The sequence below is a fragment of the Sceloporus occidentalis genome, unplaced genomic scaffold, assembly GCF_023333645.1.
Source record: "Sceloporus occidentalis isolate IW3139 unplaced genomic scaffold, rSceOcc1.0.p SCAF_6, whole genome shotgun sequence".
Taxonomy (NCBI): Eukaryota; Metazoa; Chordata; class Lepidosauria; order Squamata; family Phrynosomatidae; genus Sceloporus; species Sceloporus occidentalis.
In genome coordinates, this window is record NW_028316986.1 from 7,604,551 (window position 1) to 7,676,639 (window position 72,089).

Genomic DNA, 72,089 nt, shown 5'->3' on the forward strand with positions numbered 1-72,089 from the left:
ATAAAAATAGATTGCAAGTTAAGACAGGGAGAGTGAAGTAATGAGTATAAAAAACTCAGTCGGAGTATTTAAATAAGCTCATCATCATGGCAGGAGACCCTGTTTGAGTGATAAATAAATCTCTCAGGTGAGCAGCTTTTGTAATAAATTTTGCAGTGCAGCATACTAAGTGTAAATTCTCCCCAGAAAGGAAATAGGACAATTTAACAATTGGATCCCATTTGGTCATTCTAACCAAAAAGGGTTGTAAGTAATGGGATCTCTCCTTGGCATCTATACAACAATCAAACAAGATATGCACAGTGTCCTCTATGACTGGAGCACCAGAGATACATGTTCTTTCATGGTAGGGTATTATTTTGAAACCGTCCTGTTCTTTTTCTGTTTCCTGCACAGAAAATGACATCTTCTGAATAAAGCTGCCATTTGCAAATTTTATGCAGCTTAAATGCCAAAGATTTGTCAGTCCAGGATTCTCTTGACAATTAAAAAAATGTTTTTGAACATTTTTGAATATTCATTGCATCTCTAAAAATGCCTGTTGTCCACCTCTCATCTGGAATATGCATTGGGCCTTCACCCACAGCTTTCCAGTCTGCTGAATGGACTGTCTCTTTCTTCCTTTCTCTGGATCACAGAAGTTATTTTCAGGATTATATGGTACAGGTCTATTTCATATCAGCAGGTGGGATTTTGTGAAATAATTGACTTTCAAGAAGTAAAGACATAAGCTGATTTAGTTGACATTCCATGTCATAAGGCATCTGCATAAACACATACTGTATCATGAGCAAGATCGTCTGGTCCATTTGGCACCAGAACCTCCATTGTTTTGATACAGCTGTATATAATCAGAGGTGCAGATTTATTTACATCTACACTAGTCCATTGGGCTGCACCAGTTCATTTTGTTGCAACAGAAATGTGACATCCCTTTTGGTTTCCATTTTGACTGATTGAAAGCAGACTTTTTGAAAGTGTTTTGGGGAGGTTTGCAAACTTTGAGACATTAGGGGGCCTGAGCTACTGCATCTCCCAGTGGTTTGGGACAATTTTGGAGGTCTTTGAAGCAAATTAAAAAAAAAAAAATCACCTGAACATTAATTAATAAATTAATTCACTTATATCCTGTCTTCCCCCCCCCCCCAAAATGAGACCCAAATTGGCTTAAATATTTTATGAAAGGTCTAGCTAAACTGTTAACTTATAAAAACTAAAAAGGAATTAAACATCAACATTATTAAAAGCATGATAAAAAAAACAGTGAAAACCCTAAAAATACTTAAAATGCATTTAAAACACACACTCAATAAAAGATTACCCCCCCCCCCCCCACACACACACACAGAGCACACTACTTCATACACTGTGGCTCCATAACTGAAATGTAAAAGCCTATCTAAATGAAAACATCTCCATCTGCTAGTGGAAAGATGGGAAGGAGGGAGCCATCCAGATCTCCTGTGGAAGGGAGTTCCACAGCCTGGAAGCAGTCACACAGATAGCTATGTCCCATGTCCTCACCAACCATGCTTGTTAAGATGCGGGACTGAGACAAAGCCCTCCTCTGCAGATTTTAGCAGTCACTCTGGTTTACATAAGATGACATGGTCTTTTAGGTGCATTACAGAGCACCCAAAAATGGAGCTCTTCCAGCGCTGCCGGTTGCTGTGTCTGGGAACTGCAGCAGTCAAACTGCGCAATTCCCGGAGGCAACAAAAAGAAGCCTCAAAAAGCGGCTTCTTTTTGCACCCTGGAAGTGGTTCCACAAGTGGCCAATGGTGCACTCGCAACATCACTTCCATCGCGGGACGTGCAGGCGCTATGTGTCCATGATGTCAAGATGGCAGCGCCCATGTAGAATGGGAGCCGCCATTTTGGACACGCCAAGAGCGTATTAGGGTTAGGGGTGTCCGGAAAGGATGCCCCTTTCTAACCCTAGTACGTGCTCAGCACCTACTTTATGCCCATCCGGAACGGGCCATATATAGTCTAGATCCAAATTGTGTAGGGCTTCAGTGCTCAAACACAGCACTTTTAATACTGCCCAGCAAGAAACAGTCAACAGTGCAGTTGTTTCAACACACGGTGGTGGTGTTTGCATGGTCCCTACAGCCAGCCCTGGTCAACAGCCTGGCAACAGCATTCTGGACCTGATGAAACTTTCAAACAGTTTCCAAAGGCAGCCCCACATTGAGTGTGTTACAGTTGTCCAATTAGGATATAATCAAGGCATGTGTCACTGTAGCCAGATCCAACTTCTCAAGGAATGGGAGCAGCTGGTACATTAATTTTAACTGTGCAAATGCACTCCTGGCCACAGCTGAAACCTGGGCATCCAGTTTCAGATCCAGATCCAGGAGCACACCTAGGCTGTGAACCTGAGATTTCAGGGAGAGTGTAAACCTGTCTAGCACAGACTGAGTCCTTGTTCCCTAATCTTCCTTCTGACTGACCATGAGCACATCTATCTTGTCTGGATTATTAGCCTCAAGTTGGCCTTAAATATATTTTTGAGGTTCTGGGACTTATGGAGAGGTCCCAAGGGATGAATGTCAGGGTCTAAAGTGTTGCATGTGGCCTGTGGGTTGTACTTTGCTCACCCAAAAGGTTCAGAAAAAAAGACAGAAATATGCCCACAATCCTTTTAGGAGCTGTTTGCATGCATATATTGGAGAGTGGGTAGCAGAACTCTTATTTGGGGGAGAGAATGCCCTCCTTTTGCTCTCCTCTGTTGAGCTCCCTGCAGTGTCATTACCAGTGTCTCACATTAGCTCTCCTTTCACCTTGCACAATGGAGGAGTTTTAGGAGAACAAGAGCTCTTGAGCTACCACCACTCCGATTTCCCTAGCCTTTCTTACCAAGCTTAAACTCAAGAGGCTATTATCTCACCTACTTAGCCAAAATAAATACTGTACACCTTCCCTACTGGTAAATGATGACTAAACATCTCTCCCCATCATTAATTTTGACAACAACTTCCTTGTTGCTTGTACAAAAGAGTCTTACGGGAAACTTCATGTTTGCTAAGTTCAAGTTATGTATATATGTACTGTCACAAATGTGATCAAATGAACCAGTCCAATATTGCCTTGAAATCAGAACTCAAGTAAGGTTTGGGATACCTTTTGTGTACTTCTTATAAAATGCTGACTATCTGTGATACCTCTTTACCTTAAAACTAGTTGGGGGACAATAAAAACTGTACTGAGATTTGGATCTTGTGATTATGTGGAAGTGAAATATGGTGGAGGGGATCATGCGCTCTTGCACACATATATCATATATGGATGGGGGTAAGATTCAGCCTTCTGTCCCAACGCTCCCCTCTCCCTCAAATTGGCATAAATTTCCATGATAAAAACAGTCACCTCACTCTCCTTAGGTGCATCTGCACCAACCGGGGATATCATAGAATCATAGAGTTGGAAGAGACCACAAGGGCTATCCATTCGAACCCCTTGCCATGCAGAAACTCTAAATCAAAGCATCTCTGACAGATGGCCATCCAGCCTCTGTTTAAAGACCTCCAAGGAAGGAGACTCCACCACATTCTCAGAGAGTGTGTTCCATTGTTGAACAGATATTACTGTCAGGAAGTTACTCCTATTGTTGAGGTGGAATCTCTTTTCCTGTAGTTTGCATCCATTGTTCTGTGTTCTAGTCTCTGGAGCAGCAGAAAACAACCTTGCTCCATCCTCAGTGTGACACCCCTTCAAATACTTAAACAGGGCGATTATATGACCTTTTAACTGTCTCTGTTCCAGGCTAAACATCCCCAGCTCCCTAAGCCTTTCTTCATAAGGCATGGTTTCCAGACCCTTCACCGTTTTGGTTGCCCTGGACATGCTCCAATATGTCAACGTCCTTTTTTGAATTGTGGTACCCAGAACTGGGCTCAGAATTTCAGGTGTGGCCTGACCAAGGAAAAATAGAATGGCACTATTCCTTCCTTGATTTAGACACTATATTACCATTGATGCAGCCTAGAATAGCATTGGCCTTTTTAGCTGCCGCATCACACTGTTGAGCCAGGTTCAACTTGTAATCTACTAGGACTCCTAGATCCCTTTCACATTTAGTCTCGTTAAGCCAGGTGTCACCCATCCTATATATTATGCATTTCATTTTTCCACCTTAAGTGCAGTCCATTACATTTCTCCATACTGAAATTCATTTTGTTAGAATCATAGAATCATAGAATCATAGAGCTGGAAGAGATCGCAAGGGCCATCCAGTCCAACCCCCTGCCATGCAGAAATCCAAATCAAATCATCTCCAACAGATGGCCATCTAGCCTCTGTTTAAAGACCTCCAAGGAAGGAGACTCCACTACACTCCGAGGGAGTTTGTTCCACTGTCGGACAGCCCTTACTGTCAGGAAGTTCTTCCTAATGTTGAGGTGGAATCTCTTTTCTTGTAGCTTGCATCCATTGCTCCGGGTCCTAGTCTCTGGAGCAAGTGAAAACAAGTCAGCTCCCTCCTCAGTATGGCATCCCTTCAAGTATTTAAACAGGGCTATCATATCACCTCTTAACCTTCTCTTCTCCAGGCTAAACATCCCCAGCTCCTTAAGTCGTTCCTCATAGGACATGGTTTCTAGACCTTTCACCATTTTACTTGCCCTCCTTTGGACACATTCCAGTTTTTCAACATCCTTTTTGAATTGTGGCGCCCAGAACTGGACACAATATTCCTGGTGGGGCCTGACCAAAGCAGAATAGAGTGGCACTATTACTTCCCTTGATCTAGATACAATACTCTTACTGATGCAGCCTAAAATTGCATTGGCCTTTTTAGCTGCCGCATCACATTGTTCACTCATGTTCAGCTTGTGATCTACTTGGACTCCCAGATCCCTTTCACACATAGTCTCGTTCAGCCATGTGTCTCCCATCCTATATCTGTGCATTTTATTTTTCCGCCCTAAGTGCAGTACCTTGCATTTCTCCCTGTTGAAGTTGGGTTAGCTGTGGCCCAACTTTCTAGTTTATTCAGGTCATCTTGAATGTTGATCCTGTCCTCTGGAGTCTTAGCTACTCCTCTTAATTTGGTGTCATCTGCAAATTCTCTCATCCAAGTCATTGATAAAGATGTTGAATAGCACTGGGCCCAGGACAGAACCCTGTGGGACCCCACTGGTCACTTCTCTCCAGGATGAAAAGGAGCCATTGTTCAGCACTCTTTGCGTTCGGTCAGTCAACCAATTACAAATCCATGTAACAGTTGCCTTGTCTATCCCACATTTTATAAGCTTGTTAACAAGAATGTCATGGGAAACTTTGGGGTTGTTCCCACTAGGTGAAACCCCGCGTTCTGAATCGAATCCAAGGAGTGGCGTTCCTATTAGGATCTGATTTAAACCTAGAACAGTTCTAGAGCAACCCGCAATCGTCCCCACTACAAATCGAATCGTAGAGCGGGATAGAAATTTAAATCGAGCTTTCCTCATTTAACGCGTGTTAAAAAAACACTAGGGTCTGACCTACGTTTTTCCATGATTCGAGTTAGGAACCGGAGTATTTAAATAGGAACGACAGCCTTTGAATCGTGTTAGATGGATGGGAGGAGTGGACTGCGATGGGGCTGGCCTTGGGGGAGTTGCCCTTTCTGTCCCCATCTGTCATGGCTGTCGCCATTTTTGCTTCCCTCACCCCTTTGTCCGCTGTGGTCTTTCAATAAGAGATAAGGATTATTTTTATTTTTTATTTTAATGGTTTACAGGCGCTTAATCTCTTCAGTGCTTTAAGCGCCTGAAGTCCCGGCGGTGGATTGCAACCTCCCCTCTGTGTGGGGAGAGCCCATTTCTAACGGAGGAGAGGCAGGAAGGGAAGGCTCCTCTCCAAGAGGCATTCCCTGCCTCTGATCTCGCCCAGACAGGGAAGGGAAGGCTCATCGCGAGGAGGCATCTGATCTCGCCCAGGCAAGGAAGGGCTCTGATCAATGGGGGGGGGGGGGGATAGAGCCTTTCTCCCTCCCTTTCTCAAACGGAATCTGTCTTCTCCTCCAACCCTGGAAAGAGAATCTTTGGGAAGAGTGCTCCCTCCCTGCTTTTCCAGCAGCCTCCTTCATTGATCTCTGTGCTCTCTGAAGGGATTCTCCCTGGCTGTCTTTTGGGAGACATGAAGAGGGGATGCTGCCCTCCAAAACCTATCCCATAGTTCCTCTGGAAAGAGCTTGGGTTTCTTAAATTCGCTTTGCCAGAAGCCTCCCCCATTGATCTCTGTGCTCTCTGAAGGGATTCTCCCTGGCTGTCTTTTGGGAGACATGAAGAGGGGATGCTGTCATGCAAAACCTATCCCATAGTTCCTCTGGAAAGAGCTTGGGTTTCCTAAATTCGCTTTCCTAAATTCGCTAAATTCACAAACAGTCAATGAAATGGAAACGATGCCAAAAGATAAATCGCTTCCAAATATTCCGGATTAACGTTACGTCATTCTGACATACTATTGATTGACAGCTCCAAATAAGGTATGGAGGAGAAGAATCGCTTTATTTAAACACTGATTTCATGCCAAGTAGGAACGCTTGCAGGTAAAAACTTCGATTTAAATAACCAGATGGGAACGATGAACAAAGCGATTCGGATAGCGGGATAAGAACAGTGTTATTTTGAATCGATTTTATTAAAAACGTTGTATTTTAAATCGTTTCAAATCTTAAGTGGGAACAACCCCTTTGTCAAAAGCCTTACTGAAATCAAGATATACGATATCCACAGCATTCCCTTCATCTACCAAGCTAGTAATTTTATTAACGAAAGAGATTAGATTTGTCTGGCATGACTTCTTTCTCTGAAACCCATGTTGACTTTTTGTGATTATGGCATTGCCTTCTAGATGTTCACAGACTATCTGTTTAATGATCTGCTCCAGATTCTTTCCTGGTATCAATGTCAGACTAACTGGACAATAATTGTTGGGATCCTCTTTTTTCCCCTTTTTGAAGATGGGGACGTTTGCCCTCTTCCAGTCTGCTGGGACTTCTCGTGTTCTCCAGGAGTTGTCAAAGATCATTGCCAATGGCTCCGATATTACTCCTGCCAGTTCTTTTAATACCCTTGGATGTAGTTCATCTGGTCCTGGAGATTTATATTCGTTTAGATTAGCAAGGTATTCCTGTACTATCTCCTTACTTATTCTGTACTGAAATTCCCCTATTCTGTCCTCTGCTCCATTATCCTCAGGTTGAACACCCTTTTCCTTTTCTGAGAAGACTGAGGCCAAGGTGTTTAATAAGGTATTGAGTTAGCTTTGGCCCAACTTTCTAATCTACTCAGATCTTCTTTAATTTTGATCCTGTCCTCTTGGGGATTAGCTACTCCTCCGAATTCATCTTCAGATATGATAAGCATGTCTACTATTCCTTCATCCAAGTCATTAATAAAGATTTTGAATAGCATTGGCTCAGGAGAGAACCCTGTGGCACCCCACTGATCACTTCTTTCCAGGGTGAAAAGGAGCCATTGCTGAGCACCCTTGGGATTCAGCTGGTCAACCAGTTACAAATCCATGTAACAGTTGCCTTGTCTAGCCCACATTTTACAACTTGTTTGCAAGAATGTCATGGGGAACCTTGTCAAAGACATTACAGAAATCAAGATATGCTATATCTACAGCATCCCCTTTGTCCACCTAGCTAGCAATTTGATCAAAAAAAGAGATCAGATTAGTCTGTCATGACTTGTTTCTCAGGAACCCATGTTGACTTTTTGTGATAATGACATTGCATTCTAAATCTTCACAGAATCTCTCTTTAATAATGTGCTCTAGAACCTTTCCTGGTAGGGGAATGGCATGGGGACAGACAGCTCTAGATCTTTCTAGGAGATCTGGAGTAACAGGAAACTTTTAATATATATATTAAATGGGCATAAAGGGAGCTTGTGTGGTGTTGTCATTTGAGTATTGGACTGCAGGCCTGGAGACCAAAGTTCAATTCCCAGCTCAACTATGAAACCCAGTAGTGATCTCTGGCAAGTCTCATGCTCTCAACCTCAAGGAAAGGTAATGGCAAATCTCCTCTGAACTCATCTTGCTAAGAAATCCCATGATAGATTCAAATTACTGGCAATCATAAGTTAAACATGACTTGAAAGCATGCAACAACAAAAGGGAGAGATAGCCCAGTTCTGGTGTGGAATGTGCTGGGCATTGTGCACACTGCTTCCACCAGAACAGAGATTTGGGACATGCATTGTCTGTACAGGACAATGCCAGAATGGAAGGGGGGGGAGGGTTGGCCAATGCAGACCAGACCTGAGTTCAAATCAATATTTCCTAGAGGTTAAAGTGACATTGCAGGTCTGGTATAAGTCATATTCTCTCAGATCTCACGCACCAAACCTGGTTGGAATTTGCACTAGCAAGGGCTCCTTTTATGAATCAAACAGAATTAGAATAAAGGTGTAATGTGGCAGTTAAAGTGAAAATATCATGCTATAACTGTGGGCATCTTGTCCAAGTAACAAAATATCTTGGAATGGGTCAGACAAACATTTTTTAAACATACACACACATATAACTTTTTTTAAAGTAGGTTTTTAATGATTGGATTGTATTTCTTTATCTCTTTCTGCCTTGGAACAGATACAGCCCATGTTAGTTGATCAAGTGAAAATCCTTCTCTTTAATCAGGAAACAAGAGTTGCCAACATTAACTTTCATGGACCTAGGCCTCCCTATATCTTACAGCATTTTAGGTCCTGTTTTCCACAATCGAATCGAAGTATCTCATTGGAGGGACAGCGTGAAATCCGATGAATACAGAAGCCACCTTGTTTCTTGCAGAGCATCACTCTGCGCCCTTGAATGAAATAGAAAATGTTGTATTTGTGTATGTCTGATCTACTTGGGAGAAAAGATGGACATATATTTTGAAAGGTGAACAAGGGAGGGAAACTTTCACATGAATGACAGGCTTTTAGGAAATGTCATATTTCCCAAAAAGCTGGTGGCTGATGGTGGCTTCCTTAGTTGGAGATAAAAATCTACTCTGGGTTTAAGTCCAACTTGAAAGGAGGTTTGAGTAACTGTGGGAGATTAGAGGACTATATTAACACATGGAAGGCAGCATCCCTCACATCCACACCATCAAAAACATAAAGGATTTTTTTCTCCTAAAAAGATCACAGGGAGCATTTTCACCATGTTTTTAGCTCTCTCCCAAGCCATTTTAGATCCAAGAGAAGTTATTTTAAACAGCACCCAATGAGTGAGATGTCATGTCTTGATTTTCTTTTCTTTTCCCAGCCTCTCCAGGATCTACAATGACCCAAAGGAGGCAAAAATGTAGAGAAAATACCCCATTCCCCTGATGGCATTTGGAGGCAAAAAAATTTCAAAATTCAAAGCATGGATGTTTACACTTGAGAATACTGGGGACCACAAAAACACAGCAGTAAATATCAGTCATTTCCATAGAACCTAAATTTCTTTGACTGTACTTGAAATCAGAGCAGAATAATGTGAGATTAACATCTAGCATACATTTTCTCATTCATTAAACTCCCTGAACTCTAACAGGAAACAGGGGATCAGTGAGCTTTCTTCCCCAATGGCTGTGATACAAAACCCTCCCAATGTCACTGAAATACCTACAGCTGAAGATATGCTACACCAGCATTACACAGCCCCTATGTGGAACTGCAACTCTGTGCAAATCACAGAGATGACTGGGTCTCATTACTTAATTACAATGCTCAGTTGTGCTACGCACAGTTGCAATGCATTGTGAAATTGCAATGTGTAATGCGAAACTGCAATGCACAAGCACAATGTTAAATATGTAACGAGCAACCACAGTGCAGAATTGTGATAGATAACATTGTTTTATGCACAACTCCACTTCTACCATTATCTAGAGCAGGGGTAGGCAACCCTTTTGAGCCGGGGGCCTGGTTGCTGTCCCTCAGACAACTGGGGGGCCGAAGCCAAAAAAAAAATAATAATTAAATATTTTTTTAAAAAATTAAATAAATAAATAAACCGGGACAAATGTAGGACAAAATTTTCAAATGGAGGGCACTGTTTAAATAAAAAATGGAGGACACACAAAAAAAAATTGCTGATTTTTTAAAAAATGTTAAGATAAATGCATGTTTCTGAGGCTTCTATAGAAATTGCCCCACCATGCCCCTCGCGTGAGACGCCAAAGGCCTCGGCGGCAATCGGTGGCAAGACCGGGCTGGGGCCGATCCCAAGGCCTCGCTGGGCCGCATCCGGCCCGCGGGCCGCAGGTTGCCTACCCCTGATCTAGAGAATACATCTGTTGCACCATGGTGAATAATTCACCTCTCATGTGTAGCATGACTTACACCTCCATGTCACTAACAGGATGCCAGCCTCTGTCTGTCTGTCTGCGGTGTTTATCACACAGATGTTTTTGCAGGTCAGATCTGGGGTGACTCCTGGTTCAGCTATGTGAATTCACATTATAATGTGAATGTTTTATCACACCTGGTTGCCCTTCCATTGTCCTCCAGAATCGAGGGGCAATCGAATCCAAGGCAAGTCATGTAATGCGGATTCAAGCAAAGCGGAGTGAGTGCAAATTGTATTACCACACCGGTGGGATTCAACGATTTGAATCAGCACCTTTGTGCATGCTCAGTGGGGGTCTGAATGCATGATGACCTTGTACGTTTCTGGGGTGAAAAGGGGGGCAAGTTCTTGTTCCCTGTTTCACGTAATTGCGTGAATATTTGCCTCGTGAATATTTCTGTGTCTTCTTCATCCTCCTTTTTAATTTTCCCTTCCAATTCAGCAATTTCAACACACACACACTAGATAGATAGATAGATAGATAGATAGATAGATAGATAGACAGATCTGTATATCCATATTCACGCACATACACACACACACATATATATATTCCCTGAAAGTTGCCCTGAAAGTGAAAGGACCACTGAAAGGAAATGGGGAAAAATTGCAGCACCACATCATGGGGAGCTTGCAACCCGGCGGGTTTGCCGTGGTGTACCAGAGCAGAAGCAAAGTTGCATTCCACACCAGACCAGTTCGGAGTGAAATTGAAGTGAGCTTGGAAGCGAATTCTGTGAATTCACTTTTTTCCAAATTCATCAACATGAGGAGTCATTTTGGATTCACTGTGGAAGTGCCATGGAAGGAGCACCCATAGAAAGGAATTGCATCTGATAAAACATTCATGTTATAACATGAATTCGCATTGTTGGACCCGCAGTTACGCCAGCTCTGAGCTGCAAAAAGCTGCAGAAACCTCTGTGTGATAAGGCTCGCTCGCTCTATCTATCTATCTATCTATCTATCTATCTATCTATCTATCTCAGTTTTCCAGTAGTCATCTTGGGTTCCTTGCTTACCTTCAGCAATCTGGGAAAAGAACAGGCCAACCAGAATGAAAAGAATAAGGAACTTCATGATGGAAGCTTCTTTGGAGGACTCATGCCTGCTGACTCTGAGAAGGAACTCTAAGGCAAAGTAATAATCAATCTGGGTAAGAACTGGGGAGGTTTCCACTATTTATAGAGCTGGGATGAATAGAGACACTGAGCTGGCTGGAGTGGTGAGGGGGGAATTTGAAGTAGACATCAGTCTTCCCTCAGGGCAGGATGGACTGTTCTGCCTAAGTTGAATTTATTGATTTGAAAGAAACATAGAAATGGTAATGTAGGAAACACAGGGGCCCTGGAAGTGCCCATATATTCTTATTGTTCTTGTCATTGCTGTTCACAGGAGCATAGATTTACAGAGTTGCAAGAGATATGCACTCGGCACATCCTTGCTGGTGCCCTCATACGCATCTTTCCCATTCACAAAGTGGGTTATATAGTGCGTCTGCTACTCAGCTAAGTGTGAAACATTGACCACGATATAGAATCAAAGTGATCATTTTTACAAAATGTTAATTCTGACCTGGTTACTCTTCTCTGGTTCTCAAGGGACTTTATCGCACGTGGACCTATGTGCTTGCATCCCCAAAAATGGTTAAAATGTTGGCATTCCAGAAAAGCACACAAATGTGCAATTGATTATCATACACATAGCATAACAATGTGTTAAAAGCACATTACTATTATAACAGAGTGGGTCGAAAGCACATTTGTTTTCAGACAGATGCAGAAAAATCTGATGGCTTGGAAATAAGTGTTTTACATATGCACACAGAAGCAGTAGTTGCATAACCAGAAGTCACCCAGAGAAATAAATAATTTTATTTACACAATTTTCTTTATAAAATGTCCCTGCCTCGCCTCAGCTAATGGCTAATGGGAAAGACATGAAAAGGAGACACATTCACACACACAGAGCCATGAGAGGGAGGGAATGAATGAAATGGAAATGGAAACATGGTATTTTTCCGAAAATTTGATAAAGATATTGCATAGCACTAGGCCCAGGACAGAACCTTTTGGGATCCCGCTGGTCACTTTTCTACAGGATGAAGAGGAGCCATTGTTGAGCACCCTTTGGGTTCGACCAGGCAACCAATTACAAATCCATGTAACAGTTGCATTGTCGAGCCCATATTTTACTAGCTTGTTTGCAAGAATGTCATGTGAAACCTTGTCAAAGGCCTTACTGAAATCAAGATATACTATATCCACAGCATTCCCTTCATCTACCAAGCTGGTAATTTTATCAAAGAAAGAGATCAGATTTGTCTGGCATGACTTCTTTCTCTGAAACCCATGTTGACTTTTTGTGATCATGGAATTGCCATCTAGATGTTCACATACTCCCTTTTTAATGATCTGCTCTACAATCCTTCCTGGTATAGATGTCAGACTAACTTGATGATAATTGTTGAAATCCTCTTTTTCCCCCTTTTGAAGATGGGGACAACGTTTGCCCTCCTCCAGTCTGCTGGGGCTTCTCCTGTTCTCCAGGAGTTCTCAAAGATTATTTCCAATGGCTCCGATATTACATTTGCCAGCTCTTTTAATACTCTTGAATGTAGTTGGTCCTGGAGACTTATATTCATTCAGATTAAACAGGTATTCCTGTACTATCTCCTTACTTATTCTATGCTGAAATTCCCCTATTCTGTCCTCTGCTCCTTTATCCTCAGGTTTTGGAACCTTTTCCTTTTCTGAGAAGACTGAAGCAAAGAAGGTGTTGAGTAATTCTGCCTTTTCTCTGTCCCCTGTTAGCATTTTACCCTCTTCTCCACACAGTGGCACTACCATTTCCTTATTCTTCTTATTGCGGTCATACTCCCCAAAGCCCTTTTTATTGTTCTTAATGTCTCTAGCAAGCCTGAGCTCATTTTGTGTTTTTGCTTTTCTGATGTCCACTTATATGTGCTAGGTATTTGTTTGAATTCCCCTTTGGTGATCCCACCCCCTTTCCATTTCTTATACATGTTCCGTTTCAAACTTAGCTCAGTTGAAAGTTCCTTAGTCATCCATCCTGGTTTCTTGAGATATCTCTCATTTTTCTTCCTCATTGGAACTGTTTGAAATTGTGCCATCAGTATCTCCCTTTTGAGAAACTCCCATCCATCTTGAACTCCCTTCTCTTTTAGTATTCCTGACCATGGGAACACCCCCAGTATTTCTCTAAGTTTACTAAAATCAGCTTTCCTAAAGTCTAGAATGCGTGCCTGACTATGCCTGGCTTCTCCTTTCCACTGTATAACAAACTCCAGGACAACATGGCCACTTCCACTTAATGATCCCACCACTTGAACCTCATTAACAAAGTCATTCTTGTTGGTTAGGATCAGATCTAAAATGGCTGGTCCCCTTGTCACCACTTCCACCTTTGGCCAATGAAATTGTCTTCCAGGCATGTAAGGAATTTGCTAGACCTTAATGTTTTGTCCGAGTTTGATTTCCAAAAAATATCAGGATAGCTGAAGTCACCCATCACTACTACGTCTCTCCCTTCTCAGTGTGTGGCCATCTGTTCAAGAAAGTCATCATCCAATTCCTTAGTCTTGTTTGGAGGTCTGTAGCAGACTCCCATAATAACATCCCTGTTGTTTCTCTTCACTTTGTTATCCAGATGCTCTCCACCTGACTTCCAGGATTTAAATCCTGGCTGTCTTCAGAAATGTAGCCATCCCTCTCATATAATGCTCCTACTCCTTTTCTGTTTGGCCCATTTCTCTTAAAAAGATTATCCCCCTCTATTATTACATTTTAATCATGAGACTCATACCACCAGGTTTCAGTGATGCCTATTATATCGTATCTGCTTTGTTGTACTTGAAATCCCAAATATGCTATTTCTGGATTATGTACAAAGTATGTTTGTTGGATCTTAATGAAAGAGTACGTTAGAACATCTTTTTCAGTATCAGAAAAAGTCTCAGGCTGACTGTTTAAAATCTCCTAACTGACCAACTACCAAGTCTTTGTCAATCAATGGAGACAATGCTGAGCTTGATGGATGAATGTTCTGGCTTTGTGTAAGGCAACTCTGTATGTTTTATAACCTGCAATAGTCCCCAAATTAAGATATACCAATTCTCAGTAGCACATGCAGACATTGAAATAACCTCCCTGTACCTTATCTAACTGATTACACTTAGCACAGAGCAAAGCCAGAATCTAGTTTGTTAGTCTCAACTAGAGTAAACATATTGACTCAATTACTGAATTAAGACCTAGGCAAATCCATCTCTTCAATATGCCTGCACAAATCAAGATACACAGGATTTATGTTTAGGAGTGCACACTGAGGTAAAATGAACAGGGGAACTCTACACAAGGCCATGTACTGGGGGTGGAGAAAAAAAATGAACTTGGCCCGTTTTCTCATGATGATAGTACTATACAAGAATAGTGGGCGAAAAGTGGCCATTTTTTAATGGCAGTAACACTATGCAACAGTTGTGGACAAAATATAGCCTTCAGTCTCCATGTATCCTCTAATCCCTTTTGGCAACTTTAGGCCATGACAGAAGAAATTAATTTTAGCACAGATAAAGGATAGCATAAAGTCACATACTCTCAGCCTCAGAGGAAGGCAATGGCTGTCCAAAAATTGCCGAGGCAAACCTGTGATAGGAACCCTTCAGAATTGCCATAAGTTGGAAACAACTTGAATGGACACAACAACAATATCTCATGAGAGCTATAGGGGAGCAACTATGGTTGCTCAGAAGGAATGCTATTTTGAAAGAGTAGCATGGATTTTTTTTAACCTTGCACATTATATGATTCTTATTATCATTCAGATGCAGATTATTTCTAAGAATGTAAGAGTAAGGAAGTCACCATCAGAGAATATAGCATGTTGTAAGTAACACAACTGTTGTCTCAATGAACCTAATGATATCAGTTTCATTTAGACCATTTTTATCTGTCTGCTTGGATCTGCAGGGAAATGGAAGGAGAAGAAGGGGGAATGACCCAAGAAGAGATGCTTCAGGTCAAGGCAAATACTGTGGGAACTTTGAAAAGCAAACATCATCTATATGAACATAAAGATAGCCTACTCACCAATTTATTTGTTTATCCAGCAATATAGCACAGACCAAATAAAATCAACACCATGGCAAAACAGCTGCAATCATATCTGCAATCTATACATGTATCATGGGACTTTAATCTGATCAACTACTAGAATTTAATATGCTAAACATAACAGTAGATGAAAACATGAAAGCTTGGATTAAAGGCCCGGTACAGACAGGCCCTTTGTGGCGTGCCCATGACATGCTAGGGTTGTTCGGGAGCGGGGCGTGCACACCCCCGCAATCCTAGCATGTCATGGGCGCGCTGCAGCTGTGCGGCACCATTCAAATGCTGCACGCAGCGATGATGTGCCAGCAGCGTAGCGTCCAAACGGTGCTGCGCTGCTGGCACGTCATCACGCCATCGCTGGTGCTTTGGTGTGGTGCAAGTGCGCTATAAAAAAGGAACCACTTCCACATGCTCCTTTCTTGCTGCGCAGCAGCATCACACAATTTGGTTGCCACAGCGCTGTTGCAGAGCAAGGAGAGGCACCTCCCCAGTGCCTCTTTTGGGCTCTCTGTATGCACCATAGATATTCTAATCCAGAAGAATCCACCAGATTTTTTCAATTTATATGCAGAACATATTGTAAGAAAAACAGGCTTGGATGCAGAAGGAGAATAGGAGGAAGGAATATCAACAATTTATGGTATGACAACATAATACTTGAGAAAACCTTCCAGACCTAAAACAACTACTAAGAAAGATCAAAGAAGAAAGTGCAAAGGCAAGCCTACTGTTCAACATAAAGGAAAAAAATGAAAATGTAAAATCTTTACAAATTCAACCTAGACAATGAAGAAATAGAAGTGGTAAAAGAGTTTTCATACTTGGGATCAAAAAATTAATGGAAATGGGGGCTATAGCCAGGAAATCAGAAGATTAAGAATGGGAAGAGCTGCTATGAAAAAACTAGAAAAGATTCTAAAATGCAAAGATATACAACTTAGCACAAAAGTTAGAACCATAAAAGCCACTGTATTCCCTGTTTCCATGTATGGATACAAGAGCTGGACAGTGAAGAAAGCAGCTAGGGAGAAATTCCATTCATTTGAGTTCTGCTGGAGAAGAGTGCTGAGGATCCCGTGGATAACCAAAAATACAAAATAATGGGTTCTACAGCAGATCAAGCCAGAGATCTTCCTCCTGGAAGCCAAGATGACAAAACTGAGGCTGTTGTATTTCAGGCACATTATGAGAAGGGGGAATCACTGGAAAAAACAATAATGCTAGGAAAGGTGCAGAGAAGTAGAAATGAAAGAAAGCCACATAGTAGATGGATGGAGATCTATTAAGGAGGTCATGGGTATGAGTTTACAGGCTCTAAACAGAGCAATGGAGGACAGTGAGCCTTGGAGATGTCTCACCCACAGGGTCGCCATGGTTCAAGATCGACTTGAGGGCAGTTAACAACAACAGCAACAACAACAACAACAAATCCAGAAGATGAGAGGGAATAGTGTGAATACAGAGACTCAAGATTCAGCATCTCTTGGAAAAGAAACCAAGTCTGATTCTAGTGGTGCTAGGTGTTTTGGGATCAAATCCAAATGGACTGACATCTAAAGAAAATCACTTTAGATAGGATCATACTAGGACAGTTACAAAAAGTAATATATATTATATGGGTGATGTTCATACTTAGAGTTATATAGCCTTGATGAAAATCATTGCTATTACTACAGATTTTGAAAGTGATGATAAGGAACTGAAAACCAATTTACTTGGTGTCAGTACTTTGTGAAATTCATTTTCGGTTTACCTAATATTAATTTGTCATCATTCAGTGGATAAAATGATCCCAGTTCCAAGATGAGAAATAAATACAAAATAATCCAGATGGCTATAGCTGCTAAGGCTACTTACCAAAGTGGTGGAAAACTTTATTGCTTCAGCTTAGATTTCCCCCTTAAGCTCTTTGTCTAAGTCAAAAAATAACTAAGCTCTTAGTCATAAACGGATATATTTGTAATGATTTGCAGAAGTTCTCCTCTTGGCTGAACATCTCAATGGCATCTCATAAGCATGGAACATGATGTACCACTGAGTTTGCTCATATTTCTTAAACAATGATTTTGAGTGGATTCAGTTATGCAGCACATTCCCTGCATCATGTTCCATTTGTTTAAAGTGAAGTCGTATGCAAGTCCATAAAAATTCAAATGCCATGTACAGTATATTCCTGCTTACAACTTTTTGGAAAGGTGAATCAGTGTTTCATCCAACTCTCCCAAATATACCAGTGCATGTGTATGTGTGAGCAGTACTGAAGCAAAGTTTGACAACTTAAAGATGGGGTGTGGGACAAACATTCTGTTGTAAATGTTGTAAATACAGCATTGCTGTTATTGTTAACTGCCCTGAAGTCAACTTCAGCCTCTTGCAACCCTTTGAATGAGGCATCTTCAAGACATCCTATCTTCAATGACTCTGCTCAGATCTTGTAGACTCAGGGCTGTGTCCTCTTTGATGAAGTCTATCTGTCTTTACAGATAGTTTACAGGCTTCCACTCTTCCCATTGGCTTCTATCTTTCTAACATTGCCATCTCTCCAAATGAGTTCTGCCTTTTCATGATAGCCTCACTTTAGTCATCCTTGCATCTAAGGATTGTTGAGACCTGATTTGTTCCAGGACCCACTTCTTTGTCTTTTTGGCCATCTGTGATATCTGCAGAACTCTAGGACCGCACCTCAATCACAATGAATCACATAGTAAATATGTGAATTGTCCATTGGTCCCATGGGTCAAGATCCTGCATCACAGAGCTTGTTGCTGTGTGTCTTCATGTCGTTTCTGAGTTATGCTGATGTAGCACAGGATTGTCTTGACAAACTTTGTTCAGAGAGGGTTTTCCTTTACTTTCTCCTAAGGCTGAGAGAATTTGACTTGCCCAAGGTCACCTAATGGGTTTCAACCTCTGAGTGAGAATTACAACTCTGGTCTCCAGAGTCATAGTACAGTGCTACACTATGCTAGCTCTCAGTATCACAGAGCACAGTGCCAAACTTCTTCAGCCAGAACTATGATATGATTTCCCTTTCACCTTTTCCATGATTTAGTTGCTACATCCCACAAACCATTCTGGACACACAAAGACTTAATTACCTTCACTTATAGAGTTGGGGATCAAGGAGAAGTACTATTTGTTTAATTAATTAATTATTGGATTTCAATCATGCCTTTCTCCCAAAATGGGATTCAAAGTGGTTTACAACAATTTAAAATGATAAAACTAAAACATGAATGACAAAAGTTATAAATGATTGACACTGATATTTAAATTTAATGTGTTCATTCAACTCTTTATAAAAGGGGGGAAATGGTGACTTCAGACCAGGAAATACTACATGGAAATGCAAACTAGATTTGAACAAAGTTGAAATTCTCATTCTCCTGCATTGCGTGTATTGCTAATCTAGTGTTCTGTTTCCAGCAACTTCTGAAAAGCTTACAAACTGGTCAGCCATCCTACCATGTTCATCCTAGAAATTTGTTATAGTATATCTAAACATGGTTTTCATTCTGTTTGATTAGATGTGTGAGCATCTCACTATGTATGCCAGTTTTCACTCATTAATTCAGTTTTAATAATAATAATAATAATAATAATAATAATAATAATAATAAAAGTAATAATATTAAAATGCTGAATATTTGAGTGCAAACTGGCATTCATAGTGAGGCAACTTGAAGGCACATGTACACAAAGGGTGTATCTATGTAGTAGAAACAATGACACCACTTTAGTGGCCATGGCTCCATTCTAAAGCATCCTGGGATTTGTAATTTGGTGAGGCACCAGCACTCTTTGGCAGAGAAGGCTAAAGACCTTGTAAGACTACAAACCCCAGTATTCTTTAGGAAGGAACTACAGTACTTAAAGTGGTGTCAAACTGCATCATTTCTACAGTGTAGAATCACCCTAAGAGGTAGCACTGGAAACAGTTCAGATTCCAGGAAGGGACACAAGTCCTTATACATCCTTGAAAGAACTCCCTGGATCATTATTCAAGAGACCAGTGAAGGAGTACCACTTCTGCTGGTAAGAATGTTCTCATAACATTTTGAGGAAGCATATTTATTATTTGTAAGTGTCCTCTTTGTAAGAGTGGAGGGACAAGTGAAACCCGATGGTTATTTACAAAAACGAGGAAGGAATGGGGGAACATGCAATCTTCATGGGTGAGAAGCCACCCAAAACAATACATTTGCCAGATCTGTTCTGTGCTGGGTTTTTTTTTGTTTTGTTTTGTTTTGTTTTTTTAGTGTTCCAGTTCTGAAACTGAAAGCTCGGCAGGCTATTTTCAGAAAGGGTAGTGCCCATGAACCACTGAAATACCAAATGAATGACATCAGAGTGGAATCTATAGAACCTGACCTTTTTAGCAAAATAAGAAACCTAATAATAACATATGCTAATGAAGACCCCAACCACCAAAACAAAAACTGGTATCAACCTCATATGATGGACTACAGCTCTGATCACCCTGGCTCTCTATGGCTGTTGATGACAGAATTGTACTCCAATATTATAAAATAGATGGAACCCCCTAAACAACCCAATACAAGGAATGAACATCCTAACATACTTCGTTTTAGCATCTAGTAATGTCTACTTGGCATCCTGATGGTGATGTACCCAGATGTAACAGGGTTTTACATCCATGCATGTAGTTTTTCACACCTTGAGGAAGGAGATATCCATTACCTGCTTCTAAAAATCACTACCAAGGAGCAACAACAGCTATTTCTGTCTGGTCACTGCTTGACTGAGAAGGAGGAAAGTTTTGCTGAGCATGGAGGCTTTTCCTTCTTCCATCCATGCTCAAGAATAGCTAAAAGAAGCCTGGACATCAATCAGTGACCAGGGAAATTGACCAGTGGCTATGAAAATAGAGCTGTGCCTACTAAACCCCAGGGGAAGTAGTCAAGTAGAGGAAACCAACTTTGCTGCCTCTTACACCTGTATGTACACTGGTAGAGTTTTAGAAGATTATTGCACTTGCTTTACTCCCAAGCTTGGCATGGGCTGAGTATGGGGGAAAATGCTTTAAAAGGGATGTTATTATGCCCAGCTAGGAGGCATTGTGTGTACCCAATCTGGCCTCTGCAAGGAATGGGAAAGTGCAATAATTTCCTTACTCTCTGCTAGCATAATGTAGTGGTCTTGTGTCCAAGTAGTCTAATTAATTTCCACCAAATACCATAAGTGAAACCTGAGAAAGAATACATTCTGTGGCATATTCATCTGGAATTAGAACTGGGTTAAAACAGAAAGAAAGAAAGAGCACACAAACCAGGGGTGGAAAACTTTCTAAGATAGAGGGCCATGTTGGCCAACAGGAAAACTTGGAGGGTCATACCACCAGCCACAAGCCCTCACAAAACACATTTTTCCTCCCATGTATCCCAAATCCTTCTAGGACATAAGACTTGTCATGTTTTGCCACCCTAGTCCATTTTTGTCCCAGAAGAGGTTTTTCTTTCCTTTTTTACAACAAGAAGTGACTAGGTAATGTTATTTCTTGCTGCTTGCTCCTTTCTTCAAACAGGCCCTAAAATAACCCAGATGGGCAAATTGATGGAAAATACCTGCCCCAACACTAAAGGACATCTGGGGGGAGACATTCTTTTACAAAAATTGATTTTGGGGGTCAGGTCCACAAAAATGGCCCCAGGGGAGAGCACATGCAGCTCATGGATGCATTTTGCTCACCCTGCCATAAAATGGTAAAGCATTGTTAGTGGGTAACATCTTGGAATATGGTTAGAATCTTTCTCCCTGCTCCCTCCCTGGCTTCTTCATCAACCAAAGATGTTAAAAGTCATTCAGGTGAAGAAAAGTGATGATGAGCAAAGTCATCATGCTGAGCATCAGTGGAAGATATTTTGTTGTTGATATCAAAGTTGAAATTTCATTGCTTCTGTTTTACTCTTTTTTGTCCCTGGTCCCCACATGGCCAAGAAGGGGAATGGTCTCTGTCTGCATTGAGATCCCTGCAGACCATCTTAACTGACAACAGAAGTAAAGGCCTGTGACATCATCACTCTTCTCCACCTGTATGATTTTTAACATCTTTGCATGATGAAGAAATCAGTGAAACTTTGAATGTTTGCATGATGCATTTTGTGAATTTAGTTGGTCCAATAAAGATATATTTGCTTTGTGAATTTGGGATTTTGATGTATTTTACTGGATGGCTAAGACAGCTACACCTAAATATGTTCCACGGATTTGGAGCAACTAGTAGTTTCTCTCCACGATTTTACACAGGAATCTTTCCCAGCTCTATCTGGTGATGCAGGGGATCATCCATGGGACTTTTTGCCTGCTTGTGCACTATAGGCAGCAGTGACATCTTTAAAGTAAATTTGATGCTCACATAGAATATGTACAAACAGAACATGTTTATCTTCCATTTACTCCATTTGTTCAGAAAACCTGTTATCAGAGTAGCGAGAGCTTTCATTCATTTGGAAGGCTTTGCTTCCATCGCACCAGCTGTAACGAATACAAATATGGTCATCAGCATAAAACATGCAAACTAGAAAAGTGGGCTGCAGAAAGTACAGTGGTGCAGCATGATCAGTAAGGGACAATATAATGTATGGTCTTACACTTCACCAGCTTGAATGGCTTCCACTCAGTGGACTTAGGCCTTGTCTACACTGGCTACTCCAGGGGCAGTCAGCAGGATCGTGGCCCCACAGCTGCTCCAAACTGTCTGCATTAGGTAAGTTATTGCAATTTCTTTTAATAATAACAATAATAATAATAATATGTTTTATTTTTATACTGCTTTTCTGAGGTGATCAAAGCGGTTCACAGAATCAATAAAAATTAACACATCATAAAAACAACATGCAATAAGACAAGCAAGATGGTGGTCGGGAGGAGGGCTTGTCTTCTTAGCAGGCCAAGGCCTGTTGTTGCTGGCCTGCTTCTCTCCTCCTCAAGATGGTGGTCGGGAGGAGGGCTTGGTTCCTCAGGTTCCATTAAATTCAATGGCAGATGCTTCCTTCCTCCATCTTGTTCAGAAGAGACAGCATGGTGTAAAGGCTTGGATGTTGGACTCGGCTTCTTAACTTCTTTTTAACCTTATTTTGCCCTGATTCTGTTGTGGTATGTGCTGGACACCATCTGGATTGCTCACACCAGAAATAAGGCTTGGAGTCTGTGTTGTCCAAATGCTGGAACAGGGACAGGACCAGGTTTTTTGGACAGTGCAGACAAGACCAAAGTTAGACATGATTGGAATAGATCAATGGAACTCACATCGAGTCACTAAGTTTCAATTGGAGGTTGTTAATACAGAGAAGGAGTGTGTGAACTGTAAACAGATAGTATTTCAAATGGTTTCAAGTGGCCACTGAAAACTTGGTTTTAATTATTAGCTGCAGCCTCAAAGATGGGAGAAAAATCCCTACAGACAATTTCCTGAGCATTTTGCCAAGAGAAAAACTCTATAAATATGGTTTGGAAAATTCTTCCCAACGATCTCTGGAACTTCATCTCTTGAGGGTTTCCTTTACGTTCATTGGCATTTAGGTTGTAGACAACCTTTGGCCATGAAGACTCTCTGCCCTCTCATTCTTCTTGCTTTCTTGGCTTTCTAGGTACAGAGCAATCCAGATCCACCAAATGAGTTTGGACCCAAACTGGAGAAGAGCTTTCTGCTCTGCAAGCAGATGGTAAGTTGATCTGAAAAAAATATTCACCTGATAGGTATGGTGGGTTCTGCAAGAATCTAAGGGCCATAACTGGAAGAACTGTCATATGTCAGCTAAGCTTCAGGATCAACTATAGAGGGAAGTAGGATGAAACAGATTGTTCCAGATGACAGAGTTTCCAGGAAAAAGAAGGTACTGATTCAGTGAGACTTAGTTAAATGTTGACCCTAATGTGAACAGTTATTCATGAGCTCCATCAGAGAGCCTGTTATATGTCCCAATATCCAGAAGGCTAGGTGAATTGATACCTAAGACAAGATATTTTCTGTAGCAGCATGCCGATTGTAGAATTACCTCTGGAAGATAATGGAATGAGCTCCTCTTTCACTTTATTTTTTATTTTAAAAATGGCAGCAAAGACTGTTCATTTTTTTTATTAGATTTTACAAAATGAAATAAAATACATTATATATGTGTTCAATAATACATTCATTTACATTTAGAATCCCCTCCACCCCATTCCTTCCTCTATTCTCTATCAGAGCCGTGTCTATTCGATTAATCAGTTCATCACTTTCTTCCAATCTTCTATACATGTATATTTCTATACCCTTAATATCTGCCTATCTTTTCTGTGTCTTACAAAGTCGTATCCTGACTTATTATTAATACCACATATTCCCTCTGATCACAAGTGAAATTGGAATCATAAATTGCATTTTAATTAAATATGATAATTGTATAAGTCCCTTCATTTTCTTTCATATAATATATCCAGGGTTCCCAATCTTTCTTAAATCTATTTATCGACTGATTTTTTAGAAAACAGCTTAGTTTATCTATCTCCATATAGTCATACATCTTTAACATCCAACTTTCTGTATCTGGGACCATCTCTGATTTCCACATTGCTGCCAACAACAATCTAGCTGCGCTGATCATATAAAATAGAAGTTTTCCATACTTTCTTTCAACCTCTTCCTCCTCTATCATATTTAGTAAAAACAATTTAGGATCTTTATTTATTTTAATGTTGAGTATCTCTTGTATTTTTTGTTGTATTTCAATCCAAAAATTATTTACTTTTTGACATTTCCACCAGCAGTGTAACATATTTCCCACCTCTTTTTTACACTTCCAGCATTTATTTTGGCTATTATGTGTCATCTTGGATATTGTCTCAGGGGTTAAAAACCATCTAAATTGCATTTTGATCAAATTTTCCTGAATTGCATAGTTTTGAGTATATCTGATTCTCTTCTTCCAATTTTCCCCCCATTGTTCTAGTTGAATATTCTGGCCAAGATCTTGTGCCCATTTAATCATGCAATTTTTTATGTGTTATTGTTCCAGCTCTTGTTTTAACAATAATTGATAAATTTTGGAAATTTCCTGCATTCCCTCCTGCCTAATGATCTTCTCAAATTCCATCTCGCCAGTCCCAATTCCATTAAATTTCATTTCCTGATTATATCTTTCTTTAAGTCTTCTATACGTAAACCAATTGCAATTGTAACCTAATTCGAATAGTTCTTCTTCTGATTTTATTTTCCTTTGGTTATTCTCCACCTTAGTTAAATCCTCGTATGTTAACCAGTTTCCACATGCCAATTTCTCATTCCTAAAAAAGGCTTCATTCGTGGACACCCACAAGGGAATTTTCATGAACCATCTGTCTTTAACTTTCATCCATACATGATAGATAGCTTTCCTTATTAGGCGGTTACTGAATTCTTTATTAACCTTAATTCTATCATAGAATAGATACCCATGTAGACCATATAATAAGTCAGCTCCTTCCAAATTTGTAATTTTGTGTCTTTTTAATCGAATCCAATCAAGCATCCAGGTTAAAGTGGCCGCATAGTAATATAATTTAAAATTTGGTAGCATCAGACCTCCTCTTTCTTTTGCATCTTGTAATAACTGTAATTTGATTCTTGGTTTCTTAGAATTCCAAATAAAATTTGAGATATCTTTGTTCCATTTTTTAAAGGGGGCGTCATTTACTATGATTGGGATATTTTGAAACAGAAAAATCATTTTGGGGAGAATCATCATCTTAATCGTTGAAATTCTGCCTATCCAAGATAATTCAAGCTTGTTCCACCTCTTTATATCTTTCTGTATTTCGTTCCAGGTCTTTTCATAATTATTTTTAAATTGTTCATTTTTTTCCAATCTATTTTTTCAGTCCTCCTCTTTATAATGTAACAATAGCAACGCCTATTTTTTGTTGTTGTTGTCCAAGATCCTGCACCAAGGGAAGGGAATGACACTCAGTCACCTAACTATTTTCCTCAAGTAGTAGCCCATTGGGCTTTATAATCCCACCTCTGCCACCTGTTTGTGACAAGTACCTGCCCTTTTAAAAAAAAAATTCCTTATTAATTTGTGACACTACCATCTATGTGTGACACCCGCTTCTCGGCCTTTTGGCTAAGATCAAGTGTAGTGTAGTATGTGTGACACTCACTTTATTTTTCTTGTGTATACCAAAGTATATGAGAAACTAGTTCTCTATTTGTAATTCTCAGTAGCATGGTTACTTATTCAAGTCCCAGACAAGCCTGTATGTGAACAATAATAAAACTTTATTTGAAAGATGGTTTGAACAATGTTTCATATGTTGAGATGTTCTATGCATTTGTTATTTCAAGGTCTTGCTTTCTTGGTTCTGCTTTGTTACAGTTACAATTTATTTCACAACACACTCTCCAGAGAACAATAGTTACTTTTACCCAGGACCCACATAGTCCTTATATTAGATTACTTTCCTAAACTTTGGCCTGGTACATACCATCCCGAAAGGGCAGGGTGGAGGCGGCCCCTTTTCCTGCGGAGGGATGCCACAGCAGCCAAACTGCGCGGCATCCCTCACCCCAAAAAGAACCCAGAAAAAGTGGGTTCTTCATCTGACATTGGGTGGATGTCACGAGTGCGCCATTGGCGCACTCGGGATGTAAGTAACATGCAGCAACATCTATACGCTATGTGTCACTTACGTCCTGGTGGCAGCCACCGTATGGATGGGAGGCTGCCATAATGCCACCACCGTGATGTCTTAGGGTTAGGGACTGTGCGGTTGGTGCGCCGTCCCTAACCCTAGAATCACCGCCTGGATCCCACTTCTTGGCGTTATGTACTGGGCCTTAGTTCTATACTAGCCACCAAGGCTAATGATATCCCATCAGAAGTTTACACCACAGAAATTCCCTCTTTCAGAGTTCTGTACGTGTTCTAAGTCCCTCATGTCTGGACTCTAACCCTAACCATTCCTATTTGACTCTAACTGTCACCAACATACCTAATTATCCTCTCCAGCCTTCAATTTAATCGCTGGCTCCAGCGGTCTCTTTGTTGGTTGTTGCTAGGCTGGCCAAACTCTGCCTTCTCTCCATATTTCCAACTCTAGGTTTCCTTGTTTGGACTACAACCAAACTAGAAGTGCTTGTTGTTGATGATGTTTTGTGTGTGTTCCAGCTGTTTTAAACTAAGGAAAGTTCTTTGTTTGGACTTCTGGAAAACCTCCTTTTGCCATGTTATTTTGGTCACTTTTTGCTTTGAAAGTCAACAATGTGATGCGGCAGCTAAAAAGGTCAATGCTATTTTAGGAAGTATAGTATCTAAATGAAGGGAAGTAAAGGTGCCACTCTGTTCTGCCTTGGTCAGGCCTCACCTGTAATACTGTGTCCAGTTCTGGGCACCACAATTCAAAAAGGATTTTTAGAAACTGGAGTGTGTCCAGAGGGTCACCAAAATGGTGAAGGGCCTGGAAACCATGCCTTATGAGGAAAGACTTTGGGAGCTGGGGATGTTAACCTGGAAAAGAGATGGTTAAGAGGTGATATGATAGCTCTCTTTACGTATTTGAAGGGATGTCACATTGAAGATGGAGCAAGCTAATATTCTGCTGCTCCAGAGACTAGAACATGGAACAATGGATGCAAGCTACAGGAAAAGAGATTCCACCTTAACATTACAAGGAACTTCCTGACAGTAAGAGCTGTTCAACAGTGGAACACACTCCTTTCTTGGAGTGTAGTGGGGTCTCCTTCTTTGGAGGTCTTTAAGCAGAGGCTGGCCATCTGTTGCGGGAACTTTGATTGTGAGTTCCTGCATAGTAGGGAGTTGGACTGGATGGCCCTTGTTGGCTCTTCCAGCTCTACGATTCTATGATTCTATGAAAGAGGAGAAGAAGAAAGCCTTCAAATGAAAATCTGTAATGCAAATTACAATATCATCCATACATGTAATGTTTGGCTTCTCCTGTTTTTTTAAAACATGTTTTATTAAATTTTATTAAAATCACTACATAGAATCATAAAATACTATAACAAACATTGTCAAAAAATTCCAGTCACAACATATGCCATCTCTTATTTTACACATACATATAATTTCAAGCCTACTCATCTCTATCTATTCAGTCTTATAATTTTAAGAATATGTCATTAGTTTGGTCAATTTGGCAATAATGGCCACCAGCTATTTCTCATTTTCTGTTCCATCAACTTGCTACCATCCCTTATTCCCTTCTCTATTACTTCCCTCCTCAAACACATTCTTCCTTTTCTCCTTTTTCTCTTCCTTATCTCTCCTCCTTTTCTCTATTCTCTTTGCCTTCATTTCATTTCCAAATCCTCTCATTCATCCTCAATTCACTTACTCTCACTCTCAATCACTTTCTTTTCCTGTTTTATTACTCAGGAAATTTGTCAACAACAGCTGAAAACAGACAGCCCTAATGTAATTTGCATTGTGCGCCAGATTTGGGCTGCAACAACTGCACACTGCAGCCCCAATCTGGCCTTTTCCCAATGCAAAAAGGAATGGCAGAAAGCTGCTCCTTTTTGCACCAGGGAAAGGGTACCCCCTTTGGTGCTGCTGTGGTTCTTGCTCCTGCGGCATGTGGCATCTAATCACTGCACTGCAGGACTGTTCCCACACTGCCTGCTGTCTAGTCGGGTGGACGGCATGACTCTAGCTTGGAGGTGGAGTCAGGGTGGCCGGCGGTCAGTCATCATGCCTCCTCCATGTCACTCCCAAGCCAGCTCTTATTGCTGGTCCCTTTTGCCCCAGAGTCTCTCTCTCCCCGGAGAGGGAGTCATGAAAAACTTTTAAAAAACTAGCCTTTATTAAAAACACCCACCCCACCTGGTTCTTCAGAAACGAGATGACAAAATTAATTTGATACAACACTACCCAGCACATTATATTTCCAAATTCAGTGGAATAAATAGCAACCATACTGTTCCACATCCCCTTATAAACATGGGAGAAAGCATTCCCCTCCTTGTTTTTTGGTTGAGATGGTGAGAAACATCATTATGATCAATGTTGCCTTTTTTTTACACAGATAAAAAGATAAAAGGTGAAAGGTCTGGAAACCATGCCCTATGAGGAACGACTTAGGGAGCTGTGGATGTTTCGCCTGGAGAAGAGAAGATTAAGAGGTGATATGTTAGCCCTGTTTAAATATTTGAAGGGATGTCATATTGAGGAGGGAGCAAGCTTGTTTTCTGCTGCTCCAGAGACTAGGACCCGAAGCAATGGATGCAAACTGCAGGAAAAGAGATTCCACCTCAACATTAGGAGGAACTTCCTGACAGTAAGGGCTGTTCGACAGTGGAACAAACTCCCCTGGAGTGTAGTGGAGTCTCCTTCCCCACTAGTAGCACTGTTTCAAAATCCCCACTCAATCATTTGTGACTTAAGCAGCAGCCTGGGTAGCCCGGCTTGGAAATTTGGAGGGGTGGTGGTGAAGGCTGAGACAGTGTAACCTGAGGCTGAGAGAGCCAGGGACAGAGTAGGCTGGGGATGGAGGAGGCCAGGGAATGGAGGCAAGGCTGAGGGATGGAGCAGGCCAGGGGAGACAGAGCAGCCAGGGACGGAGCAGGCTGGGGTCAGAGGTAAGGCCAGGGAATAGAGGCAAGGCCGTGGGACCAGAGTAGGCTGGGCGGCATGGAGGAACCAGGGACAGAGCAGCCAGGGGATGGAGCATGACCTGAGAACGGCAACAAAAAAGGCGAAAGGTCTGGAACCATGCCCTACGAGGAGAGGTGCAGGAGCTAGATATGTTTCGTCTGAGATGAGAAGGTTAAAATAGCCCTGTGAAAATATTTGAAGGGGTGTCATACTGAGCATGGATCAAGTTTGTTTTCTGCTGCTCCAGAGAATAGGACCCAGAGCAATGGATTCAAACTACAGGAAAAGAGATTCCACCTCAACATTAGGAAGAACATCCTGACAGTAAGAGTTGTTCAACAATGGAATAAAGTCCCCCAAGTGTGGTGGAATCGCCTTCTTTGGGGTTGCTTAAATAGAGGCTGGATGGCCATCAGTCAGGAGTGCTTTGGTTGTGTATTCCTGCATGACAGAAAGGGGTTGGACTGGATGATCCTTGTGGTCTCTTCCAACTTCCAAGAAGCCCAGGTGGCGTAGTGGTTAAATGCCTGTACTGCAGCCAGTACTGCAGTGTTACACTGTTGAAGGGTGTGGACTAAGCAAGAGGGATAGCTTGAATCAAAGAGCCAGTACATAATGTTTTTTAAGGTTTTTAATATAGTATTTTAATGAATTTTAATATTTTTTAAAGTTTAATGTTTTAACTTCATAAATTGTTCTATTGTTTTTTAAATTTTACATTCATATTTTTTGGAAACACTTTCATACTATTTTTGATTTGTATTGCTTTAAATATGGTGTTATCCACTTTGAATCCTATTAATGTGAGGAGAACGGGACATAAATGAATAAAACAATAACAGCAAAAACAAGGTTGTGTTGTTTCCATGTACAATGTTTCATTGATTATGCATTTGCAGCCTGAAGAGGATACCTGATAAAATCTTATATGCCAGAAAAGATTATTTTACTCCAAAGAAATGAGTTCTCTTTGATATTGTCCCACGTATGCATTTTTCCATGATCATATACTTGATTTACACTGTCCCTTTTCCTAATAACCCTCTGCTCCTCAGCTGCTCAGCTCTTTATCCTCCTATCTAGCAGCTGCAACACCATAGACATAATCTTATCATTATTTACTGAAAGGATTCTGGTAGTAATCTAATTACCTTTTAAAGCTGATTGAAAATGCTCTGCAACACAGCTGGAAACTGTGGCCTGTTACAGACAGGCTCTTCTGGCGCCCCCGTCACGTGCTAGGGATTGGCTGAGGACCTAGCGTCCACATCGGCCTCACCCCTATCACATGACGAGGGCGTAAAGATGGCGGCGCCCTATACACATGGGCACCGCCATCTTTACGTGCTGGATGCATAGCATCCGCATGTCGCATACCGGATGTGATGCCGCAAGTGCGCGAGTAGCGCCTTGCAGCGTCTCATCTGAGGCAGAAGAAGAAGCGCCATTTTGGCGCTTCTTCTTTGCTGCGTCAGGGAACTGCACGGTTTGGATGCTGCGGTTCCCGGATGCAGCAACCAGCAGCGGCACAAGACTGCCCTTCTGGGCGGTCTGTAATGCGCCTGTGTGGCTTTCCATCTCCGGTCCACATTACATTTGGGTCTGATTTTTTCCTTTGTTCCTTTCCCCTGTCTGAACATCACACTTGTTTTTACTATTTTTACTCTTCCTGATCAGTATTGCATTGTCTTTGTTGTCCATTCCGTGAATGGAGCTCAGGCATTCCCTCTTCCCTCAATCCCCCCATCATTTGCTCACTTGCTTGTGCAGAAATCTCATACACCATCTCCCTCCTCCTGATCTTTTTCATACTTAGGGCTTTATCACATGGAGATAATTGAGGATTTAAACTGTCATTATCCTGTGAAAGTCATGCAGTCACCGTGAATATTTTCACTGTGGAGCATGTCCAAAGGAGGACAACTGAAATGGTGAAAGGTCTGGAAACCATGCCCTATGAGGAACGACTTAGAGAGCTGGGGATGTTTAGCCTGGAAGAGGGAAGGTTAAGAGGTGACATGATAGCCCTGTTTAAATACTTGAAGAGATGTCATATTGAGGCTAGAACAAGCTTGTTTTCTGCTGCTCCAGAGACTAGGAGCCGGAGCAATGGATGCAAGCTCCAGGAAAAGAGATTCCACCTCAACATTAGGAAGAACTTCCTGACAGTAAGGGCTGTTCGACAGTGGAACAAACTCCCTCGGAGTGTAGTGGAGTCTCCTTTGTTGGAGGTCTTCAGAGGATGGATGGCCATCTGTCGGGGATGCTTTGATTGAGATTTCCTGCATGGCAGAATGGGGTTGGACTGAATGGCTCTAGTGGTCTCTTCCAACTCTATGATTCTATGATTCTACATGACTTTGCGATTAAAGAGAACTTACCCCAGCAATAACCAGGCAACAAATCATTCCCAGGAAAATCCTGCGAATGATTTGTTACTGGTTATTCCCTGGTTATTACTAGGAAAAGTCCTCATTAATCCTGATGTGTGTGAACATCTTCCTGTGATCGCCTGACTTTCACTGGATATTGACAGTTTAAATCCCCAGTTTCCCCCCTGATTTTCCTCTGTGTGATAAAGTCCATACATTGGAGATCTCCACATGAGCAAGCAAGTGGGTCCAGAGATTGGGAGGATTGGGTTCTTTTATTAATTTATTTTTCTTAATTTATTTCATTTATATCTCCCTTTCTCCCTGGAGGGACCCAAGGTGGCTCACAGATAAAAAATTTTAAAATTATTATAAAATTGAACAATTAAAACATCTATATATAAATTCACATAAAACATATACAGTAAAATATAATACAAAATCACATGAAATATAGTTAAATAAAAAACGGACTAAAAACCCATCTGCTCCATAAACCCACCCTGCTATGTATTACGTACAGAAAGCATGCTGACATAAACATTTTTATAGTTGGGAGGGAGGGTTGGGTTGGGGGCTTGTGGGGCTTGTTTTTTGATTGTTGTATATTGTATTCACTTTGTTGTTACCCGCCTCAATCCTCAAAGCGGAAGAGGCGGGATATAAATAAATAAATAAATAATAATAATAATAATAATAATAATTATTATTATTATTACCTGGAGGCAAAAGGCCAGCAGGGAGAGGGCCAGCCATGGCTCCTGAGGAAGGGTCTTATTCCAGAGGGTGGGAGCAGCCATTTAGAAGGTTCTTTCTCGTGTCCTCACCAGGTGAGCCTGTGATCTTGATGGGATTGAGAGAAAGCCTTCTCCTGCAGATCTTAGGGCTCTTGAAGGTTCATATGGGGAGACAAGGTCTTTCAAATAGTCTGAGCCCAAGCCGGGTAAGTGGGAATGTGTGCACTCCATTCACTGAATAGCAATAGCAATAGCAAGTACATTTCTATACCGCTTATCAGTGCACTTAAGCACTCCCTCAGCGCTTTTCAAAGTGTAGGCTAATTGCCCTCAACAAGCTGGGGACTCATTTTAGCAACCTCCTCAGAAGGATGCAAGCCTGAGTCAAGCTTCAGCCCTTTTGCAAGTACTGAACTCGCAACCTTATGGTTTATGAGTGAGTGGCTGCAGTACAGGCATTTAACCACTCACTGAAAGAGAACAACGATGGCACAACACTGATGGGAGGGAGGATCAGAGAAAGGAAGAGTAAAAACAGTAGAGAAACGAACGTGATCATTGATGTCAAGGCTGAACATTTTGATAAATAAAAGATAAATCAAATACTAATTTATTTTTCTGGTGTGTATTTGTGTGTTTGTGTGTACATGTAAAATTCCCTTAGTCACTCATTGGGGTGGCAAAGGGGGGAAAGGGGATTGGATGGAGAAGGTCAGAGTGCATACAAGGGATTGAGAGGCATACAATAATGGCAATAGGATGACAGGTTGATGCAGGCTGGGAAAGGGAAAAAACAAATTTGCCAGGGGAAAATATGTGGCTGGTTATGCCTTTTTACCTCACTGGGTCTATGAGTGTGTGCTCTTAACTGGGTTGTTATGGGAGCACCTGTTGTTGTTGTTGTGTGACTTCAAATTGTTTCTGACTTATGACAACCCTAAGGCAAATCTAGACTGGGCTTTTTGTGTTTGTTTTTTGCAAGATTTGTTCAGAGGAGGTTTGCCATTGCCTTCCCTTGAGGCTGAGAGTATGTGACTTCCCCAAGGCCACCCAGTAGGTTTCATGGCCAAGGTAGGGATTGCACCCCAGTCTCCAGAGTTATAGTCCAACACTTAAGTGACCACACCACAGTGGCTCATTGCACGATCACTGCAGACCTGAAAAATGTGAGGTGAGGCCAGGTTTTTTAATCAGTGTAGATGCATCCTAAGTCTGTAGGCATATAATACCACATTACTTACTCGCTAATAAAGAGAAAAACGTGAACATGCAGACAGTATATTCAGTTGTACAGTATTTTGTTAAAAGCATCTCACCCAAGGGATGCTTCAGAATACCTGTTTGTTTAAACACCACACAGGATTATTATTTTATGACCACTCAGAAAAAGAAAGGAAGCTTTGTAAATACTCCTAATGAATGTTAACCAAAAATTTAACAGTATATCTGCTTCTGTGAATAATACTCCCCACCTGTTTCAAAACCTTCTCACTACAAAAGGATCAGTTAGTTGTGTTATTCTGTTTGCAGTGTGTCTGCTGTCTGATGGAGAATTAAAGAGCCCAACAGATGAGGAGCCAGGGAATTATCAGCAATTGCACAAGAGTAAACAGAGAATACTGTAATATTGATAAAGGTTCAGAGAAAGTGTGGACAACATCAAAGGTATTTCATTCCTCTAGAATAACATGATCAGAAGTGAAATACTAAATCTTATCTTGTGTCTTTATCAAATGTATGAATACAAAGCAGTAAAACATGGTCTGTCAAGAGGCTGTGTTGGCTTTGCTCCAATTTACTACCTTTATATATGAGCATCTACACTTTGCTTGAAGGTCTCACTGTTGTTAGTCCATCCTTGTGACTCTTTGAAGTGAGACTGTCCCAAACTCTTCCAAACATGAAATTCCTTTGTCTTCTCTTTGCAGTTGCCATCTTCTGTGGTGTCCAGGCTGATGATGCAGGATCGGATCAAGAGACCAAGCAAAAGGCTGAGTTTCAGGATGATGACCGAGCTGCTCGAGCTGCTTCTGGTGATGCTGTGGAGTACGTCACTGGTATGCATTCATTTCATTCTCCTAGATCTTAATAATAATAATAATATGTTTTATTTATAGACCGCTATTCCGCAATGATCATAGCGGTGTACAGTAAAAATCTTAATGCAATACAAAATACAAGGTGACAAAGGAGGGAGAAGTCTCGTCCTTCAGGCAGTCGCTGATGTTGCTGGGTCTGCCTGATCGCTCCCTCTGAGGCCGAGATGACAGTTTAGGAGGGAGGGGCCTCTTCCTTCAGACAGTCCCTGATGTTCCATGTGGGAAAGGGATAGGTCTAGCCTGCCTTCATTTGCTGACCAACTCATAGACTAACGAGACAAGCCATGGATAACTGGGTTATAAAACAGGCAACTTTCTTTAAACTTATTTTTTTCAAGAACTGAAAAACCAGGAGGGAGAACCTTGTGTGGGAACAGCTGGTAGATGATCTACCCTTAGACCAATTCCCCAGCTTCCCTTGGGTGAAACTACCTGAGGCCCAAGGGCAATCCATAAGTAGGTTTCTCTCCCCACATCCAGAAGGCCAACCCAAGACTCCCCCACTTAACTCGCATGACTTAAGTGAGGGTTTAAATTTCATGAGTTCCATATGTGTCCTAAGTCCCTCATTTCTGGACTCTAACACAAACCGTCCCTATCTGACTCTAACTGTCACCAGCATACTTAATTATCCTTTCCAGCCTTCAGTTTGATCGGCTGGCTCTACCTGTTGATAGGCTGGCCAAACTCTGCCTTCTTTTCACACTTCCAACTTTAGGTTTCGTTCTTTGACTACAACCAAACCAGATGTGGTTGTTGTTGTTGCTGCTGTTGTTGTTATTGTTTATGTGCCTTTCACCTGTTTTAAGATAAGGAAAGTTCTTTGTTTGGACTTCTGGCAAACTTTCTTTTGCCATGTTACTCTGGTCGCTTTTTGTTTTGAAAGAAGGGTGAAGGAAAGCCTTCAAGGGAAACTCTGGTGTGGTACAGACCACCCAAAAAGGGTGGCCTCCCGATGCCTGTTTTTCCACCAGAGGGAAGCTGCAGTAGCCAAACTGTGCGGCTTCCCACCGGCAGAAAAAGAACCTGCGAAAAGTGGGTTCTTCTAAAGTTGCGGTGGCGGCATAACTAGTGCGCCACTGGCATACTGGTTACATAAGCACCGTGTGACACTGTGCCAATGCCGCACAGCACTTATGTAACAATGGCAGCACCCATGTTTACAGGCACCGCTATTCTTACCCCCTCATCACATTCTAGCATTACGGGGCATGTGGGCACTCCACCACCAGGCAATCTATCATGTGATGAAGGCATCACAAAGGGCCCATATGTACCAGGCCTCTGTAATGTAAATTACAATAGCATCCATACATGAAATATTTGGCTTGTCCTTTTTTATCACTCAGGAAATTTGTCAACAATGGTCAAAAACAGATAGCCCTAATATGGGGCCCAAACAGACAGGCCAAAATAAAGCTGCTTTGGGTCACTTTGGATGTATGCTGTTTAGATGACACATGCATCTTAAGAGGCCGAAAGCTGGGTTTAGCATAGCTTACGGCCTCTTAGGATGCATGCATCATTTAAAGTGACCTGAAGCAGCTTTATTTTGCCCTGTCTGTTCAGGTCCATAATTTGCATTGTGTGCCAGATAGGGGCCACAGCCACCACACACTGCAGTCCCAATCTGGCCCTTTCCCAGTGCAAAAAGGAATGGCAGAAAGCTGCTTCTTTTTGCACTGGGGAAAGGGCGCCCCTTTCGAAGCTGCCGTGGCTCTTCCCTGCTCCTGTGGCATACAGCATATAATCATGGCACCGCAGGAGCGTTCCCTTGCTGCCTGCTGTCTGGTCTGGTGGATGGTGGGACTCTGGCTTGGGGGAAGAGTCAGGGTGGTCAGTGGTCAGTCACCATGCCCCCATGTCACCCCAAAGCCAGCTCTTATTGCTGGTCTCTTTTGCCCCAGAGTCTTTCTCTCCCCTGAAAGGGAGTGATGAAAACCTTTAAAAAAACCTCAGTCTTTAGAAAAATCCCACTTCACCTGGCTCTTCAGGAACGAGACGGGAAAATGGATTTGACACAACACTACCTTGCACATTATATTTGCAGACATATTTCCAAATTCAGTTGAATAAATAGCAACCATACTGTTCCCCATGCCCCCCCCCCTTTAAAAAATGAGAGAAAACTTTCCCTCCCTATTTTTTGGGTGAGATAGTGAGAGACGTCATTATGATCAATGTTGCCTTTTTTTCACAGATAAAGGATCAAAGGAAGAAGCTCAGTTTCGTGGATATAGACAGCTTTGCTATTATAGGAAGGGATATTGCCTGCCCCGGTATTTGAACTGTCTTTCAGGCTATGTGTTCAAGGAGCAGTTCAACACCTGCCCAGGAAAGAGACAAAAATGCTGTCTTGCCTGAAACACTCAAAAGGATGCTGAAATCCCAGGAAAGAATATTTTGCAATCATTGAGAATAATTTCTTACATAACTTTCAATAAATTGTCTGTTGATCATATTCTCATGTCTTTTTTTTATCTTCATGTTATCTGTTTGCATAAAAGGGTGGTCATAAAATTGGGAAATCTGAGACCATTACACCATTTTTACAGGTAGAATTTAATCTTAGATTGCCAGAGAGCCGGTACTAGCATAAGGCAGAGTGTTTATGGATATAATTCTTCACTAATTTTGTTCTTAAAAGAAACAATTAGTAATTTTAAACATTTTCTTCCCACTGCTATTGGCTTTTGGAACTGTTTCTGTGCAAAAATTGTATGTGATATTTTTTCTAATGGAAAGAGTAATATCTCTGCAGGTTGCAACATCATTTGCATAGAAAATGTTTGTCTTTCTTATGCAGAAAATCCTGCATTGGGGAGCTTATTTTGCACCAAATTTACACATGGGTATTGGTTTTGGGGAGTGAGAGCAGAAAACACCCTTTTCTGTGCAGGGAACAGCATGTTCTCTGCTGAAAATAATATTTTGATGCAAAAATGCTGTTTTCTGTGCTATAAATAAGTAAATAAATAAATGCATGTGTGAGTCTTGCACAGAATAAGTCCCAAACTCAGAAGATTTTCACCATTCCAGGATTCTCCTTGTCTGTGTTTTCTGGTATTTGATAAACATTGTATGTATTTGGATAGCTGTTAACATTTTGCCATGATGCTGACAAGGATTCTATGGTTACAGACTGACTAGATGCCATAACTGCAAAGGAGGGCAAGTCACTGCAAAATGTAGGACATTCAGTAAAATGTAGGACATTACACATTAACAGGCAAAAACACTAATCTAAATATAAATTCATTTCCTATAGTTGATTTACAGATATATTACTTACACTGTATTTTATTCTGTACTCAGCCACATTTCTCTTATGATCCTATTTTTGTTAAAATGCCCTGTTGGCTTACAATATACTTACAGAACTCAGAGCAAGACAGATGTTTAAAATTGTATTTTACTAGCAACAGACGCTTGACTGAATCTACATTTAAATTATTCCTTTAATAGAGACCTTTGTAAGGATCCACCCTATCCCTCTATTTGCAGTGAGGACAGTTTGCCAAGTAGACAAATTTTAGAAATGGAACAGCAAATGTGTTGTTACTCAATGTCTTTCTTAGTCATGCTAAGAAAGGTAACCCAGCTCAATCAGGCCTTGCCTGAAAGAAGAGCCCTCTCCTTCATCCACCATCATCCAGAGGGAGAGAAATGCAAACCATCCAGCCTGGAGGGAGTGAAATGGTAGCCATCGGGCCTATCCTTAAGAAACAAGTTGGTCCAGGCCTCAGAGGGAGAGATGAACTCCAGGACCTGATCCCCTTCCCCACCACCATTCCCTACTCCCTTTCTGTCATGTCTTTTTAGATTGTAAGCCTGAGGGCAGGGAACCATCTTATTAAAATGGCTGTATGTACAGTGCGGTGTAAATTTACAGCACTGTAAAAATAAAGCTTAATAATAATAAAAATAATAATAATAATAATGCTCAAAATCAAGGACATTTTGGAAATCCTTCTGGACAGAAGGTTGGAATGCAGGACATGTAGGGCACTCTCTGGAGCATGTCCTTAGGAGGGCAACAAAAAACGTGAAAGGTCTGGAATCATGCCCTATGAGGAGAGATACAGGAACTTGGTATGTTTAGCCTGAGATGAGAAGGTTAAGGGGTGATATGATAGCCCTGTGAAAATATTTGAAGGGGTGTCATATTGTGGATGGAGCAAGTTTGTTTTCTGCTGCTCTAGAGAATAAGACCCAGTTCAAACTACAGGAAAAGAGATTTCACCTAAACATCAGGAAGAACTGTAAGAGCTGTTCAAGAACGGAAAAAAGTCCCCCAGAGTTTGGTGGAGTCTCCTTCTTTGGGGTTTTTAAATACAGGCTGGATGGCCATCAGTCAGGAGTGCTTTGGTTGTGTATTCCTGCGCGGCAGAAAGGAACTGGACTGGATGTTCCTTGTGGTCTCTTCCAACTTCTAAGAAGCCCAGATGGCGTAGTGGTTAAATGCCTGTACTGCAGCCAGTATTGCAGTGTTACAGTATTGAAGGGTGTTGAAGGGGCTCAGGGTTGACTCAGCCTAGCATCCTTCTGAGGTCACTAAACGACGTACCCAACTTGTTGGGGGCAATTAGCTTACACTTTGTAAAATGCTTAGTACATTATGAAAAACACAATGATAAAAAACTTTTATATTTTTTTATATGGAAAAGGCATTTGACTCAGTGAATTGGATAACATTGCAGAATATTGTAAAGAAAATGGAGATAGGGGAATTGTTTCAAATCTGGAATAAAGAATTATATAAAAATCAAAAGGCATACATATTGGTGAATGGGGAAAAAACATAAGCTGTATCAATTGCTAGAGGAACTAAGCAAGGATGCCCCTTACCACCCTTAATATTTTGATGATAATGGAATTGTTCATTAGGAAAATAAGTAATGAAAAAAGATTGGAAATAGTAAAAAGGAAGAAATACAAATATAAGCATATGCTGACACTTTCTAATATAAGATTAAAGCATATGCCGACGATTTGGTAGTAAATTTAGATGATCCAAATGAAAATATTGAAATCTTAATGGAAATAATGAAATAAGTTGGAGTTGTAAAGGGCTGTAAAATTAATAAATTAAAATCCATTTTAATCACTAAAAATATGAATTTAAAGGAGGAAAAAGAGATACAAGAAAAAGTAGGAATAGAGATAAAGAAAAATGTAAGAAATTTAGGAATTCACATTACAAAAAACCTAACAAATTACATGAAAATAATTATACAGAAATTTGGAAAGAAATAAAAAAAGATTTAATTAAATGGAACAATTTAAAGCTTTCTCTTCTAGGAAGAATTTCTGTGATTAAAATGGCCATATTACCAAGAATGTTGTATCTGTTATAATTAACCAAAAGCCCTTTCTGGAGTGGCATAAAGACATTTCAAAATTTATCTGGCAAGGCAAAAAACCCCAAAGTAAGATTCAAAATATTACAAGATTCTAAAAATAGAGGAGGATTGGCTTTACCTGATTTCAAATTATATTTTGAAGCATGTGGGTTAGAATGGATCTAAGACTGGTTAAAATTAGAAGATAATAGACTTTTAGAATTAGAAGGAGAAGGGATTAAATTTGGTTTACATGCATAGCTTGCGTATGATAAAGAAAAAATTAATCAAATATTTAATAACCATTGTGTAAGAAAATCCCTCTTGTTGATCTGGAAAAAGCATAAGAACAAAATAATGAACAAAATCCCTATGTGGTTATCAACCACAAGAAGTGTTTTATAGAAAGGAAATGAATAGAGATGAAAAGTGGTGTTATATAAAGATTTGATAGAGAATAGAACAGGGGAGTTTAAAATAGCAAAACAAGAAGTACTAGAAGGCAAAGGATTTAATCTTGGATGGTTTCAATACAGACAACTTTATGAAAGGGTTAAAATAGATACAAAAATCAAGGAATAGCAAAAAATAGGACAGAATTAGAAGAAATATTATTAGGAAAAAAGAAGAGAATGATAGGGAGGTTATATGGGAAATTGCTGGAATCCCAAATGAAGGATGAAGTAGTAAAAGAAGTGATAGTAAAATGGGCTATAGCTATCGGACACCCTATAATTATGGATCAATGGGAGAAAATGTGGACAAGAGGGTTAGTGGTATAAAAATGTACTTGCTATTGCTAACTCAATGATTCTATGGGCCCAAACAGACAGGCCAAAATAAAGCTGCTCCGGGTCATTTTGGAGGTATGTTGTTTAAATGACCCATGCATCTTAAGAGGCCAGAAGCTGCGCCAAAGCTGAGCTCCAGTCCTTTGGCCAGTCTGTTTGGGCCCATATTTTTATATTTTAGAAAAGGAAGACATCTGGTCTCCCTGTGGTAGGATCTGTCTCTCTGATGGCAGAGGTCATATCAGCATCACTTGTCCTTTTTCTCTTTCACCCGACCTTACAGAGAGAAAATTGCATTCAGCTCCAGAGGCTCAAAGCTGTCATTTTGAGAAGCATACCTATACAAGTAGACAAGTTACAAGATTTGCCCCACTCTCACTCTTTGCTCAGCCACATCTCTGCCAGAACTATGTATTTAGTACACTCCTTTCCCATTCATTGCTACTCCTAATGTGCTCCCATCTCTACTCCTCCTTACTTTCAACCAGGACTGTGGAGTTGGACACCAAATCTTTGACTTGCACTCCATTTTTCTAATGTCAAACTCTAACGCCTTCATAAATGGCAAAGGTATATTAATTAGCAATGGCAAATTTGCTGTAGTAAAATGGTAGTACAAAGCATTTCATCACCACCACATGAACTTAGAGAGAGGGAACATAAAATAGATGGATTTAACTTTCCTACATTCCTACAAGAGTAAAGATGCCCCTCAAAAAACAACAACAAAAAAAAAACCAACCCTAGACATTTCATACATTTAAAAAGATAAAATATAAAATGATATAGTCACCATATATTGTTTTTAATATTATAGATTTTTATTCTGAAGCCAGAGCCAGAGTTTGTCCTATTCTACCAATTCTGCCTCCACTCAAAATGCCTTCCTATCCTGTCTCCATCATTCTGATTTCATGGATTCCAATTCCACAGATCTAACAATTAGATTATTAGCATAATCTAATAATTTTCAAACGTATACAGAGTGCAAAGGCAACTCCAGACATTTCTGAGAATTGAATAGCCCCTGAAGAAAGTCAATTGGTGATAGGGCTGAAATGCGCTGGGCTTTTTTTGGAAATAAAAGTGTTTGACCATCATATAGCCCATGGGACTTTGTTTTCTTTCATTCTCTCATTGATCATAGCACAGACATGGCATGAATAGGGGATAAATTCTTTTGTGCTACAGCACGAAGTGGGAATTGGGCTCAGCTGAACATAATACTTTTGCAAAGTTAGGCGGGATACATACCGCCATATAGTACGTATTGTATACGTACTAGGGTTAGGAAGGGGCGGTGCTTCCGCACCCCCCTAACCCTAGTACGTATACAATACGTACAAGATGGCGGTGCCCCTTCAACATGGGCGCCGCCATCTTTACGTACTGGATGCATAGCGTCCAGACGTGTCGCGGCGCCTATGATGTCGCGAGTCCGCGCCAGGCGCCTCGCGACATCATAAAGGCACCGCAAGAAGAAGCTCCGAAATGGAGCTTCTTTTTTGCTCCGCGCGGGAGCCGCGCGGTTTGGCTGCTGCGGCTCCCTCGCGGAGCAAATGGCGCTGGCGGGAGACCGCCGCAAAGCGGCGGTCTGTATCCCGCCTTAGTTTCCTGCTGTGGATTATGTGTGCAAATAACTTCTTGCTGGTTGGTGGCAACAGAACAGAAGAAACAAATAACCTTTTGAATACAGAGTTAGGGGCACTGTGGACTTTAAATAAACAAATCAAAACCCAAGGTGTAACACCTTTTTCTGGGAGTGTCATAACAGATCAAACAAATAACCTTTTGAATCCAGAGTTAGGGGCACTATGAACTTTAAACAAACAGATCAAAACCCAAGGTGTAACACCTTTTTCTGGAAATGGTACTTTCTGGCTGCTTTTTGAGGCCGGTGCCTTGACAGCTATTTAGAGAACATGATGTTCTGGAAGGTCCTAGGAAAACTCTTCCTTCTCCTCTATTATCGGTTTGGATTAGTGTAATGTGCTCTATGTGGGGCTACATTTGAAAAAGGCTCAGAACTTTGCATAATTCAAAGTCCTGTTTTTGACTTATAAAACCCTATACGGCTTAGGTCCAGGTTATTTGAAGCACCATATCTACCTTTACAATCTCACTAGATCACTGAGGTCATCAGGAAAGGCCCTCCTCTCTGTCCGACCACCTTCTCAGGCTCTTTTGGTGGAAATAAGAGAGAGGGCCTTCTCAGTGGCTGCTCCCAAGGTTTGGAACTCCCTCCCTAAGGAAGCCAGGATGGCCCCGTCCCTGCTCTCCTTTCAGCAACATTTTTAGGCTGCCAGGCTTTCTCAGACTGACAAGGATTGGCTTTTAAATGGTGTGTAAGGTTTGTATAGAGTTTTTCATAGAATCAAAGAGTTGGAAGAAACTCCATCCAGTCCATCCCTCTGCCATATAGGAACACATAACCCCTGACAGATGGCCATTCAGGCCCTGTTAAAAAAAATCCAAAGAAGGAGACTCCACCATGCTATTTTAAATTTTAATATGTAATGTTTTTAAATTTTTAAAATTGTTTCATTGTTTTTTTTTTTAAAAAAAACTTTGTATATACATTTTAATGCTTTGTATTTTTTTAAACTTGTATTATTTTAAATTTTGGTAACTGCCTTGAGTCCCAATACTGGGGAAAAGGCAGGAAATAAATAAATAAATAACCCAAAAGTATCCCCCAGTTCCCCTCCTTTTACAGCTACCTTCTATTTTCTGTCTTCCACAGCTTCAGTTGAACATAGAACCCAGAATGAGAGAATACTTTGGAGGGCTGCTGCAAAAAGATCAAAACTAAAAGAGGCCAGATTGTTTTGTTTTGTTTTGTTTTGCGGGGAGATGTGGTTAGGGAAGGCCTAGTCTGCTGCCAGATTGCTGAATTAATACAATTTGACACCTCTTTAATGGCCATGTTCCTTCCTATGGGATTTGTAGTTTGTTGTGGCACAGACCTCTCAGACAGAGAAGGTTAAAATGTCACAAAACTACAGATCCCAGCATTCCATGGCATTGAGCCATGACAGTTAATGGAGTGTCAAACTGCCTTATGTATGCAGTGTAGATGCAGTCATTGTCTTATTTGCAAAGTTCACAAACTGTCTTTCCATTGTGAGTTGAGTCTATGTCTTTAGCTGCTGTTGAAAAGACTCACTGTCTTTCAAATACTTTCTATTTGCTTTTCCAGCTTGAAGATGAGAAGATGCATAGAACATTCTGAGATGTGTCAGAAAACCATCTTCGACATGACAAGTCTGAAAGCTATTTGTGGCTTCTTGAGAGCACAGTTCATTAGGAAGGCCTGAACCAATGTTGCTTTGGAAATTGGTAGCTCAAGTGATTTTGTAATTTCTGTAAATTTGTAAATTTGTAATTTCTAAATGATTTTGGGCCAAGCATCTTTAGATTCTGGACCAATCAAATGATCACCTCTGTGACTGAGAGCTGAAGGGTTAGGGTAGGAAATGTCCAATATAGACTCATTTAATTAAAAGGAATGCCAACCACCTTCCAGCCTAACACCTGCCAGGGTAGGAATCTGCTACCAAAGTATCTCTGAGAAGTGAAGTCTGTTTAAAATCCTGCAAAGAAGGAGAGTTTCCTACCTTCTCAAGGAGTCTAGTCTATGGATGAACAGTTCTTCCCTTAAGATGTTCTTCCTAGTGTTTAGCAGGAATATTATTTCTTGTAATTTTAAGCCATTGATTCATATTCTACAATTTGGAATACAGATTGAGTCTCCCTTATCTGAAATGCTTGGGACCAGAAGTTTTTTGGATTTTGGATATTTCCATACACAGAATGAGATATCTTGGAGCTGGGACACAAATCTAAACATGAAATTATTTTAAGTTTCATATACATCTTATACACATAGCCTGAAGGTAATTTTAGACACAATGTTTTAAATAATTTTATTCATGGAATAAAGTTTGTAAGCACTGAATCATCAAAAATCAAAGGGGTCACTATCTCAGCCACCCATGAAACATGTTTTGGAATTACAGTAATAATCATTACAGTATTATAATGGAAAGGAAAGAGACGATAGTGTCCCAATATCTGTATTAAGAAACATTTTATTAACAAAATGGCAAATTCCACTTGTTTGCATTTCCAATAATGGATAAATTGTTTTTAATAATTATGTGCATGAAACAAAGTTTGGATATGTTGAACCATCAGAAAGCCAAGGTGTCTCTCTCAGACACAAATGTGGACAATTTTGGATTTTGGAATATTTCAGACTTAGGAATTCCAGATAAAGGAGACTCAATGTGTAGAAGAAAACAAGCTTGCTCCATCTTCCATATGGCTGCCTTTCAGATATTTGAAGGTGTCTATTATATCTCCTCTTGGACTTGGCATACCAACTTTCTCAACCTTTCTCCACAAAGGCTTTCAGACCTTTTACTATTTTGGTTGCCCTCCTCTGGATGATATTGTTAAACTGTGGTTTCTAGAACTGGACACAGGATTCCCAGTAAGGAAAGCTGGATGAAGTGGTACCTTTTCTTCCTTGATCACAGGTGTCATGCTTTTAACAACTTTTTTGCAGATAAAGTCTCTCGGACAAAGGCTGATCTTGACACCGGCATTACAACAGAAACAATAAGATTAGTATCCAGTGACTTCGTGGACTGCATTAAACTGGATCGTTTTGAGTTTTTAAATACCGATGAAGTGGACAAGCTCCTTGGAAGCATAATGAAGATGACGTATCCCCTCAATCCCTGTCCATCTTTGTTGACCGCCCAGGGTAGGGATGCTGTGATTGTACTACTACAATCTATAATCAATGCATGCTTCAGGGAGGGAAAATTTCCATCAAAGTTAAAACCAGCAGTGGTTAAAACGCTCTAGAAAAAACTCTCCCTGGGTCCCCTGGTGAGAAACAACTATAGACCAGTCTCCTTATTACCATTCTTGGGCTAAGTGATCGAGAGGGCAGTTGCCTTCCAACTCCAAGCTTTCTTGGATGAAACCAATTATCTGGACCCATTTCAAACCGGCTTCAGGGTGGGAGTGGAGACAGCCAGGGTCGCCTTATTCGATGATCTCCATTTGGGCATTGACAGGGAAAGTGTGATTCTGTTGGTGCTCTTGGACATCTCAGTGGCTTTCAATACCATAGACCATAGTATCCTTCTGGAACGTCTGAGGGAGTTGGGTATTGGGGGCACTGCGCTCCTACCTCTCGGGCAGATTCCAGATGGTGAGGCTGGAGAACAGTTGCTCCTCTAAGACAGAGCTGACATCTAGCATACCTCAAGGTGCCATTCTGCCCCCCCCCCACCATGCTGTTTAACATTTACATGAAACTACTGGGAGAGATCATCTGGAGACACGGGGCACGGTGTTATCAGTATGCTGATGACACCCAAATATGCTTCTCTATGTCCCCGACTGTTACAGTGACTAAGGATGGTATTTCTCCTCTGAATGCCTGCCTTGAGTCGGTAATGAGCTGGATGAGGGAAAACAAACTCAGGTTGAATCCAAAGAAAACGGAGGTACTTGCAATAAGCACCTCAGGTAACCTGGGGAAGGAAATTTATCAACCTGTCCTGGAAGGGGTCACACTTCTCCTGAAGGATGAAGTTCACAGTTTGGGAGTACTTTTGGATCCGTCTCTACAGTTGTCATCTCAAGTAGATGCGATGGCCAGAAGTGCTTGGTACTGCTGATACGCCAACTGATATGCCAACTGCGTCCCTACCTAGACTGAAAGAACCTTGAGGTGGTGGTACATGCTCTGGTAACCTCTCGTCTTGATTTCTGTAATGCACTCTACATGGCGCTACCCTTGTACCAAGTTCGGAAGCTTCAGTTAGTGCAAAATATGGCAGCCAGACTGGTCACCGGTTCTTCAAGGTTTGACCACATAACACCAATTTTAAAAGACCTTCACTGGCTCCCAATTTGCTTCCGGGCGCAATACAAGGTGTTGGTTATCACCTTTAAAGCCCTACATGGTTTGGGCCCAAGTTACTTATGGGAACGCATCTCCCTATACAGTCCACCCCACGCTCTTAGAACAACGGGGAAGAATCTGCTGGTATTAACAACAACTAAATTTGTCTCAACTTCCCAAAGAGCTTTTACTATAGCTGCTCCAAGATTGTGGAATAGTCTCCTGGAAGAGATCCATCTTACTACCTCCCTGGAAACTTTTAGGAGGGCAGTTAAGATGGAGCTCTTCCGGAGACCAGATCTACCTGGCCTCATGAAAGATACAGTTCTATCTCCTTGAATAGGACAAGTACATCCTTGCTTCACTGTTGCTTGTGATACTCTGTTTTTAATGGGTAGGTTTTATGTATTTTATTGACTTGTTGTATTTGATTTTGTATTGTATTTTAAACTAGGTTGTGATCCCGCTTTGATCCATCTGGGAGAGGCGGGAAATATATTATTATTATTATTATTATTATTATTATTATTATTATTATTGATCCAAACACAATTGTTTAGTTGATGTAGCTAATTACACTACTAGTTGTTGGTCTTTACTTTGGCCTCCTGAACACCTGGAATAAAAAAACCCAAACACCTGAGATGTAATCTAGGCAATGTTCCAACTCAGGTCTTGGTAAGTTTCTGTGAAATAGAACTGCATATCTGTAGCCCACCTGAAAACAAAAGAAATCAAAGGAATGCTAATCCCAGAAAATGCTGGGCAAACTATACTGAAAGAGATCTGAATGGTTCCACTTTCAATCTGTCATGAATAGCTGACACTTGATATCTGATGTTGGCATAGGTGCTGGAGATGTAACATAACTCAAGCTAGTTTCCTGGAAATATAACTTTAAAAATGGTATAAATACCAGTTACCTGCAAATTATTCTACACATTCTCTATCATTCTTTTGCTTGAGCCTTTGCCTCCTTGAGCTACTATTGAGATTGTGGCTGAGATTCAACCATGAAGACTCTTTGCCTTCTCCTTGCTATTGCCTTTCCGGTTTTCCAGATTCAAGCTACTCCAGCTCCACCAGCTGAGAAAGCTGCTCGGGCTCCTGACCCTTCTGACTACCAAGAAGATGGTAAGTTGGGCTGAACAACTGCTTACTTCAGGTTGTTTTGGGTATGCAAAAATCTCATAACCGTGGCTCAGCTTAGTGATGGTGTTGAAAAAAACCCCAGTATTTTCAGGGTGCATTTACACTGTAGAAATAATGCAGCTCGACACCACTTTAAATGCTGTAGCTATATCCTATAGAATCCTGGTATTTGTAGTTTTTCAAGGTCTTAGGCTTCTCTGCCAAAGAGTGCTGGTGCCTCATCAAACTACATATCCCTGCATTTTGTAGGATAGAACCATAGATGTTAAAGTGGTGTCAAATTGCATTATTTCAACTATGAACATGCTCCACTAGAAAAAGGGAACCAAAAGCTAATTGACTTCTTGAAGAAGGAAGAAGTAAAGAGATGAGAGAGAGATTTTCTGGTGACTGTTTCCAAGCTGTGGAATTCCCTTCCATGAAAAGCTAAACTGATCCCCCCAGATCTCCTTTCATCATCCAGGAAAGACCTTTCTTTTCAAACAGATCTTTACTGATTGATGGGAGGGAGTCATTTTTATGCGGTGCCTGTGTTGTATTTTTAATTTCAATATTATGTCTAAAATTTTCAAAACATTTGACTTTAAAAAAAAAAAATCAGAGACATTTTGAAATGGTAACATGTTAAATGTGTTTTAAAGTTTTTCTTATCAGTTTTTTAGCTTTAATAAATAATAAAATAAATAAATAACAATAAATGGTGATGTGTTGATATCTAATAAAAGAAATGCATGGGTATGAATCCTACTAATTATCCCAAATAAAATAGACTCATTGAATCAATTGTTTAAAGGTGAGTCAACCCTTATGTCAATTTCATTGATTCAATACTTTTCTCTAGGTGGGAGTACCAACAGAATATAGATCATGATGTGACATTTTTTTCCACTTCGCATTTCTCTGTCTGCACTCCAGTTCATTCCTTGATTCTCACAGAGGCAAGGATGTCCGACTGTAATGTTACTGAATATCCATTTCTCTTATTAGACATCCCCAAATAACCAGCTAGGAGAAAGATGTGTTGGTGGAATGTCCAATGAGGATGAATCTTAATGGTGAATGAATCCTGAATTTTGAATTTTCTCAGTTATCATCTTTGGAAGTGAGGTGATTTTGCCAGTATTTGATACTAGCCAGGAGTCTATAATTATGACTACAGATGTATACTGGTGTAAATACTGCACACACATAGCTGAAATTTGTAGGAAGTAGTATACTGAACAGACCTGTAAAAGTAGCACAACAATTCTGCAAGAGGCAAGAGTAAATCAGTGGCAACCACTGCACAGTTGCATGAGTGATGTGATCTGGTACACCTCCATTGTAGCATATATCCAGCATAGGTACTCTGGCGTACATGTACACTACACAACTTATGAACAGGATCTCACTCTGAACCCAGTCATTCCTCCCCTCCACCTATTGCTAGGTTCCTCTCCTCATTTGATACCGCAGCAAAAGCAAATGGGAACCCTCTAAATGAAAATCTCTCCTCTTCCTTCACTTCTTTCTGTTCATGTTTCTCTGATGATAACTCATGCAGCAATATTTGGTATCTAGATAAAGTAAAATACAGCAGGGCTAGTACAATATGAGCTTGTGGTGGTGAAAGGAGTAATGACTCTTGCAATGTGAAACAGAAAACTTATGTTTAATGTCTTAGGCAATCAATCCATCTTGGAACAGGAAAGAAGACAGACAAAAGAAGTTGATTTATACTTGGTTACAAGAGCCCCTAAGGGCTAATTATCATGTGTGGATGTACACTAGCCACTATTATTGAGGTTGGAGCTCCATGGATTATTTCTTCCTAGATTAAGGGTACATATAGTTTTAAAATTAATGTAATTTTCTACCACTTTAGCTCCACCCTATGGAACCCTGGGATTTGTAGTTTGTTGTGGCACTAGAGGTCTCTGACAGAGAAGGTTAAATATCACACAGACCTGCCGACCCCAGAATTCCATAGCTTTGAGCCATGGCAGTTACAGTGGTATCAAACTGCTTTAATTCTGCAGTGTAGATGCAGCCTACACAATTAGAAATAATGCAATCTGACACCACTATAACTGCTCTAACTCTATTCTATGGACACCTGGGATTTGTGGTTTTACAAATCTTCTCTGCAGAGTGCTGGTGACTCACACAACTACACATTCCCAGATTCTGTAGGATGAAACCATGGCAGATGAAATGGTCTCAACATGCATTATTTATACAGTGTAGCTGCACACAAAGAGGCTAACTGACTTCTCAAAGAAGGGAGAATGTGACCTCAAGAGGTAACAAGGAATCAGAAGGCTTGAGTACATAGACCAAAGAGAGATAGAAAGAGATGAAACAATGAGCATGTGTTACCTAGATACCCCTCTCTCACTAGTCACTTAATATAAGTGTTGATGCCTCTTTGCTTCCAACAAGTCACACAATTATGAATGTCTCCTCCACCTTCTTTTCCTTGCACAGATCATCGACTGAAGAAAAACTCAGCTCTTTCTTCACGGTTGATCACCTTCTCATGCTTTGAGCCTTTTGGGTACTGCCTGCCTCGAGACTGGCAGTGCCTCTCCGAGTACGTGTTCCACGAGGAACTCAATGATTGTCCATTGCCTATGTTCAAGTGCTGCGTTCTGTGAAGAACTGGGCAAAATTCTTCTGGGAAAAATTCTCCCCCGAATGTTCTAATCTACAAGAAGAATGATATCTTCAAATCTTTCTCATAAATCTTCTGTCAATTGGCTCCATCACTTTCAGTAAAGCAACTGTAAACTGCAAAATCCTTTCGAATCATTTGTTTTGTCTTCCTTGTTTGAATCCAGGAAAGATCAGGAGTCCTTTCTCACTACACAATTATAGCAGGATGATTCCATTTAACTGCCAAGGCAACATCCCATGAAATCCTGGGATTTGTAATCTGGTGAAGCACTAGGTCTCTCTGGCAGAGAATTCTAAATACATCTCCTTAAACAGAAGATCTCAGGATTTCACAGGATGTTGCCATGACTATTGAAGTGGAATCCATAGTATAATCATATAGGGCAAAACAGCCCCTAGCATGAAATTTGAGAATGGGAGAGAATTTTACTATATTTCACTTTCTTTTCTAATGATAGGAATTTGTCAGAATTCAAACATGGGGCTAACTCCTCTTGTTACTCCTCACCATTGGATCAGTTAATTTTACCTCAATGTTGATGCAATCATAGAATCATAGAATCATAGAATTGGAAGAGACCACAAGAGCCATCCAGTCCAACCCCCTGCCATGCAGAAATCCAGATCAAAGCATCTCACTCCCAAGCAGCCATAGCATTTGCAAGATCACAGGCAGTCCCTTGTGCCACTGCAAACAACATTTCCCACTCCCAAGCCTTCTTAGCAATTCCCCCCTTCCTCCTTTTCCTTGCCCCCTCCAACCCCCCCCAAACCCCTCACCCCCTCTTTTTCCCAGGTATGTTTCAACTTAGGAGGGATTTATGGGACAGATTCAAAGCCTTTTTTCTTTTCTAATGGGGGCAAAGACTTGAGAAGCCCTGGACCCCTGAGAAGAAGAGGAGGGGGGCTTAGAGAGAGGAACAAAGAGGAAAAGAAGATGAGGAGGGGGAAGAAAGGAAGAAAAAGGAGAGGAGGAAGAGGAGGGGAAGAGGAGGAGAAGAAAAAAAATGGAATAACAAGAAGAGAAGGAGGGGAAAGAGAAAGAGGGGAAGCAGCTTGCCTGAGTGAATTGAGTGAATGGCTCTATTCTAGAATTCCAGCCGCAATATTTGGAATGAAAGAAAATTGAGATTTATTTATTTATTTATTATAAAATAGACAACTTCATTAGTTCTTACAAACTGCCTTTCAGTCCCTAGGTATTCAACCATGTTAGTACACTTCACTAGGGTTGTCCTTTCTTTTTTCTCAGAAGATCCTCCTCCTTAACACCTACATGGCAGGCTTGTACAACATGCTTCTCTCCCTTCTGGGTAGTAATCTAGATTCACATTAAATGACTTGGACTCAGGTTGGACTCAAGTCATTTTAATGACATTACTTGGACTTGGCAAAAATGACACACAAGCTCGTTGCTTAATGCATTTGCTGTTTCTCTCTGAGAAATCCCCCCTCCCATTCTTTTTTTTTTCTTTTGTTTTAAAAATTGGCTGTTGAGATGTGAAACTTGACTTGGAAGTATCTTGCAAGGACTTGAGACTTGGGCCTAAAGACTTGAATACATCACTGATTCTAGGATTAACTACACCTATTGGGCTAAATACAGCTAAATTCGGACGCTACATCTACACTGCAGAATTGATGCAGTTTGATCATAGAATCATAGAATCATAGAGTTGGAAGAGACCACAGGGGCCATCCAGTCCAACCCCCTGTCATGCAGGAAATCACAATCAAAGCATCCCTGACAGATGGCCATCTAGCCTCTGTTTAAAGACCTCCAAGGAAGGAGACTCCACTACACTCCTAGGAAGTGTGTTCAACTGTCAAACAGCCCTTACTGTCAGGAAGTTCCTCCTAATGTTGAGGTGGAATCTCTTTTCCTGCAGTTTGCATCCATTGCTTCGGGTCCTAGTCTCTGGAGCAGCAGAAAACAAGCTTGCTTCCTCCTCAATATGACATCCCTTCAAATATTTAAACAGGGCTATCATATCACCTCTTAATCTTCTCTTCTCCAGGCTAAACATCCCCAGCTCCCTGAGTCGCTCCTCGTAGGGCATGGTTTCCAGACCGTTCACCATTTTAGTCGCCCTCCTTTGGACACGCTCCAGTTTCTCAATGTCCTTTTTGAATTGTGGTGCCCAGAACTGAACCCCACAATTTGACACAGCTTGAACTGTCATAGCTCCATTTGATGGAATTCTGCGATTTGTAGTTATGTAAGATATGTTGCCTTCTCTGTCAGAGGCCTCTGGTGCCATAACAAACTACAAATCTCAGGATTCCATAGGATGGAGCCATGACAGCTAAAACAAACTGTATTAATTCTGTGTGGCAGCAGCCCAAGCCCCATCAGTGGGAACTTGGGGAATCAGTGGGAACTTAGGAAATCTCACTGATTAAATATGTGTTCTAGCAGGGACAGAGAACTGAACGTAGTCCTAGCTAATTTGGCCAGAACAGATATAGACAAATATTACTTCAGTGCAAAGAACTTTGTACTCTCTCCAGTTTACAAAATAATCTGAAAATTTGACATTTTATACCTCATATTTAGGCCCCAAATACTGTTTGTACATTGCACTGATGCAAGAAACATTGATAAGAGAATGCTTAGATGACTAGTAGCCATTGCTTTCCTCGTGCCAAGGCTATGAGCCTTAGTGCATGAGAAAAGAAAGCCATAATGGAGCAGGAGAGTAGCAGCTTTCTCCATGCCTCTCAGCATGACACCCTAGCACCTATTCTCTTTCTGAAGAAGATGGTCATAAAAGTGTCCTTTTAGTGAACAATTTTTTTCAGCATGGGAAACTGGATAAATAGCTATTCTCTTATCAATGTAGTGTGTACAGTTTAGATAATTAAATGCAACTGTCTGTCATGCACTGGGGTGGTTTGGGGGAGTGAAATGGTGGTAGGTAGTCCAATATGGTTTTGTCTGTAATCTTCCCCTGCAGAATTGGGCAAGGGAAGCTCAGTGCACACCAAGATGGCAGGCAAGGATGCTGTATAGTGATGGCCAGAGGAGTCTCCACTGTTGACCACAAGAGCCCCTAACAGCAGAATGGAGAGGGCTTGCTTGATGAGATTTACAGCTCTAATTCTTGTGTTACCACAGCCAAAGTTTGAAAGATTACTTCTCCCCGACCATTTGGGCTGGGGAGATTTTGTTGGCCTCTCATTGGAGAGACCAGCATTTTAAAGGAAAACAGCATGCTCTGCTGTCTGTTGGGATAGGAGGGGGCGGGTTTTAGCCTGCTTGAGGCTTCCCTGCCCAAACTCCTCTCACTTGGCTTCAAACGCTGGCCCACCCTCCTGCCTCAACATCAGTGTGAAAATTAATTCTGGTCACCTTGGGGCCAGGTAGGAATTTTCTCCCCTTTCCAAGGGTTTTTCGCCTACCCCACACTGTTGGTTGAGGACTTTGACAGTTGGCATGGGTGTGGCCATAAATAGGTTCCACGCATAGGCGGGAGGAGATAGACGTTTCGGTGAACACCTCGGCACCCTCTAAAGGGTGAAGCTAGGTCTCTGGAAATCACGTTTAGGTCTTGTGAGTAAACGTGAAGGGAAAGAGACTTGCCTTGGGGCTGGCTTGAGATTTAAACCCTCACTTAAGTCTGGTGAGTTAAGTGGGGGAGTCTTGGGTTGGCCCTCCGGATGCCGGCTGGGGAGCAACCCAATTATGGATTGCCCTTGGGGCCCAGGTGTTTTCGCCATTTGGAAGCTGGGGAATTGGTCTTGGAGCAGACCATCCAACAGCTGTTCCTACACAAGATTCCCCCCCCCCCCTGGTTTTTTGCAGTTCTTGAAGAAATAAGTTTAAATAAGTTGAGTTAAATAAAGTTGCCCATTTTATAACCCAGTTCTCTGTGTCTGGTCTCATTATTAATGAGTTGGTCAGCAAATTAGCCGGTGATTTCTAGCAGAGAATTCTCACAAAATTACAGATCCTAAGATTTTTATTCAAGTGATATCAAACTGACTAAAATGTAAACTGCAGATGAACCCTTAGTCTGGACTTTAGAGTGGGCTCTCCACATTCTCTGGGGTTAGGAGTGCAAGACAACCTCCCTCCATGAAAACATCTCTCTAAAAACCTCTAAGTCCTCCAGCACAACCTCCAACAGAGGTTGACCATAGGTTGACCATAGAATGAAGGTCCTACAAATGTCTAGAGAATGGTTTTCTATAGGAATACCTCAGTCCTCCAGCATGAGTCTATGGTCAATGTCCAGTAGAGTCATGCTGGATGACCTAGAGATTCCTAGAGAGAACTTACTAACCAAATGCACAAATAATCAAATCCACAAAAGTTAAGCTGCAAATGTGGAGAGCTATCTGCATTCATTCATTCATTCATTCATTCATTCATTCATTCATTGTCTATCCTAGCTTTTTCTGAATTCAGGCCTCAAGGCTTACAACAAATAAAAACATATTGTTAAAATCCCACAAGGTACAAAAGTTAAAATAAGATCAAACATCAAAAGATTAAAACCAGAATAAAAATATCATTAGTCACATTTCATTCTATGTGCTTAAGAGTGGCTTGACTGTAAGCAGGAAAGAATTCAAATGGTTTCAAGTGGCCACTTTGCCGACTTGTGACTCAAGACCACACTGAATTTCCTGGGGATTTTCCAGGAGGAAAAAAAAAGAATAAATACCAGGGACTCTTCACATTTCCCCAGAAGTTGTGAAGCCCCTTGAAGTCTTTTCCTTCCAGTGGCACCAAGTTTATAACCAGTATTCAACTATGAGGATCCTTCACCTTGCCTTTGTTGTTGTCTTTTCAATTTTCTTCACTGAGACCAAGCAAAATCCCTGGTTCACTGAGAAACTGAAAACCATTGAAGGTTCTCAGCGTGCAGCTTTTCAGGGAGATGGTAAGCTGGAGTTAAGAGTCCTATTTCGCTGAGGGACTGTGGGATGTGCTAAAATTGTAGTATAAATTGCAACTGTAAGAATGATTTTTGGTTAGTTGGATCATGATGACATTGCAGCTACCTCTGCACTGCAGAAATAATGAAGTCTACCACGGTTTTAATGGCCATGGTTCAATGCTATTGAATGCTGAGATTTGTAGTTTTGTGAGATATTTAGCCTACTCTGTGCAAGAACTTTCATGCCACAACAAGCTACAAATGTTGGGATCCCATAGGATGGAGCTATGACATTTAAAACGTTGTCAAACTACATTATTGACAGTGACATGTTTCTTTAGGCTTGCAAACTTTAATGAGCATGGATTTAGAAATATGTTTCTTGACTATCAATTAGTCTCTTCTAGAGTATACGCATTGGCTCAGTTTGAATAGTGAGTCAATGAACTACCCAATTTAATTGATTCAGTGGTTGACTTTGAAGCTAAGATCCAGGCATTTATTTTTAAGACTAAAATTAATTGTGCTTTGTGATTGTTGGAATCTGCTCCTTCTTACTCTTCTACTGATGCAGATTCATTTTCCTGATTCTTTCAGTATTTTAACACTTGGCATAAAATGAATTTGCTCCAAAAACTCTTCTGGAAGACCTCACATATGAAGCTCCAGCAAGATGACATAGGTGGTTGCCCATTCAACCACAAGTTCCTCATATGTCTCTTCTGTCATGTTTCATATAAAAACATATGCTATGCAATGTAATACCACAAGAAAAACTGGAGAGGAGTCCTGTCCCTTTAAAGGATGTATAGAAGAAGTAAATTCATCAGGCACTGCTTGTTATGCAACTAGATAACACACAAAACTTGATGAAATGTCCTCTTCTATACAATCATTAAACCACCTCAATGCAAAACTCTCCATTTGCAAGTGGGAAACTGTAGGAGCCATTTCAGATTTGTGAGGGAAGAGTAATTGACTTGTATCATACATGCATCTGTAGCATTTTATAAAGTCACCAACCTGCATTTTAAAAATGTTTTATTAACTCACCTGTCCATTGTAAGCCTGAGGGCAGGGAACCGTCTAACTAAAAAGATTGCATGTACAGCGCTGTGTAAATGTACAGTGCTTCATAAATAAAGGTTAATAATAATAATAATAATAATAATAATAATAATATATTTTGCTCTTCTTATCCACAGATTCAAGCATCCACTGCTTCAAAATATTAAAAAAATGTATAAATTCCAAATAGCAAACCTTGATTTTCCATTTTATATAAGGGACACCATTTTGCTTTGCCACTGTATTTAATGAGACTCAAGGATCCACAGATTTAGTTGTCCATGGAGGGTCCTGGAACCAAACCCCAGTGAATTACAAGGACTCACTGTGGTATAAACAGAGCTATAAATGCCTTCATATAAATAGAAGTATACCTTTATTTATTTATTTATTTATTTATTTATTTATTTATTTATTTATTTAAAGTTTACCTGTATTGCTTCTCAGCCTACAAGGTCTTCAAGGTGATGGACAAATAAAAACCCATTAAAACAGTACATGGGAGCTAATTTTTTTGCTAGGAATTTCAAGGTGAATGAAATCACAGAGGTTCTTCCCTCTTTTTTCTTTCATCCCAGCCCAACCAATCTACCCTACTCTGGCCGGCAATTTGATCTGTTATTTTGAGCTCTCCAAGTATTTATTATTAAAATGTATATCCTGCTTCTCGACTAAAGGGGACCCAAAGTGGCTCACACCATATGTTAAAACAATGCAGCTAAAAACAGTCTGGGATAATAAATAATAATAACAAGGAATTAAATGCAATTGTTTTAAAGAAGACATTAGTTGGAAACCATTACAAGCATGTTGAAAATCCATTTTGCTTTCTTCCTAGCAAAAGCAAGTTAAGAAGGCCGGAAATATGTGCATGTGTATGTGTGTTGCCCCATGAAAATCTTATTTTCAGTTCTTGTGCTTGTGTTTTACTTGATGAAAACTGGATAAAAATATTGCCTTTCCTTTTCTTTTTCTATAATTATGATTTGGTATGCAGAGAAGGGACTGATGGCCACAACCCGAGTGGGAAAAATCTCCTGCCTTAGCCCTTGGGGATACTGCTTATTACGAAAGTACCAGTGCTCTTCAGGCTTTGTGATGAAGGAGAGGTTCAACAACTGTCCAAACACCCGTACCCTCAAATGCTGTGTTTTATGAAGACCTGGACAAAAGGTTAACCTATTCTTCAGTCATCCTGAAGAAGGATTTATTTTGCTCCTTTCCATAAAGGGCTAGATAGAATTTCTCACTGCCACAGAAAGTCTGCCTCAGGGAAAAGACTCCTCTTGAGTTTCACTCTATGTTCAATGAATGCAAGAGAGAAATCGTTCCTTTCTTGGATGAAGATCAGTCCTTCAAAGATATCATTTCATCAACCCATTCATTCAAGGCGATCATTCCATCAGTTTTGCAGTGATGGTCTCATATTATGTTTAGAAGCCTTAAAAAAGGTAAAAGTGCTCCCAGCATAATGCTCCCCAAAGGTTTTTTTTGAGGAACCCATAATGATTTTGTAGAGGAGACTTTCCCTCATTTTTGAGGGAGTGAGGAGAAGCAGAGGTTGCAGAAATTACCTGTACTTTTGTTCTACCTCTTGTGTAATAGGGATGGAGGAAGAAAGGCTCTTCATGCAAGTAATCCCACCAATTGTCCTGATCTGGCAAAGAAAGTATTGATTTTTTTTCAAATGCTTTTCAGCTGTCCTGAGGTACATCTTCCTTCTAAAAATAATGCAGTCTGACACCACTTTAATTGCCATGGCACCATCCTACAGAACCTTGGGATTTGTAGTTGTGTCATGCACTAACACCCATTGGTAGAGAAGGCTAAAGTTCTTGTAAAATTACAACTCCCATGACTCCATTGGATCAGAGTGACCAGATGTCTTCCTTTTCCAGGACATGTCCCACATATTCCAGCCTTCTTCCCAAATGTCCTCCATTTCGAGTATGACTAAGAAGCATGAATTTATATTTATAGTAGTGTTTTTAGCTTTTATTTTGTAATGCCCTACATTTTGTCCTAAATTTTGCAGTGCCTCATCCTCCTTTGCAGTTAGGACATGGGGTCATCTTGCATAGGATTGAGCTTCAACACTTAAAGTGGTGTCAAACTCCATTATTTTTACACTACAGACACAGCCCTGGTTTCTTTCCCCTCTGTTAACTTTCCATCTTTGTCCTCAGTTTTTTCATTTGCTGCAACCTGAGTTCAAAGTGCAAATGTAATTTGCATTTAATTAACTCAGTAGAGAGGGAGGTGAGATGTGGGTAGAATCTTGCTGTTCCCAAAAGGTTCAGGCAAAAGCAAACTGCTGCAGATTCTCCTAGCTTATGCACACTTTCTCAGTAATAAGTTGTTCAGCTACTAATGGTTGCATGGGGTTCATGCATGGGTGGACTGGGGATACTTTGGGGTGTTTTCTTCTGTTTAGGTGAATTTCTGTGATTTGAGGAGAAAAATTGCCCCCCAAAATCAAACCATTTTTTTTTAAAAATGAGGGGTTTGAGAGGCATTGGAGAACTAGTGGCAGGCTTCAGAGACCAAAGAAGTAGGGCCCACCACCCTCTTTTGAGCTGTATTTTTTAACGTTACTTCTAGCCTGAAGCAAAGTAATGAAAGTTTGTTGATAAAGTTGTAATTGACTTGGTTCTAATAAAACTATTATCCTCTCAATGTTCTGACTTAAAAAACTGATTGGGGTTTGGGCGCTATGAAAAAGCTGTGGACCACTTTTCAGGGTGAGAACGTGCTTTGGGACCACACACACATGGGCAACAATGCTTGATTTTTTAAAAAAATTCTCTTTCATTAAATGTATTTTCATTTCATTAAATACTGTCAAGAGTAGTGCTCTTCTAGGAAGCTTATCACACACATTATTTTCCCAATTATGGGGAAAGGGTCCCTATTTAGTGCTGAGGAGTGTTAAATGTTAGGGTTGGAAGTCTTCCAACTGAGCAAAATGGCTCTCTTCATCACTGAATGGGGACAGCTTGGCACCACGGAATGGAACGGGGCCATTTTGAGGATGATTTTCTGTGCGATAAAATCCGTTTTCCCCCAGTCACGCATGGCCCCGAGAGTCCCCTTCCATTTCCCATAATGGGGGAAATAATGTGTGCGATCAGATTCTATGTAGGATCGATTTTGGATTTAGGCCCAAGGATACAATCCTGTACATACCTACCTGGGAGAAAAGCCCACTGTACTCAATGGGATGTACTTCTTTGTACTCATTCAAGTAATCACTTTTGATGACACTTGGTAATAAAATGATGTTTATCTTGCTTTTATCTGCCTTCCTGGTGTATTGCCTGAACCACATTACAGTAAGACTTTGCTTGTTTTGAAAACCTGTAAGATTGCTTTTTTGTGGCATCACTTTTCTCCCTTTGTTTACTTTCCTGAGGTTTCTGGCTATCTGGTTTGTATTTGCAGACAGGCAAGGTGGCATTGTGTGTCTGTGAGCCAGACGCTGGTGGAGTAATGCCAATGTTGTGGCAGTTAAAGGCAGGTTGCTCCAGTGCCAGATCCTCTGAAAAATACAATGTTTTACCAGGTCTGTTCTTTGGGACCTTCTCAGAGTGAAGCCTTTGTGCTTAAAAAACACTCAAGAACAATGACAGCTGGCATGACTGGCATGACTCTCTACAGAGATCTCGTGGTCAGACATATCCGGAAAAAGTGTTTTGTCAATGCTTTGTATTAATCTAGAAGACAAATTGCAGAACAACTGTATGAAGACTAGAGAAATAAATGCGTCAAGAGGGGAGTGGGTTTCATACTGTCCAACACTGCACAGATGAGAACTGAGACAGAGCAACATTAAGGTATGGTAAAGACAGCAAAAGTTATTAATGAAGATGTACACATAATCCAAGAGAGGCTGCAGCAGTTTGCTTTTCCTGCAACCTGCTGGGAAGAGCACGATTCCATCCAGTGCTGCCCACTTCTCCTTACTGGATTAACTGAGTGCAAACTATTCTATTCTGAACACTATATGCAGCAACTGAAGTAAGCTGAGAACACAGAGGAAGGAATGAGAGAAGCTGAGAGAAAAAAGCTGCTGAAAATGTGGGAGAACAGAGGATTAAACTGGACTGTCCTTGCTAAATCAGGAGAATTGATGTATATTGATTTTTCACGCTTTGACTTTCATAAACTTTTCCCCAAGCATTGATGTAGATTTATCTCTTTATTCTTCCTATCACTGAAGGGGCATGAGCAAATGTATTTTTATTCTTGCTCCTCTGAGGAGAACAAGATATTTCAACTTGTTTGCCCCGCACAGAAAAGCAAATCATTCCCAAAGAATGAGGACTTTAAAACACTCAACTGGCTTTCCATCTCTAGATCTTCTTACAATTAGAGGTGTTAACCATAAAACTCTATTCATAGTGTCTAACAAGAAAGGATGGCCTTTGTTTATGTCTAGAATGGAATTCCCTCCCTGCATCCTCTCCTGCAGCTGAATGGAATAATAATCCCACTGCCTTGACTGAAACTCACATCATTAAAAGGAATGACTGTGCCACTGTTACTTTTATTATTTAAACAAAAACAAAACACAACCCCAACAGCCTGAACATGAAATTTCCCTCTGAAATGCCTGACCTATTGCTTCTTTTACAAATGAATTGTCTGCAAATTCAAACACTGTGGCAGAGCAAGTGCCAAATTTCAAAGCTCATAAATACCTTAGCCCATCAAGAAAGCAAAACAAACAAACAAAAAACCAAAAGCATAATCCCATATGTTTAACAAACAGCAACAAGCTTTCATTGCATCCCTAGTTCTAAGTGTCAGTTGTCCCTAAGAAGTACACAAAAGATAGAAACTACATTGCAGAGTCTTTGTGAACAGTTTCATAGAATCATAAAACCATAGGCCTAGTACATACCACCAAGAAATGGCGTCCAGGCAGTGATTCTAGGATTAGGGACCGTGCACCAACTGCATGGTCCTTAACCCTAGGATGTAACGGAGGTGGAGGTGTAATAGCGACTTCCCATCCATATGGGGGCCGCCATTGTGACATAAGTGACACGCAGCGTATAGACGTCACTGTGCATCGCTTACATCATGTGTGCGCCAATGGCGCACTCGTGACATGTGCATGCCGTCCTAAGAAGAGCCCGTTTTTTCCAGGTTCTTTTGGGGGCAGAGGGACACCGTGCAGTTTGGCTGCTGCGGCGTCCCTCTGCAGGAAAACTGGCTGCCTCCAGCCCGCCGTTTCCCAGTGGTATATACCGGGCCCTAAAGTCATAGATTTTACACCTGGTTATTACTCTTTAACTGCCATGGTTCTGTCCAATAGAATCCTGGGATTTACAGTTTAGGGAGAGGCCTTTAGAAATCTCAGTCAGAGTGCACTAGTGACTACAAGCACCAGAATTCCATAGGCTGGAACCATGGCAAGTATAGTGGAATCATAGTGGTGTAACACTGCAATGTGAATTGGGCCCAGGTCAATACTAGCAGTGGAACCAATTCTACATCCTCCCACCAATTTCTTGATTTTACCCTGAATTTCGTGTTGACTATTGATTTCGAATTCCAGCCCAAGCCTATTCTCTTAACGTTTTTATCTCTTTTTTGCTTCCCATAAAAATTAAGAAAGGTAAAAGTTAAGGGGAAAAAATTCAACTCATTTGAAATGTGGTGCTGGAGATAGCTAAAGATACCATGGACCACCAAAACAACTAATCTGCCAGAATCAGAACTCTAATCCCAATGTGCAGTCAATGAATCCCAGTGATGTGCAAACATTTACTGCAGACATTAGAAAATAAGTTCTCAGCAAAGTGTTTAGGTCAGATCTAACTGGTTCCACCCACTACCATAATATAAAATACAAATTATTATAAATCCACCCCCTACTAATTGGCTTGCAAACTATATTCCCACAGTGAAAGCCTAATGGTCCTCTTTTTGCCCTCCTGCACTGCTTTCATCGATTCTCTTTAGCGGTTAGAAAAGGCCACTTTCTTCAAGCATTTATATTCCCTCCCTTCATAATCCTTCAAACCTCACTTCTTTTTTCAAAAGATGTGTGGAATGTGTGCTTGGTGTAGTCATTGTGACTGCAGGAGCAGAATACTTGCAAAACTGGTTTGGCAAAATTTCAGCTGGTGTTAAAGAATTTTAATATGTTTGAGACTTGATGAAAATGGATGGCTTTGGAGTTTTGCCTTCCTGAATGCCTTCAGGAAATTTGAGGAAAACTATTCGGGGGCCCTGCATTAAGCTCAGTATCCTGTGGGTATCATAGACATATGTATGTTCCCTTACACATCTGGCTGGACATTTCTGGTTGCATAAACAGACTTCTTGAACCATTTTACATGAGCTTAAAATGTATTGTTAGTCCACAAAGGAGAAGAGCCATTGAATCAATAGAGTTTAGCTAGATGTTGACAAATCAGTTAAAAATTGATTCAATAAGTCTATTTGGGAGCAGAAATGGAAGGAATATCTTAAGAATGACCAAAAAACAAACAACCCACACATATTTCTCAAATGACAGAAAACTCTGGCAAAGACTGATAAGAATCTTCACAGTTTAGCATACCTTTCTGTACAAAATTCATTCTGTTTTGCATAAAAGCAGCATTTTTATGCACAGGAAATATATCATATCATATCGCATCATATATTATATTATATTATATTATATTATATTATATTACATTATATTATATTACATTTGAAAGAGGTGATATGATAGCCCTGTTTAAATACTTGAGGAGATGTCATGTTGAGGAGGGAACAAGTTTGTTTTCTGCTGATCCAAAGAACAGGACCCGGAACAATGGATGCAAACTGCAGGAAAAGAGATTCCACCTCAACATTAGGAGGAACTTCCTGACAGTAAGGACTGTTCGACAGTGGAACACAGTGCCCCAGAATGTGGTGGAGTCTCCTTCCTTGGATGTCTTTAAACAGAGGCTTGATGGCCATCTGTCTGGGATACTTTAATTGAGAGTTCCTGCATGGCAGAATGGGGTTCGACTGCATGGCCCTTGTGGTCTCTTGCAACTCTATGATTCTATAATTCTATGATTCTATGAAATCCAGTGTGGTGCAGTGGTTTGTATGCAGGATTAGGATTCTGATGATTAGAGTTCAGTTCCCCACTCAGCAACAGAAGCCTACTGGGTGACCTTGAGTGAGTCACACACTCTCAGCTCCAGGAAACTCTTTATCACACTAGTGGGCAAACGGGATTTAAATGAGAATTGAAATAGAGAAAACCAGGAAATGTTGTGTGATAAACTTCAGGCATTTCCTGGTTTTCTCTAGTTTAACTCTCATTTAAATCCTGTTTGCCCACTAGTGTGAAAAAGCAGTATGATAAGTCTGCCTTGGGTTCACCATAATTTGGAAATGACTTGAAGGCACACAACAACTTCTCCACCCAATATCCCTAGTGATGCCACTGCTTAAAAGTCAAGTAGATGATGCAGCCAGTCCTCTCCTGTCCTCTCATGTCAGTGAGCGATGGTGTAATGACAAGTTGTAATGGTTCCTGATTCTGCTTGTCCTCTCCCACTTGTTGGTAGCAGCGAGCTGGACATAACATTCAGTACCCCACTTGCCAGCACCACAAATCTCCATTCATTGTATTTTAAGGTAGGCTTTCTTTTTGGAGAGGGACATTTGTGGTCTTTGTAATAATGCCCTGATTATAAATGTAAATACCAAACAGTCAAAAGGTTGTATGAATAACCTACAACATCGTAACTGTCTAAGTCAGCCAGAGCCTTTTACTGCTCCTTCAGACTGGCCAGCAGCCTTGCGAGTTGGCAGGAATTAAAGCTGTACTTATACTCTGGCTTTTAATGTAGTATTAAATACAACATGTTCATAGTACAATGAACAAAGTGACCCAAAGCAACTTTATTTTGGCCTGTCTTAATGGGGCCCAAGTCTCTGGAGCTGCAGAAAACAAGTTTGCTCCATCCTCAGTATAAAATCCCTTCAAATATTTAAACATGGCTATCATGTGACTCCTCACCCTTCTCTTCTCCAGGTTAAACATACCCAGATTCTTAAGTCACTCCTCATAGGGCACAATTTCCAGACCTTTCACCATTTTGATTGCTCTCCTCTGGACACACTCAAGCTTGTCAATGTCCTTCTTGAATTATGGTGACCAAAGCACAATAAAGTGGTACTATTACTCCCCTTGATATGCATCCTGCTGCCCCAAGTGCAAGTTTTCATGACTCACTCCACATATAGCTTTCAGCATATGGCCCTAAAACTATGTTTATTACATGCTAATATAAGCACCCTTACCACTTATTCAGAAATTCAAGGAATAAATGCCACAAAGCAGATAACACACACACACAAAGATTCATTGAACTGACAGATTGTTTATTAGGTGAATTCAAAGGATTATTCTTTCTATAGTTAAGGACCATATGACTGGAACTTTTGAGACCTGCTCCTCCTCTTTAAGGGACACAGCACTTGTTCAGCTCTGGATATGGACAGTTGTTGACTGACTCTGGCCACATGTCTCCTGAGGGACAGTCCATGTCTCGGCGCTGGCAGAGTCCCTTTAGGCCATAGCAGGTGAAAGTGTCCAAGGCATTCCCTTCATCATCCTTCAATTCAGGCTCTGCAAAAGAAGAAAACACAAAATGGATTGTCCTATTTTCATTATACAAAGAAAAAGAAGCAGATTATGTTTCTTTGTCTGTTGCTTTCTAATTTTGAAATTAGACTGCAGCTATATTGCTGATATTAGTAGATGTTATTTCTTTTTATTATATTAAATTCTTTCAAAAAACTATTAGAAGAAATACATATCTGATTGATCTGGGCTTTAAATGCTGAAGGATGATGTATTCTGCCAGTAAACCTATTTCTCAGGTTGCCAAGGGAGATTTTGTGCGATGTTTCAGTGTAGTCACATATATGTCTGCTAGCAGACAGTCCCAATGAATTGAGCAGGACCTACTTAGATCATAGTGGTTTGTATTGCTTGGCTCACATCTTGGGTGTTCTTGGTGAACTGGCCTGGGGCAGAGGGAGCAGAACGGAATGCAGGCAGATCCCCTGAGGCAGGCAAAAAGGATGGCAGATGGTGGCAGGAGAAGCCCAGGAAAGGCAGGGAGGGGATAGCACAGCACACAGGCCATGCTCAAAGAAAATTAATTGCACACAGGATGATCCTGACCAACGAGACATAGGACTTTATCACATGGGAGGGAAGCACCCAAATCCTGTGGATAAACGGGTCTAAATCAGGAAATATCCCACAAAAGTAGGACTGTTTTCTGACAACCTCAGGCTACTTAAGCATTAACGCAACACTAACCTGTGCAGAAAGTCGCAAAATCGTGCCACTTTTTACTTTTGAGGTTTTCCAAAAAATAAAAAACCAGTGCGATTTTGCCACTTTCTGCATGGGTTAATGTCGCATTAATGCTCAATTAGCCCGATGTGTCTGAAAACAATCCCACTTTTGCAGGATATTCCTGGGATCTAAACCCCTTCTATCCACAAGATTTGGGTACTTTGCCTCTCATTTGATAAGGTGTATAGATAACATCAAGATGTTTGTGGTCCAGGTCCCATGGAGTTTGGTTTGGGAAAGATCTGCGAGAACAATATGGTGCTGTCTATGAAATTAATGTCCTGCGGGACATGAACCAAAACCCTCCTCAGAGCAAAGAGTGCTGTTTTATTCACTTTATACCTGTAACACTGCACTAGAAACACAGAATGTTCTTCATAACATGAAGATCCTCACAGGGATGCACCATCCCATCCAAATGAAGCCAGCTGACAGTGAAAATAATTCAGTAGAGGATTGGAAATTGTTCATTGGTACATTCTCAAACAAGTGCAATGAAAATGATATCAGAATGATGCTTTCCTCCTATGAGCAGATTAAAGAATGAAGAATTCTGTGGGCTCCTGATGTCCTAAGCCAAGGTTGTGCTTTTGTAACTTTACACCATGAGCTATGGCACAAACAGCAATCAAAGCAATGCATCAAGCACAGACCATGAATGGGTGCTCTTCCTACCATCGTAGTGAAATTTTCAAATACCCAGAAAGATAAAGATAATGAATTGCACAGCAGATGCACCAAATCAGTGTTGCTTCTCTTTGGGGAAATCTGGCTGGATTGAATATACTTCGGTATTCTCCTGCACTCTATTCTGAGCCTGGATGCCTAGGTTTCAGCAGTGGGTCGGAGTGCATTTTCACAGCTAAAACTAACATGTCAGATGCACCCATTCATTGAGATGTCAGATCTAGCTATGCTGACACATGCCTTGATTATATCCCATTTGGACTACTGTAACACACTCTATGTGGGGCTGCCTTTGGAAACTTGTTTGGACTCTTCAGCGGGTTCAAAACATGGCAGCCAGAATTATGTTCTAGGCCAGTTATAGGGAGCATATGACTTTCTTGTTGAAATAGCTTCACTGGCTACCAGTTTGTTTTGGGTACAATTCAAAGTTCTAGTCATGACCTAAAAAACCCTACATGGCTTAGGTCCAAACACATGAAAGACCCTATTTCCTTATATAAACCTACCATAGCTTGAAGATTATAAGGGAAATGCTTTCTCTTGTCACCATCAAAGGCTCCCTTGTGGAAGACACAAAAGAGAGCCATGTAAGTGGCTTCTCCCACTCTTTGGAACTCCTTTCTACAGACTAGCCCCTTCCCTGCTTACCTTTCATGTGCAACCAACTTACTTTTATTTAAGCTTTTAATGTTTAAGCAGGGAAGATCCTTAACAGGGATTTATGTTTTATCTGTTTTTAACTTTGTATGATTTTTAATCAGTTTTATATTGTTTTAAGGTGGTGATTTTAAATTGATTTTAAAACTTTTTGTAAATGTTTTCAATTTGTTGTTATGTAAGTCACCTTGGGTCCATCCTGGGAGAAACATGGCATATAAATTGATTCTGCCCTCTCCCTAAAATGTCCATGCACATGTTTTTAAACCTTTTCAACTGTAATTTTAAATGGTTTAATTATTAAGTCTGTTTTCTATCTATTTAAATTATTTCTATTGGTTTAAAAATTCTTATCTTGATTTTACTTGTATACCAGCCAGAGTTCCCTTGATATAGGATTGGGTACCAGTTTTTAATAAACATCTACTCACCAGTGGTATCTTCAAGCTTTTGAACTACTGAGTTGGCTCGGACCTGAAAAACCAAGTAGACAACAGCAAAGAGCAGGAGAAGAGTCTTCATAGTAGAAGATTGCTTAGGATTTCAGTGTTAAGGGAGAGAAGAATAAGACTCTCAAGGACCTCTGTAGGGTGGGACCCCAAACACCTTGTATTTAATAATAATAATAATAATAATAATAATAATAATAATATGTTTTATTTATAGACCGCTATTCCGCGATGATCATAGCGGTGTACAGTAAAATCGTAATACAATACAAAATACAGCTAAAGGAGGGAGAAGTCTCGTCCTTCAGGCAGTCCAAGATGTTGCTGGTCTGCCTGATGGCTCCCTCTGAGGCCGAGATGACAGTTGAGGAGGGAGGGGCCTCTTCCTTCAGGCAGTCCCTGATGTTGCTGGGTCTGCCTGATGGCTCCCTCTGAGGCCGAGATGACAGTTGAGGAGGGAGGGGCCTCTTCCTTCAGGCAGTCCCTGATGTTGCTGGGTCTGCCTGATGGCTCCCTCTGAGGCCGAGATGACAGTTGAGGAGGGAGGGGCCTCTTCCTTCAGGCAGTCCAAGATGTTGCTGGGTCTGCCTGATGGCTCCCTCTGAGGCCGAGATGACAGTTGAGGAGGGAGGGGTCTCTTCCTTCAGGCAGTCCAAGATGTTGCTGGGTCTGCCTGATGGCTCCCTCTGAGGCCGAGATGACAGTTGAGGAGGGAGGGGCCTCTTCCTTCAGGCAGTCCAAGATGTTGCTGGATCTGCCTGATGGCTCCCTCTGAGGCCGAGATGACAGTTTATACATGTTTTGTGGCAAGGAGCCAGATTATTTCTGATGAGGAGTACTGTAGGTGTTACTCTGCCAATTAATAGCAGAAGTATTGCACGTAGCTCATAGCTGTGTGGTTCACATAAGATGTCATGCTGGTTTTTAGTGGAAGGATGCTGGTGCAAATCATTTTGCAACTGTTTGCATTGCAGAGTTCAATGCAGATTAAGAATCTATCTTTTAGGTTACTGAGCAACTCCAAGGTCTTTAGTTGATGTGTGAACCGCTTTCATTTGATTGTCCCATTCTCATGGAGGTCTGCAAAAGCTGGGGTCAACAATGTTGAAAGAAACATGGTTTTTGCATCTATAATGGATCGCCTTACAGCCTGTGATAAACACCTGCCATGAATGAATATCCACCATCTTCTCAAGTCCATTTCACTGCTCAACTAAGTCATGCTGCTTATTGCTTGTTGGAGGTGCAGGGCCATAAAAACAGTTCTACGACCAACTTGTCATTTTTCAGCTTGCACAATTGCTCTTCTTCAGCACCACACAGAAGCTTGAAAAATAAATTCTGGAACCTTGAACTGAATTGGAGGGTTCACTCTTAATCCAATCAATATGGATGGCATTTTTGAAGATCTGAATGATTTCATTCTGAAGCAGCACACTGTTCTGAAATACCTTCAGTGGTGGCAGAAAAACAGCATTATGGGCAAATGGAGCATGTTCTCTTTGTCATAGTAGAGCACAATTCACAGAATCATAGTTTTATAATATCAAATGAGTGGAAGGGACAATGAGGATCATCAACCCCTGTCATGCAGGAATAAATGACTAGTCAACTCCTGAAAGATGCCTCCAAAGTCCTCCAAAGGAGGAGAGTCCACAACATTTTGAGGCAGTATGATCTGCTGTTGAACAGCTCTTACACGCAAGAAATTCTTGTTAATGTTTCGGTGGAATATTTTTTCTTGTCATTTGAATCCATTGGTGTTTGTTTTAGTCTCTTTTCTTTTATTATTATGTTTTAAATATTTTTTATTAATCTCTATAAACAAAAAAAAACAAAACAAAACAAAACAACTTTCATACATCCATTCAAAATTACCTACACACCTATACATACAAACATACATGATTTCCAACATACAGTTGGCACTCCTTATCCATGGATTTTTTATATATGGATTCAAGCATCCACGGTTTGAAAATATTAAAAAAAGTATAAATGTTAAGTATTAAACCTTGATTTTTCCATTTTATATAAGGAACACCATTTTACTATGCCATTGTATTTAATGGGACTTGAGCATAAATGGATTTTGTTATTCATGGGGGTTCATGGAACCAAACCCCTGTGGATAACAAGAGTCCACTGTATAAACTAACATATCCTAATCATTCTAGGGAAGTTAGAATCATAGAATCTATGATTCTATGATTCTATGATTCTAACTTCCCAAGCTAGAATTTTTTAAAATAAATTTTTATTAATCTCTCTATATATAAAAACAAAAAAACTTAAATATAAAACAACAAAAAACCTGTTCTAGTCTCTTTTCTTGTTATCTGAATCCAATGCTATGTGCTCTAGTCTCTACGGCAGCAGCAAGCAAGCTCATTCTGATACATCAGATATTTAAAGATGGGTCTAATGTCACCATTCACCTTTCTCCAAGCTAAACATACCCAGCTCCATAAATTGGTCTTCATAAGGCTTACTGTACAGACCTTTGATTCTCTTGGTCACCCTTCTCTGGGTATATTTCAGCTGATCAGTATTCTTCTTGAATGATAGTACTCAGAACTGGATACAGCATGTTTGGTGATGATGACTTTTCAGAAATGCCTAAATGGTGATTTCCTGCACAAGCAGGGATGAGTTTTGATTCCGTTATTAATCAGATGTGAGGACGTTCTTTGAGGTTCAAGTATACAATTGGAGCCCATGGTTGAGAGTGGGGTGTTGCCTCTGAGGTGGCAACACTTTTAGGACCACAAAAAAGAAGGAGGAGGAGGAGGAGGAGGAGAAAAAATAGGTGCCTTCAGATGAATAAACAGTGCAAGGAGCCCTGAAACATATTAAAAAGGCTAATTTTTACACTTGGGCCCCCTGGATACTACACAATTATACCACTATCATTCTGTTTTAACTGCCATGGCTCTGTCCTATGGAATTCTAGCGTTAGCAGTTTAGGGAGGGACATTATTCTTACTCAAAAAAATCCACTGACTGACCCAACTATAAAGCCCAGAACTCCATAGGATAGACCCATGGCAATTCAAGTAAAATAATAGTGTGAATGGGCCCTAGGTTTGCCCTGGAGAAGTGCAACCATAAACAGATTGTTTCTGCAAGGACCATTCACACTGTTCCCATTCATGGTGGTTTTGCTACCAAATTGCTCCCACACAGCAATTAATGTTTGTGGAAAATTCTTCAGTGGCTTCAATAGGTATGTTTGATTGAAGTAAAAACAGGACATAGGAAGATGAGCAACATTCAAATGGAAGTTGGAGGAGGTGGGTTGGTCATGTAAAAATATCCTACATATATGGAATTCCATGGTTTCAGTTTTGTCTTTGTCATAAACACAACAGCCAGCCTTTTGTAAGTTGTTAGCTCACACAACCATCCCACATTATGCCCTTTAGAAAGTCTTAAGCACGTTCTTTGAGATTCATCAGAAATATTTCAGGAAACAGGAGAGAATAATACAGAAGTACATTGTTAGATTTTTTTTTCCAGAAATTAATCCTACAGAATGCAAGAGAAGGGAATCCCTGGAAACCACAGGGCATATCTTGTGCCCAGATAGACCATAACACCTTTTTATTAAATCACCATCATTGTTCTTTTTCTTGGTCACTTTACAGCAAGAAACCATTGTGTATTCATTGTGGAGCAGGCATGACTCCAGCTTTATCAGTTTCATTCAACTTGGTGGACCATAGATTAGGAAGGCCTCCGTTAGACTGGACAATGATAGGAGAGTATTTCCATACTTCAGCATATCAAATTTGGGTCAATCAGTAACTTTATCAAGGTAGCATACAATATAAATATGGTTTGTAGCTAATATGTTGAGCAGCATGTATGTAGAATAGAGTTCTGAGACATTACAGCCAGGGAAACAGGTCAGAGGAATGGTTATATCCTGTCAGTCCCATTATATTCCTTGTCGTTCACCCATTCTATAATCTACAGACCAGCAGTACTGATAACGAGGAGAGGGAAGAGACTTTAGGAGGTATCAGCTAGATCAGTGGTTCCCAAACTTTGTTCCTCCAGACATTTGGGACTTCAGCTCCCATTATTCCTGACTGTTGACAAAGTTGACTGAGGCTTCTGGAAGCTGAAGTCCAAAACATCTGGAAGGCCAAAATTTGGAAACCACTGAGCTAGATTAACATTGCATTTTCTCTACTTTTAAGGGAGTGAAGAAGAGACCAGGTGTCTATCTCCTCCTTTACCTTCTGTACAGTTGGGCTCAATGTGAAAACTAAGATCCTTGTTTGAAGCTTGTTTAGAGAGCCATCTTAAAAGGATTGGTTTGCAGTCCTGTGGGATTTTGAAGGGATTGCTTCTCCATTCAACAGCCATTCTGCTCCATTCTTCCTAACTAGTTCAACTTTGTGAATCATCCCCAATATGGGGACAGTTCAGGATTTTCAATGTAGGTTAGTTTGCACCCATGTGCCCTTTTCTCACTTTACTAGATCAATTTAACAGGAAATATGGCCTGGCATTCTGCACTGCAGTTATGGACTCCTACTGATCCATCTATACTCACATAGTCACAATCCTTGCACTATAGCCACAGTCATAAATGTCTCCCAGCTCATCAGAATAGCCAACAGCTGCATCAGGAGAAAGAGGTCTGTTCAGCTGTCAGTTGGGCAGCAAGAAAGATGACCTTTTCAGTTCCCTCCTGCCAGTGAGTGAGGTTTTGACAATCCAAAGCAGGATCCTTTTGGCAATTCATTATTGCTGCCTCCATCGCTTGTTGGTGGGATGACATACTCCTTGTGACCTGTTTGACAGCTGAACAAATAATCTCATTCATTCAGT

At 40.7% G+C, this 72,089-nt stretch overlaps 1 protein-coding gene, 3 long non-coding RNA genes and 1 pseudogene across 6 annotated transcripts; all 5 read left to right on the forward strand.

Annotated features, from left to right (window-relative positions):
* The first annotated feature begins 9,264 nt into the window (after positions 1-9,264).
* Positions 9,265-15,459, forward strand: LOC149310384 (uncharacterized). Its single transcript, XR_016281564.1, has 3 exons — positions 9,265-9,400; positions 11,352-11,479; positions 15,315-15,459. It is a non-coding gene; the product is annotated as an uncharacterized LOC149310384 (long non-coding RNA).
* Positions 15,460-22,435: 6,976 nt separating this feature from the next.
* LOC149310385 (uncharacterized) lies at positions 22,436-36,719 on the forward strand. 3 transcript variants are annotated; one of them, XR_016281640.1, is made up of 5 exons: positions 22,444-23,143; positions 28,482-28,578; positions 33,690-33,824; positions 34,088-34,216; positions 36,459-36,719. XR_016281640.1 is itself a non-coding variant. In XM_089528814.1 (4 exons), the coding sequence occupies exons 2-4, from the start codon at positions 28,515-28,517 to the stop codon at positions 36,620-36,622; spliced, it is 357 nt and encodes a 118-aa protein (XP_089384940.1). In that variant the 5' UTR covers positions 22,797-23,143; positions 28,482-28,514; the 3' UTR covers positions 36,623-36,719. The 3 variants fall into 3 exon arrangements, 1 of the variants encoding a protein (XP_089384940.1); XR_016281641.1 differs by lacking the exon at positions 28,482-28,578 and having other exon boundaries at positions 22,436-23,143; XM_089528814.1 differs by lacking the exon at positions 33,690-33,824 and having other exon boundaries at positions 22,797-23,143.
* Positions 25,542-25,676, forward strand: LOC149310386 (U2 spliceosomal RNA; annotated as a pseudogene).
* Positions 36,720-47,290: 10,571 nt separating the features above from the next.
* Positions 47,291-50,207, forward strand: LOC149310387 (uncharacterized). The gene is made up of 2 exons (XR_016281565.1): positions 47,291-47,451; positions 49,936-50,207. It is a non-coding gene; the product is annotated as an uncharacterized LOC149310387 (long non-coding RNA).
* Positions 50,208-54,833: 4,626 nt separating this feature from the next.
* LOC149310388 (uncharacterized) lies at positions 54,834-58,567 on the forward strand. Its single transcript, XR_016281642.1, has 2 exons — positions 54,834-55,013; positions 57,076-58,567. It is a non-coding gene; the product is annotated as an uncharacterized LOC149310388 (long non-coding RNA).
* Positions 58,568-72,089: the final 13,522 nt, after the last annotated feature.

Excerpts from the sequence above, each read along its gene's own strand:
- LOC149310385 (XM_089528814.1), top strand. The coding sequence starts at position 28,515 with ATGCCCTATGAGGAACGACTTAGGGAGCTGTGGATGTTTCGCCTGGAG. Across the intron at positions 28,579-34,087 it reads GGAGAAGAGAAGATTAAGAG|TTGCCATCTTCTGTGGTGTC; the intron begins GTGATATGTTAG and ends TTCTCTTTGCAG. Across the intron at positions 34,217-36,458 it reads TGCTGTGGAGTACGTCACTG|ATAAAGGATCAAAGGAAGAA; the intron begins GTATGCATTCAT and ends TTTTTTTCACAG.